The sequence below is a fragment of the Muntiacus reevesi genome, chromosome 1 (assembly GCF_963930625.1).
Source record: "Muntiacus reevesi chromosome 1, mMunRee1.1, whole genome shotgun sequence".
Classification (NCBI taxonomy): Eukaryota; Metazoa; Chordata; class Mammalia; order Artiodactyla; family Cervidae; genus Muntiacus; species Muntiacus reevesi.
The window spans coordinates 5837087-5887662 of NC_089249.1; the positions used below are offsets into that span (position 1 = coordinate 5837087).

General features: G+C 36.1%; 3 protein-coding genes and 1 pseudogene across 3 annotated transcripts; all 4 read right to left on the reverse strand.

Moving 5' to 3' along the window:
- Nucleotides 1-1493: 1493 nt before the first annotated feature.
- LOC136158969 (olfactory receptor 6C74-like) lies at nt 1494-2416 on the reverse strand (annotated as a pseudogene).
- A 12145-nt stretch (nt 2417-14561) lies between these two features.
- Nucleotides 14562-15500, reverse strand: LOC136158978 (olfactory receptor 6C74). Its single transcript, XM_065920826.1, has one exon. It carries the CDS (start codon nt 15498-15500, stop codon nt 14562-14564), a length of 939 nt encoding a protein of 312 aa, XP_065776898.1.
- Nucleotides 15501-28447: 12947 nt separating this feature from the next.
- On the reverse strand, nt 28448-29383 carry LOC136158990 (olfactory receptor 6C76-like). The gene has a single exon (XM_065920831.1). The coding sequence runs from the start codon at nt 29381-29383 to the stop codon at nt 28448-28450; it is 936 nt and encodes a 311-aa protein (XP_065776903.1).
- Nucleotides 29384-42415: 13032 nt separating this feature from the next.
- On the reverse strand, nt 42416-43354 carry LOC136159001 (olfactory receptor 2AP1-like). The gene has a single exon (XM_065920836.1). The coding sequence runs from the start codon at nt 43352-43354 to the stop codon at nt 42416-42418; it is 939 nt and encodes a 312-aa protein (XP_065776908.1).
- Between the last annotated feature and the right edge of the window lie 7222 nt (nt 43355-50576).

Consider the following 50576-nt stretch of genomic DNA (forward strand, 5'->3'; position numbering starts at 1 on the left):
TACATAAAACACCTACCAGTTTCTGTCATTTACTGAGTAGTCAAGAAACTTAGTTCTTCTCTCTAATATCATATTTGTTGTTCAGCTTACTTCAGTAGAGCTGAAAAAGTGAAAGCATTTAAGGATAAAGTATTTTAGCATTTCACATGAAAACCTTCTTTAGAAGTAAGTTGTACTTCTATTTAAAAGTTGTGTTAGATATCCAGTTTAATCAAAAACAAACAAAAAAGTGGCAGAAAACTCTCTGAGGATTCGGGATTCAGAGGTGATGGTACTGGCATTAATAGAAATAATCAAATTGATATTTCATAGACAAACAAATAATGACGATGACAGATGATGTAACTTTAATCTACCTTGATACAGAAAGAAATAGGAATTGGAACATTTTAGCTTAAACATTGCTGGATCCTTATCAAGAGTTTCAATACATATTCTATGTACTGAGTAGATGATAGATCTTTAAAATATATGTGATATTTCAGAATAGCTAAATGATAAACTAGTGGTTTAACTTTAGCAATATGTTTTTAAAGGACATTCCTTCCAATTAGCACATAACAGAATCAAAATTAGTCAGGAATTTAGAGAGTCTTAAGTCTTATTTTGATTAGATTGCCTCAAAATGTATATATATACATACAAATATATGTTCTTCAACTTTTGTGTTCTTAAAATTTCTAAAAGCTTAATAACAGTTCAGGGTCATTAGCTCTACTTTCACAAAATGGATAAAAATGATACTTAAATTATCACCAAAAATGTAACAATTTGTTTAAATATACATTTTCCCTAAAATTATGTTTAAGACCCAAATAGCCTTTAAAATATGTTTCATTTTATGATTTTTAAATAAACATATAAAATTGTCTGGTCAATCACATATTATATGTAGTTTTCTTCCTGCCTATCATTTATTTTGCTCATAAGATAGTATTCAAATATACTTTCTCATAAAGAACTAATTTCTAAAGAATGTATTAAAACAATAATAATATTTTAATATACATTTAAAAAATATGTATATGAACATTGTATTAATTTATGTTATAAATTTCTATTATTTTAAATAGAATGCATTAATAAATTAATAGTATTAAAAATATAAATTAGATTTAAGTAGGTATTAAGTGATAACAACTAAAAGATAGTAATAACATGGCATCACAAGCTGCTTTAAATATAGTTCAAATGTAAGGATACTTTTAGGCTTGACTAACTAGAACTGAGAGATAAAGAAACAAATTAAAATGTGTCTCAATTTCTTTCACATGTACAAAGAAGGTGAGATTCAAAATAAATCTCTATAGAAGAATATAAATAAAATTAAAATTCTAGCACAAAATTTGTGTAAAAATAAAGCTTTAAATAAAGATTAATATTGTAGAAATGAGAGGAAAAGTGGAGGAAATATGTATTAGAACTACATTGGATATGCTGTTGTTGATTGATGCCCTTTTGCTTATCTTCTTTATGTATAGTGCAAATCATATTCATTTATTTGAGAAAGAAACAACTCTGTGTATCATATTCATGAAGGCTTTCTTCACTTGTTGGTTCCTTAAGGTATAAATGAAAGGATTCAAAAGCAGAGCAACGGAGGTACTGAGCACTGAAATTCCTTTGGAAAAAGATATTCTTTGTTTGACTGAAGGTTTAACATACATAAAGATGCAGCTGCCGTGAGAAAGGGATATCACAACTATGTGAGAAGAGCACATTGAAAAAGCCTTTCTCCTGTGACTAGGTGAGGGAATTCTTAGAACGGTCAAGGCAATACAGGTATGTGATATGATCACCATTACCCATGTGATCACCAATGTCACCACAGCTGAGAAGAATCCCATCATCTCCATTAGCTTTGTATCTGAGCAGGAGATTTGTAGGAGGGAAGTGGTGTCGCAATAGAAATGATCAACCAAGTTAGAAGCACAAAAGTCAAGGTTTAGGCCATAGAGGGTGGTGAAAAGATGACAAAGAATCCTGCAAACCAACAAGCTGCATGCAGATTTTACTGTTCATGATGGTTGTGTAATGCAGGGGCTTACAGATGGCAACATAGCGGTCAAAGGACATTGCTGCCAGTAAGTAAAATTCAGATGCTCCAAGAAGAAAGGCAAGAAACACTTGAGTCACACAACTGTTATAGGAAGTGGTTTTGTCTCCTGTTGCCATCATAACCAGCAATTTAGGGATGCATGTAGTAGTAAACGAAATTTCTGAAAAGGAAAAATTTCGAAGAAAAAAGTACATGGGGGTCTTCAGGTGAGTATCTACCATGTGTGATGATAATCAGATTGCCAATGATGCTTAGCAAGTAGGTGAGTAGTAGGAAGATAAATAAAACAATTTTCATTTGTGGGTCACTTGTTAAACCTGCTAGGATAAACACTACCACACTTGTATGATTTCCCATTCCAGTTTCTTGACAATTGCTCTGTCTGAATAGAAGAAAAAGGAAAAAAATAAATAAATAAAGTACCCAATGGAGACATAACAGGGATAATCATTATTTAAGGTAAAGTTGGCAAAGCAATTTTTCATGTACAGCAAAACAATGCTCATTCATGTTTTAAAAGTTTTTTTTTCAGAGATAGTAATAGATACATGTGCAAAATATCTGGATAGATTAATTGAAAGTTCAGCTTGCAGTTCTTTTAGAGAATAATCTACATAATAGCACTAATTGTTAATAGTTTTTATGTAAGTCAATCAGGGATATAGAGAACTTTTAAAGTATAAAGAATGCTTTTTCTCTCTTTATATCATGCAAGAGTTTAGATATATGCCATTTCCTGTTCAATTAAGTTCTCAGATGGGAACCAAAATTATATCTATCCTTGAAGCCCCGGTTTCATACACACACACACACACACATACACTATTCATCCTCAATAAACAGAGCTAGTATATCTTTTCCATTTTACTCAACTAACCAAACTCAAATGCCTGATCTTAGACTCATTTATCTTCATAGCTAACCTGATCCGATTTCATATAAATTAATATGGGGCGTTGGAAATAGTCTTATTTCTGTTCTTAGGTTTCCCTGGTGGTCCAGTGGTTGAGAGCCCGCCTTGCAATGCAGGGGACACCAGTTCGACTCCTGGTTCAAGAGAATCTCGTATGCTGCACAGCAAGTAGGCCCCTGCATCACAACTACCGACCCTGCACTCTCGCGCCTATGCTCTGCAACGAGAGAAGCCACTCCAATGAAAAGCCCGTATCCTACAACTATGCAGAGTAGACCACACTCCCAGGAACTAGGGAAAGCCCGCACAGCAACGAAGACCCAGAGTGGCCAAAAATGTGTATGTGTCAGTCGCTCGGTTGTGTCCGACTCTTTGTGACCCCATGGACTGGCTGCCAGGTTCCTCTGACCATGGGATTCTCCAGGCAAAAATACTGGAGTGGGTTGTCATTCCTTTCTCCAGGGGATCTTCCCAACCCAGCGATCCAACCCAGGTCTCCTGCATTGCTATCTAAGCCACCCGGGAAGCCCAGCCAAAAATGACTAGCTAAATAAATAGAATTTTTTAAAAGTCTTAATTTTCGTTCCTTATAGTATTTCCATCTCCTTGCTCTCTGATGTAACCTATCCTTCCCATTTTGTGTGCTAAAACAAAATCTGCAAGTACAGTCTGTAAAGTCAATGTGTGTATTGAGAAACTGCAATTTTCCTCTGCTGGTTAGGATTCTGAGAATGGACGTGGTAGAAAAAAGTGAAAAATAAGGATAAGAGATATAGAAGCAAAGAGAGAAATATAAATATGACATCATGAGATTGTATGAAGTGGAGGAAGTTAAAAAAGAGAGAAATATAAACATAATGGTAAAGCTCTATGTAAATCAAGAGAGGTAAGAAAGGTTTTTCAGGGATAGGGTAGTGAGTTTGAAGGGAAAGTTAAAGTAAAGTTAAAATATGTAGATATTAATGGAGAAAACTTTTATGAATGAAATTTATCTCCATCTGCTTGCATTCCTTATACTTACCTTTTTGTTCTCTATCTAAAATACAGACTGAAAACATGAACAATTTTGAAAGCAGCTTAGTCTAAAAAAAGACGATTACCTGATAAATTTCAATACATAATGAATCACATAATAGGGTGACACAAATATTAAGAGACACATATGTCCCTATTGTAAGGATATTATGTGTCTGGGTAATGTGCAATTAAATAAATATTGTCTATTTACAACTATTCCCCTCACTGGCATATATTGAGTGAGACAGACTATTCAAGCTTGCACAGCCAGTAAAAATGGACATGAAGATTAATTAAAAATGTGTTCTCTCTAAAGTTGTCCTCTTAGTAGTAAAACATTTTTATGAATAATTAGAAGCCAGAATATAGTGTATTTGCTCAAACTCATGTATCAAAGCCATACATAGTAGTATATAGAAATTTATGAATGAAAAGAGATGACTTAGTTTTCTTGGACATTCTTTGAACATTCAGAAAATTGTGCAGCAATCTGTTATAATTTTTTTCTCATTTACACAATTTATCATAATGACAACAATTGTAGAATGCATATATCTAAATAATCTTATAAGAATTTTATCATGTTACTTCATTCCTTTGTCCAGCTTCACCAATCATATCACACCAACGATTCCCCAACAGAGGCTATAACAAATTTACATTACAAACCATTAGAAAGAAAGCCTATGAACACAGTTAGGGTTAGTTGTGTTAGATTTTGTGAATACCAGCTAAATTACAAAAAAAAAAAAGAATTTCAAGACTAAATTTTGTTATATTGCATTACACTTCTTTCACTGTTTTTCCCTAAATTAAAATTTAAAAGGTTAACAAAAATAAGGTAAAATAGAACTAAAGTGTATATATACACACACATATGTATAAAAAAGAAAATATTATCTTTACATTTTAAGACATGCCAATTATTTTCATATGTTGAGTCCTAAATCATTGTTCCAAAAACATTTAAAAAACCAACATCTTTACAGAAGACATATATGCATATTCATTCATGTGAAATATCTTTGCCTCAATGTTTAGTCTTTGTCATCATGCTGAAGAGTGTACTGATATTTCATTCCTCTCCAAATGGATTTCACATCACTTCATAATCTGTGATTATAGCTTGTTACATATATTGTAAAGTTTGAAACAATTTGATTAGAACTTTTAACACAGTTTTTAAGTTACTACATTAAAGTCCCAATTATATACTGAATAATTTTCTATTTACTACACAGAGTGCCATTCAAACTAATAAACTCTTGACCACATGTACTGTTTATGCATTCTGTGCCCCAAAGGAAAATATCTAAAGATGATGGAGAATTCTCAGGAGGATGAGATTCATGAACACCATTTCCCAAAGGACAACAAATTTGTATATTATAAAGTGTTCTCTCTAGGCACTAAATAATTTAATATAGAGAGATATAACTACTTTTAATGTGTTTCCAAAGAATTAAGAATAATTTGCCTAATATATGATTCCCCTTCCACACATTCATGCTTTGAAATCCCAGATACATAGATAAATATTTGGAAGGATAAGGAGAAAAGATTGTTTTATTTTAACTCATAATAAAGAGTAAGAATATTAGATGGAGAACATAGAATGTAATAAAAAACATTGTATCTTAAGCTAAATGCATAATTATTAACAATTCAGTCAGTTCAGTCGCTCAGTCATGTCCGACTCTTTGTGACTCCATGAATCATGGCACGCCAGGCCTCCCTGTCCATCACCAACTCCCAGAGATTACAAAAACTCATGTCCATTGGGTCGGTGATGAGATCCCGCCATCTCGGGCTCTGTCGTCCCCTTCTCCTCCTGCCCAAAATCCCTCCCAACATCAAGGTCTTTCCAGTGACTCAACGTTTTGCATCAGGTGGTCAAAGTGTTGGAGTTTCAGCTTCAGCATCAGTCTTTCCAATGAACACCCAGGACTGATCTCCTTTAGGATGGACTGGTTGGATCTCCTTGCAATCCAAGGGACTCTCAAGTGTCTTCTCCAACAACACATTTCAAAAGCATTAATTCTTTGACACTCAGCTCTCTTCACAGTCCAACTCTCACATCCATACATGACCACTGGAAAAACCATAGCCTTGACTAGACGGACCTTTGACGGTAAAGAAATGCCTCTGCTTTTAATATGCTATCTAGGTTGATCATAACTTTCCTTCCAAAGAGTAAGCATCTTTTAATTTCATGGCTGCAATCACCATCTGCAGTGATTTTGGAGCCCAAAACAATAAAGTCTGACACTATTTCCACTGTCTCCCCATCTATTTCCCATGCATAAATGGTAGGGTGCCATGATCTTAGATTTCTGAATGTTGAGCTTTAAGTCAACTTTTTCACTTTCCTCTTTCACTTTCATCAAGGGGCCTTTTAGTTCCACTCCACTTTCTGCCATAAGTGTGGTGTCATCTGCATATCTGACGTTATTGATATTTCTCCTGGGATCTTAATTCCAACTTGTGCTTCTTCTACCCCAACGTTTCTCATGATGTACTCTGCATATAAGTTAAATAAGCAGGGTGACAATACACAGCCTCGATGTACTGCTTTTCCTATTTGGAACCAGTCTGCTGTTCCATCTCCAGTTCTAACAGTTGTTTCATGACCTGCGTACAGGTTTTTCAAAAGACAGGTCAGGTGGTCTGGTATTCCCATCTCTTTCAGAATTTTACACAGTTTATTGTGATCCACACAGTCAAAGGTTTTGGCATAGTCAATAAAGCAGAAACAGATGCCTTTCTGGAACTCTCTTGTTTTTTTTGATGATCCAGTGGATGTTGGCAATTTGACCTCTGGTTCCTCTGTCTTTTCTAAAACCAGCTTGAACATCTGGAAGTTCACGGTTCACATATTGCTGAAGCCTGGCATGGAGAATTTTGAGAATTATTTTACTAACGTGTGAGATGAGTGCAATTGTGTGGTAGTTTGAGCATTCTTTGGCATTGCCTTTCTTTGGGATTGGAATGAAAACTGAGCTTTTCCAGTCCTGTGGCCACTGCTGGGTTTTCCAAATTTGCTGGCATATTGCATGCAGCACTTTCATAGCATCATCTTTCAGGATTTGAAATAGCTCAACTGGAATTCCATCACCTCCACTAGCTTTGTGTGTAGTGATGCTTTCTAAGGCCTACCTGACTTCACATTCCAGGGTGTCTGGCTCTAGCTCAGTGATCACACCATCATGATGATCTGGGTCGTGAAGATCTTTTTTGTACAGTTCTTCCGTGTATTCTTGCCACCTCTTCTTAATATCTTCTTCTTCTCTTAGGTCCATACCATTTCTGTCTTTTAATGAGCCCAACTTTGCATGAAATGTTCCCTTGGTATCTCTAATTTTCTTGAAGAGATCTCTTGTCTTTCCCATTCTGCTATTTTCTGTTATTTTCCTTTATTTCTTTGTATTGATAGCTTTCTTATCTCTCCTTGCTTTCCTTTGAAAGTCTGCATTCAAATGGGAATATCTTTCCTTTTCTCCTTTGCTTTTCGCTTCTCTTCTTTTCACAGCTATTTGTAAGGCCTCCTTAGACAGGCATTTTGCTTTTTGGCATTTCTTTTCCATGGGGATGGTCTTGATCCCTGTCTCCTGTACAATGTCACGAACTTCCATCCATAGTTCATCAGGCACTCTGTCTATCAGATCTAGTCCCTTATATCTATTTCTCACTTTCACTGTATAATCATAAGGGATTTGATTTAGGTTGTACCTGAATGGTTTAGTGGTTTTCCCGACTTTCTTCAATTTAAGTCTGAATTTGGCAATAAGGAGTTCATGATCTGAGCTACAGTCAGCTCCCGGTCTTGTTTTTGATGACTGTATAGAACTTCTCTATCTTTGGCTGTAAAGAATTTAATCAATTTGATTTCAGTGTTGACCATCTGGTAATGTCCACGTGTAGGGTCTTCTTTTGTGTTCTTGGAAGAGCGTGTTTGCTATGACCAGTGTGTTCTCTTGGCAAAACTCTACTAGCCTTTGCCCTGCTTCATTCTGTACTCCAAGGCCAAACTTACCTGTTACTCCAGGTGTTTCTTAACTTCCTACTTTTGCATTCCAGTCCCCTATAATGAAAATGATATCTTTATTGGGTGTTAGTTCTAAAAGGTCTTGTAGGTCTTCATAGAGCCCTTCAACTTCAGCTTCTTTAACGTTACTGGTTGGGGCATGGCTTGGATTACCGTGATATTGAATGGTTTGCCTTGGAAACGAACACAGATCATCCTGTCATTTTTCGGATTGCATCCAAGTACTGCATTTCAGACTCTTTTGTTGACTATGATGGCTACTCCATTTCTTCTAAGGGATTCCAGCCCACAGTAGAATGGTCATCTGAGTTAAATTCACCCATTCCAACTTAGTTCCCTGATTCTCAGAGTATCGACGTTCACTCTTGCCATCTCCTGTTTGACCACTTCCAATTTGCCTTGATTCATGGACCTAACATTCCAGGTTCCTATGCAATATTGCTCTTTACAGCACCGGACCTTGCTTCTATCACCAGTCACATCCACAACTGGGTATTGTTTTTGCTTTGGCTCCATCCCTTCATTCTTTCTGGAGTTATTTCTCCATTGATCTCCAGTAGCATGTTGGGCACCTACCGACCTGGGGAGTTCCTCTTTCACTGTCCTATCTTTTTGTCTTTTTTACTGTTCATGGGGTGCTCAAGGCAAGAATAGTGAAGTGGTTTGCCATTCCCTTCTCCAGTGGACCACATTCTGTCAGACATCTCCACCTCTTCTTTAGCTGTGAAAAGAAGAGCAGCCAAAAGCAAAGGAGAAAAGGAAAGATATTCCCATCTGAATGCAGAGTTCCAAAGAATAGTAAGGAGAGATTTAAAAAAAAAAAAAAAAGCCTTCATCAGTGATCAATGCAAAGAAATAGAGGAAAACAACAGAATGTGAAAGACGAGAGATCTCTTCAAGAAAATTAGAGATACCAAAGGAACATTTCATGCAAAGTTGGGGTCAATAAAGGACAGAAATGGTATGGACCTAAGAGAAGAAGAAGATGTTAAGAAGAGGTGGCAAGAATACACAGAAGAACTGTACAAAAAAGATCTTCACGACTCAGATCATCATGATGGTGTGATCACTCACCTAGAGCCAGACACCCTGGAATGTGAAGTCAGGTGGGCCTTAGAAAGCATCACTACACACAAAGCTAGTGGAGGTGATGGAATTCCAGTTGAGCTATTTCAAATCCTGAAAGATGATGCTATGAAAGTGCTGCATGCAATATGCCAGCAAATTTGGAAAACCCAGCAGTGGCCACAGGACTGGAAAAAGATCAGTTTTCATTCCAATCCCAAAGAAAGGCAATGCCAAAGGATGTTCAAACTGCCACACAGTTGCACTCATCTCACACGTTAGTAAAATAATTCTCAAAATTCTCCATGCCAGGCTTCAGCAATATGTGAACCGTGAACTTCCAGATGTTCAAGCTGGTTTTAGAAAAGGCAGAGGAACCAGAGGTCAAATTGCCAACATCCACTGGATCATCAAAAAAAACAAGAGAGTTCCAGAAAGGCATCTGTTTCTGCTTTATTGACTATGCCAAAACCTTTGACTGTGTGGATCACAATAAACTGTGTAAAATTCTGAAAGAGATGGGAATACCAGACCACCTGAACTGTCTGTTGAGAAACCTGTATGCAGGTCAGGAAGCAACTGTTAGAATTGGACATGAAACAACAGACTGGTTCTAATAGGAAAAGCAGTATATCGAGGCTGTGTATTGTCACCCTGCTTATTTAACTTATATGCAGAGTACATCATGAGAAACGTTGGAGTAGAAGAAGCGCAAACTGGAATCAAGATTGTCAGGAGAAATATCGATAACTTCATATATGCAGATGACACCACCCTATGGCAGAAAGTGGAGAGGAACTAAAAGGCCCCTTGATGAAAGTGAAAGAGGAAAGTGAAAAAGTTGGCTTAAAGCTCAGTATTCAGAAATCTAAGATCATGGCATCTGACTCATCACTTCATGGGAAATAGATGGGGAGACAGTGGAAATAGTGTCAGACTTTATTGTTTTGGGCTCCAAAATCACTGCAGATGGTGATTGCAGCCATGAAATTAAAAGTGAGCCTGCCTGCCTGCCTTTTGAGAAATCTGTAGGTCAAGAAGCAACAGTTAGACTAGACATGGAAAAACAGACTGGTTCCAAATAGGGAAAGGAACATATTAAGGCTGTATATTGTCACCCTGCTTATTCAAATCATATGCAGAGTATATCATGAGAAACGCTGTGCTGGAGGAAGCACAAGCTGGAATCAAGTTTGCCAGGAGAAATATCAATAACCTCAGATATGCAGATGACACCACACATGTCAGACAGTGAAGAACTAAAGAGCCTCTTGATGAAAGAGGAGAGTGAAAAAATTGGCTTAAAGCTCAACATTAGATAACAAAGTTCATGGCATCTGGTTCCATCTTTTCATGGTAAATAGATGGGGAAACAGTGGAAACAGTGTCAGACTTTATTTTGGGGGGGCTCCAAAATCACTGCAGATGGTGATTGCAGCCATGAAATTAAAAGATGTTTGCTCCTTGGAAAAGTTATGATCAACCTAGACAGAATATTATAAAAAAGAGACATTACTTTTCCAGTAGTCATGTATGGATGTGAGAGTAGGACTATAAAGAAGGCTGAGTACCAAAGAATTGATGCTTTTAACTGTGGTGTTGGAGAAGACTCTTGAGAGTCCCTTGGACTACAAGGAGATCCAGCCAGTTTATCCTAAAGGAAATAAGTCCTGAATATTCATTGGAAGGACTGATGTTGAAGCTGAAATTCCAAACTTTGGCCACCTGATGAGAAGAGCTGACTCATTTGAAAAGACCCTGATGCTGGGAAAGATTGGCAGCAGGAGGAAAAGGGGACGACAGAGGATGAGACGTTTGGATGTCATTAGTGACTCAATGGACATGAGTTTGAGTAAACTCCGGGACTTACTGATGGACAGGGAGGCCTGGTGTGCTGTAGTCCATGGGGTCACAAAGAGGTAGACATGACTGAGCAACTGAACTGAACTGAACTGGACCAGAATTCAGTGCAAATTCATAAGGTCCTCCCTTGTGGAGATGTTACCACCTGAAAGGTGTGCCAACCAGGCTGATTGGGGGATACAGTAGGGGAAAATGTCATTCCCATGAAAGATCTAGATGGAATCTTGGGTTTTCCAAGTAGATGTGTGTATCTCTCCACCCCCAGCCCCCTTACTCTGGTTACTACCAGGAAGAAATGAAAGGGGACAATTACTTTCTGGGAACAGTTGGATTCAATGACTATATCCCTTAGCTAGGTTCTAGGGGTCAGGAAGAGAGGAGAGGGATGAAATCTGACTTTTGCTCAGCAGTTTCCACAGTAAATGTTGTCAAATTGCAGTTTCTCTGAAGAGCTGAACACTTGACAGAGATTAGTATCAAGAACCAAAATCATGTAGATGTAACCAAATGATCCTTAACTTGAAATATTGGCAAAATATGTGGAAATGCTGAATAGGCATTTTTCAAAAATGGCATGCAGATGGACAACAGACACATGAAAAGGTAACTCAAAATTGTAATCATTGGAGAAATGCAAACCAATATCACAATGAGATATCAATTCACACTTTTTAGAATGACTATTATAAAAAAAGACCACAAATAACAAATGATGTGGAGAAAAAACAATTGTGAATTATTGGTGGGAATATAAATGATGTAGCCACTATGGGAAATACTAGAAAGTTCATAAAGAAATTAAAAATGGAACTATCAAATGATCTAGAAATTCCGCTTCTTGGTATTTATCTGAAGAAAAGTAAAACTCTTATTCAAGAAGATAAAAGGGTCCCTATGATTACTACAGCATAATTTACTACAACCAAGATATGACCATCATGGATGACTGGATATTCAGAACTTAATGACGAGACTGTTGCTTCTCCAATGTACATTCTTCCTTCCTTTGTGCTTGCATGCCTGCAGTCTAAGTCACTTCAGTCACATCCAACTCTTTGTGACTCCATGGACTGTAACCCACTAGGCTCCTCTATCTATGGAATTCTCCAGGCAAGAATACTGGAATGGGTTGTCATGCCCTCCTCCAGGGGAACTTCCCAACCCCAGGATAGAACCTGCATCTCTTATGTCTCCTGCATTGGCAAGCAGGTCTTTTAGCACTAGTGTTACCTGAGAAGCCCTCCTCCTTCTTTTGTTGTAAACTAATTGCCCATAGATGGGTTAGTTTATTTCCGGGTTCTTTATTCTGTTCCATTGATCTATGTGTCTGTTTTTGTGTCCATAGCACACAGTTTTCATTACTGTGGCTTTGAAGTATAGTCTGAAATATGGAAGAGTTATACCTCCAGCTTTGTTCTTTTTCTCAGGATTATTTTGCAATTCTGGGTCTTTTTTGGGTCCATATAAATGTTAAGATTATTTGTCCTAGGTCGGTGAAAAATATGGATATTTTGATTTCGTCATTCAATTGCTCAGTCCTGTTCAACTTTTCATCACCCCATGGACTGCAGCATGCCCAGCTTCCCTGTCCTTCACTATCTCTCAGAGTTTGCTCAAACTCATGTCCATTGAGTTGATGATGCCATCCAACCAACTCATCCCCTGCCACCCCCTTCTCCCCATGCCCTCAATCTTTTCCAGCATCATGGTCTTTCCAGTGCTTTGCATCAGGTGGCCAAAGTATTGGAACTTCAGTTTCAGCATCATTCCTTCCAAAGAATTTTCAGGATTGACTTCAAGTTTGACTGACCTGATCTTGCTGTCCAAGGGACTCTCAAGAGTCTTCTCCACACCACAGTTTGAAAACATCAGTTCTTTGGTACTCAGCATTCTTTATGGTCCAATTCTCACATCAGTACATGCTATGGAAAAACCATAGCTTTGACCATATGGACTTTGGTCAGCAAAGTGATGTCCCTGCTTTTTAATACACTGTCTAGGTTTTCATAGCTTTTCTTCCAAGGAGCAAGCGGCTTTTAATTTCATGGCTGCAGTCACCATCCTCAGTGATTTTGGACCCCAATAAAATAAAATCTCTCACTGTTTCCACTGCTTCCCCATCTATTTGCCATGAAGTGATGGGACCAGATGCCATGATCTTAGTTTTCTGAATGTTGAGCTTTAAGCCAACTTTTTCACTCTCTTATTTCACCTTCATCAAGAGGCTCTTTAGTTCTTCGCTTTCTGCCATAAAGGCGATGTTATCAGCATATCTGAGGTTATCAATATTTCTCTTGGAAATCTTGATTCGAGCTTGTGATTCATTCAGCCCATCATCTGCATGATGTTCTCTGCATATTAATTAAATAAACAGGGTGACAATATACAGCTTTGATGTACTCCTTTCCCAATTTTGAACCAGTTGGTTGCTCTATGCCCGGTATTAACTGTTGTTTCTTGACCTGCTTACAGGTTTCTCCAGAGGTAAGTAAGGTGGCCTGCTATTCCCATTTCTTTTCAGAATTTTCCAGTTTGTTGTGATCCACACCGTCAAAGGCTTTAGCATATTCAATGAAGCAGAGGTCTTTCTGAAATTCCATTGCTTTTTCTGTGATCCAATGACTGTTGGCAATTTGATCCCTCATTCCTCTGCTTTTTCTAAATCCAGCTTGTACTTATGTAACTTCTCAATTCACATACTATTTAAACCTAGCTTGAAGGATATTGAGCATCACATGTTAGCACGTGAAATGAGTGCTATTGTGCAGTAATTTAAATGCTCTTTGGCATTGCCATTCTTTGGGACTGGAATGAAAACTGACTTATTTTAATAGGGAATCATTGAATCTGGGTACCATGGTCTCTTTCACAATATTAATTATTCTAATCCAGTGAGTTATTTAAGCTTTAAATAAGCTAAAGATTGTTACTCATAAGTGAGTATGATAATACCTAGCTTATGCTGTTTTCAAGATGCAGGCTAATACATTTCATAAACCTGGCTATTGTAAGCAATTAGTTAATGGTAGCAATAATTTCTCGGTTATTGCAAGGCAGTAATGCCTTAACATCTCTAAAGTTTCTTCAATCTGTTTCTAAAAATATACCAGAAGTCCAAGCATGGTTATTTGAAACTATCAATGTGTGTAGTTTAAGAAATGCATTAAGTTGGTTTGTTCTAAATTTCTATTCAGAATTAAAACTTGGAATCCACTACAGAAAAGCTGATTAGGTGATCAAATCTAGGTACATAGAATGTGCACCAAACTGAATCTCTAAATTTCTAAATAGTGGAAAGGAACATGGAAAATTGAAATCTCACTTTGTCTTCCTCTGAGGGAATTTTTAAAGGAAATCAACAGAGTCTCCAAATCAAAAGGTAAATGAATATGACCATATATAAGAAATGTATATGTGATCTTACCGTGAGGAGAAAATAGAAGTGAAAGTTAGACTGAGATTTTTAGGCAACTCACAATGAACATTGTAAGTCATGTAAGATAATAATTTTATGTAGAACACAACCGTAGAAGGAGTGTACAACACACTCCACATTTCTTGATTTATTTTACTTATCAACTCAGGAATGTCACTAATGCTCACTTCATTGAGAAAACCTCAATCTTTTTGATCATGAGCTTAAAAGCATATTTCACTTGTCTGTTTCTCAGTGTATAAATAAAAGGATTTAACATGGGGGCAACAGAAGTACTGAGCAGAGCTATCCCTTTATTTAAAGACACTCTTTGCTTGGCAGAGGGTTTCACATACATGAAGATGCAGCTCCCATAAGAAATGGACACAACCACCATGTGAGAAGAACATGTAGAAAAGGCTTTCCTCCTCTTTTGAGAAGAAGGTATCTTCAGAATAGTCCTAATGATGTTTGTGTAGGAGAGAATCACTAACACCAGAGTAACCAGGAGAGTTAAAATGGCTGAGAGAAGCATCATTATCTCTACTTTATCTGTGTCTGTGCAAGAGAGTTGTAATATAGGAGATACATCACAGAAGAAATGATCTACAGTGTTGGCTGCACAGAAATCAAGCTGAAGACCCACGAGGAGTGGTGGAAAAATTATTATGAAACCAGCCAACCATGACGCAAAGACCAGTAAGTTGCACGCTCTGCCATTCATGATGGTCATGTAATGCAGGGGTTTGCAGATGGCCACATAGCGGTCATAGGACATGGCAGCCAGAAGAAAAAATTCGGTTGCACCCAAGAGAATAGTAAAAAACAGCTGTGCTGCACAATTGTTATAAGAAATGGTCTTATCACCTGTTGCCATACTGACCAGAAATTTGGGGATGCAGACAGTTGTGAATGAAATTTCTAAAAAAGAGAAATTTCGAAGAAAGAAATACATGGGTGTCTTGAGGTGTGAATCTAGCAGGGTAAGGGTGATGATGATTAGATTTCCAGTGACACTCAACAAGTAAGTGAAAAAAAGGAGAAAAAAAATAACCACTTGTAATTGTGGATCATTGCTTAGCCCAAGGAGAATAAAAGTTGTTACTCTTGTGTGGTTTCTCATCGCTGATTTCTATTTTAAAAAAAGAAAGAAAGAAGAATCAAAAAGGAATAATAGCCTATAAAAATTTGCTCATATAATCAATACAATGTTGTAAAATAAAATTAATTAATTAATTAATTAAAAGTAAAAAAAATATTTGCTCATATAATTTTATTCAAAAGTGCACTGAATGCAATCCTTGAGGTTTTTTTATTTGTTTTCTCAAGTGTCATAAATTCATGCATTCCAAAAGGAAAACACAATACATTGATAGTCATATAAAAATAGAAAAAGAGAGAAAAAAAAGTATTTAACTTGTATTGTCTGTATTTTTAAAGTTTCCAATCTATTTAGTATACATTAAATTATTTATCTAACTTTCTTCTTCTTTCTTTATTAAAAGAATAATTTATGTTTATACTGATGAAAATACAAAATAATGAAACTATCTTCTTGGGTCACAGATTCTAAAGCTACACAGAGCCTCCAAAGATCTTCAGAAAGCCATTTTCTTAAGAAAGGTTAAGTGTCATTATCTTCATTTTACAGAACGATTATTAATTCTATTCTGCCAAACATCTTTTTTTGTATTTATTACAGTTTAAGTAAACTTTATAATTCTAGAAGTCAGATCTTTGAAAATTAGCGTAACTTGACCTAAATATCCCTACCCTATATAAAGTGGAAATTACTTTTATCAAACTTCTATAAACTTCAATATTTAAATCCTTATTACCACTTTTAGTTCTACTTTTCCCATTTTTCCTGAAGATTTGAATTTACTTTCATTTTATTCACTCTGGTTGTGCTCTTTTTTCCAATATTCACTCAAGCAGATACAAAGTATATTATCTTGCATGGAGTGTTATATAGCACACTTTACTAAATATCTGAAGTAATGAGCAGGGTTCTAGAGTAAGGTATTAAAACAGTAAAAGATTATCTAGACATGCCTGGTACATCACTGCTCTCTGTGTCTCCGCCTTTCTCCATGGGAGCCACTTCTTACTTATTGACCTCTAACCTCATTCTTTCTGGTTCAATACATGACAATTTGAAACCCTGTTGAACATCTTGTTTTCTTATTTTTTCAACTTCTTCGAGGTTTCATGTCTAGGTCAGGAAAATCTTCTGGAGAAGGAAATGGCAACCCACTCCAGTATCCTTCCTGGGGAATCCCATTACAGAGGAGCCTGGCAGGCTACAGTCCATGGAGTCACAAAGAATTGACACAGCTAAGCAACTGGCCACACACACTACCCTAATCTTAAATTACAACATTCTAAATAAGTATTCTGAACTACTTGACAACATTATTTTCTTCCTAGTTCCTCAAATAAATTCTTGCTTGGTAAAAGTAAAATAGTCATTGTTTTTAAACACTACTACAGTGCCAGGGAGGCTTCCCTGGTAGCTCAGCTTGCAAAGAATCTGCCTGCAATGCAGGAGACCTAGGTTCAATCCCTGGGTGGGGAAGATCCCCTGGAGGAGGTCATGGCCACCCACTCCACTATTCTTGCCTGCAGAATCCCATGGACAGAGGTGGGCTACAGACCATGGGGTTGCAAAGACTCGGTCACAACTGAGTGACCAAGCACATAGTCCCAAGGGCTTCTGTAACTGCTTTGACAATTTACAAGCACAAGATAAGAGATTCCCTTATAATATTAAAACTAGACATTTCTTGAAAGGCTCAAATTCTATTAAATTCAATATTATTGCTTGATAAATAAAAATATAATTTCCCACATTCAGTCCAGTGTCATAATCCACATTGTTAACACTGACTCTGTGTACTAAAGGAATATATATTTATGATTATTTGAGGTGAACAAAATGCTCATTTAATAAAGAGCATTTCTGAGATTCTGTTTGCTGCTGAGAAGGATATCTATTCAAAGCCAGATTCTAGGAAATGAAAGGTTCAAAGATTTCTTATTATAATAGAACAATTGATTCCTTCAGTGTAAGTTTTAAAGCAGTCAATTTAACGTTTACTGTGTAAAAGAAAAGTATTTCTAACTACATGCCATCCTATTTCAACTGATAAACAGGAATCAAGTATTTCTTCATTTCATGCAATAAAGTTATTATAATTAAAATAAAAACAGACTTTTCCCCCAAACCTTAATGTCTTTAGCAGCAATTTCATTCTTGACTTTCTTCTTTTGACATGAGTTCCAGGATAGAGGCAATTTCTAATGTTGCCTATCCACCATATTTTTATATTTTGCTTTAACCCATACTTTTATTTTGCATTTTTATGCAAACAACATTAGCTTCAGTAATACACACTCAGATGTGTAAATTCAAGGATTTTGTCACAGTAGGAAACTCATTAGTTTCATTTCTTCTCAGTTTTTTAAGATAGGAAATATTCTCCAATTTATGTTTTATTTAACTTGGAGCATATTTTTCAAGATCAGAGTAAAACAAATAGTTTTTTCTTTTTTTAAAGCAGTTTAGAAAAAATGAATAAAAAGATATTTCAGGCTCCTTTTTATTTTGAAATGGTCTGTCTTACATAGAAAACCCAGTTGCTTATGTTGTACTTTTAAGATTATAGGTGTCATCCTTTTTTAAGCAGTATGTCATGTGTCTCAAGAGGATTAACTGATTTAAAATATTTATTTTAAAGGAAAGTTTTCCCTGGAGAACACTGCACAAGATGTTAAAACTATATGAAAAATGACTGAATGGAGAAATTATAATCCATAAGCTCCATATACAACAAAACAATTTTTTTTTTTTTGAGATGGCTCTAAGCTGTAAGAGGCCTTCCCTGGTGGCTCAGATGGTGAAGAATCCACTGGCAATGTGGAAGACAAGGATTCAGTCCCTGGGTTGGGAAGATCTCCTGGAGAAGGGAATGGCAACCCACTCCAGTATTCTTGCCTGGAGAATCCCATGGACAGAGGAGCCTGGTGGGCTACAGCCCATGGGGTTGCAAAGAGTTGGACATGACTGAGGGACTACACTTTCACTTTTCACTTCCATAAGCTGCAAACCATAGGAATTTTTTTAAAAATTACTAAATTACCCTACATGTTCATGACAAATATACATTAAGAAAAGAAAAGTGAAAGGCACCTATCTATTTTCAGTTCAGCAGGAAACATTCTGTAATTAGAAGACAGTGTCTGCTAGAACTGCCACCATTCTAATCCAATAAATCATTACCTTCCATCTAGTCTTAATAATAGCCTATAGGAGACTTCTAAATAATCTTTGCTTCCTTCCCTCATCCAATCCATTTTCTACAGAAAAGATAAAAATATGTTCTCTAAAATTTAATTCATATTATCCCACATCTTTGCTAAAATTATGTCCTGAAACCTAATTGAATGGCAAGGTACCAGAGGCTAGCAAAGAATCCTTGGTATAACTTCCTGTCCTATCTTCATGCTCTTCCACTCTTTTCTTATTATATTTCATTCTCGAGCTCTTTGTCACCTCTTTCCCTATCTCCGCTCTCACTCCATCACCAAACTTCAGACCTCAAATTATTTTGGGTTGGCCAAAAATTTCATTCAGATTTTTCCTTAACATTTTTATGGAAAAGCCTGAATGAACTTTTTGGCCAACCCAATATATCTCCATAAAAATGTCAATTTGCAAGGTAACCATTTGTGAGGAGACGTTTCTCTTCTAATGGATTTTATGTAAAGACTTTTATTGTTTATAATTCTGTCAATATTTATTTCTACATATTATTTCTTCACTTTTTTAATCTGGTTCTCCTACAAAATTCCAGTTGCATCATAACAGAATCTTGTCTACTTTTCATCCATATAGTTTTAAGATCTGGAATAACCCTGGTACTAAGTAGTAACTGAATAAATATATGTGATGAATTAAAAATTGAATTGTTTTGATAGGAGAGCTGATGATGTTTATTCTAAAATTTTGACGAAGATAGAACAGAACAAGAAAAAAGGCAAATTAACTAAATATGACCAAGCATAGCAACAAGAAGTCTGGGCAGTAAGAATGGGGGGAATTTAGAGGAGATGGCACAGGGAATTCTACTCAATACTCTGTAATGACCTATGCTTCAAAAAGAAAAAAATGATAAGTTCACATGCTGCAAACAAGTGTTTGCCCGCTGCAACAAAAATCAAAGACCCCGTGTGCCATAACTAAGAGTTGGTACTGCCAAATAAATTAAAAAAGCTTTAAAAATATTTTAAAAGTGGTTTAATTATTGTGTTATTTTTTCAACCTGAAGTAGTACTTTAATAAAATTTCTTTTTTAAAAGAAATTAAAGATATACATAAGCAAAGTTCAAAAAATGAAAAATTCTGGAACTCTGCCAATGAATATTAGTAGCCTCCTGCTTCATCCCTCACCTATCATTATATCTTGTTCTCCTGAGACTTCGAGTGTTAGTTTTTGTCCCCTTTGATGTATATTACTATCTCTTAAATAACATTTTCACTTTAGGCTATTGGATTTCTAGTAGGAAAAATTAGTTATTTATTTTCTTATATCCTTTACTCCTCCTCTGGGTTGGGGACATGCCCTGGAGAAGGAAATGGAAACCCACGCCAGTATTCTTGTTGGTTTCCCCGATGGCTCAGTGGGTAAATAATCTACTTGCAATGCAAGAGACAGAGGAGACTTCTCAGTATTCTTGCCTGGGTAATCCCATTGAGAGAGGAGCCTGGTGGGCCACAGTCCATGGGGTTGCAAAGAATCTGGCAGAACTTAGAGACTAAATCACCACCACAAAATCATTTCTATTAATATTTCTCATGTTTATATTTTTCATACTTTTATAATGATCATCAATTTCATCTTAATTTACACTATTTTGACAATGAAATTAGTTTTCAAGTTGAGCAACATCTTTGTCTACATGTTTTTTCTGTATTTAACAATATTTTTTATCCACAGGGATCAATTTCCATTAAAATAATTGCATAAGTATTTACATACTTTTCAGTATTCCCAACTCAGGCTAGAATCCAGAAGTGCAGATATATCCTCAAAAATAACAAATACATAAGGCAAGCTTCCATCTTCATTTTCTCTTTCCTCAACATCATCTGTTCTGGAACACTTTTTGTTCCCAGCCATGTCAGTATGGATTGTTTCTAAGTTCGATGCACAACTCTTGTATTGAAATGCCTGTTTCCTATATACATTAAGAGTACTTTCACCTTTCTCCTCCTTCCAAGTGTAGTTACATGTTTGGGGGATATTTTAACTTCCCAGTATTAGAGTGCCATTCTTCAAGGCAGCAATAACAAAATTATGAGTGCAAAATTTGTAAATATGGAATTAGAAACATACATTAATGTTAATTAGAATAAGGAAAATCATAGTGAGCCACACATTAATTAAGCTATTAAAATCATAAAATGCAGAAAGTGAGAATAAGGCCTGTTCTACTTTACATGGACTTAGTAAACAAGGTCCCACACAGTGAACCCAGGGTTGCCACTGTCAGGACCAGTACAAACCCTGCAAGGGGGCTGGACAAAGGAAAATAAAATGCTGCAAACCTCTCCTATGGTTTTCAGTTTATTTTTCTTTATTCAACTCTTGCTTTGTTGTTGTAAGCACTTGTTTGTGTCCAGAGTTCCAAAATAATTGATTCTGAAATTTTGGCTGGATATATCTGTATTTCTGAGATGTTACATCCAATAGAAAAATCTGAATGAAATGTTTGGCCAACCCAATACCACAGGAAAAATGGATACGCAACTACTATCAAAGTAATTATGATCTGTGCTCAAACTATCAAAAGGCTAATTTAGTAATCCAGTTACCAGAAGCCAAGTACCAGGTGATAGCACATTTTGCTGTGCATAATGATCAGGTAATGAAATGGTCTGAACCACAACAGAGTAGTCATAGGACATCAGTTCAATTCAGTTCAGTCACTCAGTCATGTCCGACCCCATGAATCACAGCACGCCAGGCCTCCCTGTCCATCAACAACTCCCAGAGTCTACTCAAAGCCATGTGCATTGAGTCGGTAATGCCATCCAACCATCTCATCCTCTATCGTCCCCTTCTCCTCCTGCCCTCAATCTTCCCCAGCATCAGGGTCTTTTCAAATGAGTCAGCTCTTCTCATCAGGTGACCCAAGTATTGGAGTTTCAGCTTCAACATCAGTCCTTCCAATGAACACCCAGGACTGATCTCCTTTAGGATGGACTGGTTGGACCTCCTTGCAGTCCAAGGGACTTTCAAGAGTCTTCTCCAACATCACAGTTCAAAGCACCAATTCTTTGGTGCTCAGCTTTCTTTATAGTTGAACTCTCACATCCATATATGATTACTGGAAAAACCATAGTCTCAACAAAGGTCTGTCATAGGATATAGGAACATAAAATTCAGAAGATCCCCAAAAGTGGGAAAAATTAATTAGCTACACTCTAGGAAATTAAGGTCCACCTGGTCAAGGCTATGGTTTCTCCAGTGGTCATGTATGGATGAGAGAGTTGGACTGAGAATAAAGCTGAGCACTGAAAAATGGATGCTTTTGAACTGTGGTGTTGGAGAAGACTCTTGAGAGTCCCTTGGACACAAGGAGATCCAACCAGTCCATCATAAAGGAAATCAGTCCTGGGTGTTCACTGGAAGGACTGATGCTGAAGCTGAAACTCCAGTACTTTGGCCACTTCATGCTAAGAGTTGATTCATTGGAAAAGACTCTGATGCTGGGAGGGATTGGGGGCAGGAGGAGAAGGGGACGACAGAGGATGAGATGGCTGGATGGCATCACTGACTCAATGGGCATGGGTTTGGGTAGATTCTGGGAGTTGGTGATGGACAGGGAGGTCTGGCGTGCTGCGATTCATGGGGTCGCAAAGAGTCGGACATGACTGAGCCACTGAACTGAACTGACTGAGGAAATTGTTTAGTATTCCTCACAGTAGTTATAAAACTTTGGGAATATATGTTCCAAAAAGAGAAATTTTGGAAGAAAAATTGCATTAAAACTTTTAGGTAGGGATTCAACATTGTAAAGAAGATAAATTCTTGATTTATCTCAAGAATTTATTCTCAACCACCTACTTGTGAAACAGAAACAGTAAAATAACAATTTTCAGTAAAATTTAAGCTATCAGTCCAAGTCAAATGAACTCTATTTCCATGATTGATTTTTATTTTCCTTTTGTGAATGTTAGCAAAACTACACAATAAAGATGATTAAAGTGGCAATAGCAGTGTTTTTTGTTGTTTTTTTTTTTTTCTTTTGAGGTTGACAACCAAAGAAAGGCATATTTGCAGAATTTTAACCATGAAGAAGTATTTTTCCCTGCATAAAATGTCACATAATTGCTGAAGTCGTATAACAGACAGACCTAGAGATTGCTATATTCTAACAGATATTCCCCCTCTCTAGGAATTTTACAGCTCTAGTTGCCAATACATAAATTACCTTATTGTTTGCAATTTGATTCCTTACTCTATGAATATTTTAAAGAGTTATTTTAAAGAACATGTTAATCATTTAGAGTGATATCTAAGAAAAAATGACTGAAATACATTTGAAATATTAAAGTCAGCTATAATCTATGGTCTAAAGCGCTCCTTTCAACAATAGACTTTTAAATCCATGTTGTTTCTACACATAATTATACTTTTCACAGTTTTCCCTGGTGGCTCAGTTGGTAAAGCGTCCGCCTGCAATGTGGGGGACCTGGGTTTGAACCCTGGGTTGGGAAGATCCCCTGGAGAAAGGAATGGTTACTCACTCCAGTATTCTGGCCTGGAGAATTCCATGGAGTGCATAGTCCATGGGGTCGCAAAGAGCCAAACATGACTAAGCAACTTTCACTTCACTTCATACTTTTCACATTTCATTTTTCCATCCAGTATCTAAATTTAACTTACAGCCCTTATAACTCCCAAACAGTGCTCATTTAACACAGAAAATCTCATTTATTATTTTTTAATAAGTATCTTATTTTTTGCTAAGTATATTAACCTGCAGACATATTTATTTTATTGTTTTATCTTTAGTCCAAGTAATGAGCTTATGCTTTCAAAATCTGTATCGTATAAAAGGATAGAACATTAAGAAAGCTGAGTGAAGCAGAAACCAAAAACGCTTTCCTTTATCATCTTCACTATGATACATAGGAAAATATGTGTACTAGTTATATAATTTGTAATTCCTTCAACTCATTTATTGTTGTACAAACCATAGGAAGTAGGTTTGTATATCCAAGTGATTTTTGAAACCTGGATTAGGCACTTTTTGTCATTAATATGTTGGTTATTTCCCCAAGAGGCAGCAGTCTTCTATAACTTCTTATGACACTTACTGTATTATTTTTTGAAATATCTACATTTCCTTTAACTCTTTAGTTCTACTGTTTTTTTACACTTGAGTATTTTGCCATTTATAAGCTGGTTAGATTTAGTCACACAGACATTTCTAATATGTTTTAACTGAGAAATCACAAAAGTTAAAATGGTTGAAAATTGTTGAGTTCTATATTTATGAATTTTGCTAGCCATATTGCTTTCATATTATTTTTAACAGCGTGATTTTCTATTGCAGATGCTCTATATCCAGTGTTTCTATGATGTTCTTGTTTAGTATCTAAGTCGTGTCCCACTCTCTGTGACCCCATGTAGTGGTAGCCCGCCAGGCTCCTCTGTCCATGGGATTTCCCAGGCAAGAACGCTGGAGTGGGTTGCCATTTCCTTCTCCAGGGGATCTTCCCAACCCAGGGTTCGAACCCACGTCTCCTGCTTAGCAAGTGGATTCTTTTACCACTGGGCTACCTGGGAAGCTGGTACTTATTTAACTGTTTTCTCTAAGGTCTGAATTTAAGCATCTGCGGAAAATAATTTTAATATTATTTTCCCACTTTTCTTGATCCACCCCATGTATTATACTTCTCCTCTTACTAATCACTGGGCTTCCATGGTGACTCAGTCAGTCCAGTATTCTGGCCTGGAGAATTCCATGGAGTATGGTCCATGGGGTCACAAAGAGTTGGATATGACGGAGCGACTTTCACTAATCACTACCTCTAATCATTACTACTAGTAATCACTTACTAATCATTACATAATTCAGTACTCCTCAAAAAGAGTACTGAAAACTAAAATCTTTCTAAATTTGTTTTCATGATTCTATTTTTCCCATCATCAACACCTTTTATTTTATTTATTTTTTAAACTAACTTATTTATTTAAATTGGAGGCTAATTACTTTACAATATTGTGGTGGTTTTTGCCATACATTGACATGCATGATTCTATTTCTTAGCTCTGTCCCCTTCAAAATGATCTTATCTTATGCTTACTGAACTAGCATTTTGTTCTTATGTGAAATTTTAATTATTATAATATGTTGTTGTTTCTAGAATTATATATAAAACCCTTACCAATGCCTTTATTGAGTTCTCAACAAAACAGAGGTCTTATTTTAATATCATGTTTGCTGTCCAGCAGAAAAGCTGAACGTGTTTCAAGGTAAAGCATTTCAATAGTTCACGTAGCAGCTCAACTGACCCTGTACTAAAGAAACTGTGTTACTTGTTCAAGAACAGATTTTTTTTAAAAAAGCACTATTAAACTATCTGGAGATTCAAATTCAGATGCCCACGGTTGTAGGTCTATTAGATATAAAGAGATGCGATATGATACAGACTAAGCAAAATGCAGAGAACACAGATAACATAAATTTAATCTTCCTGGGAGTCGGCAGAATAGGATTGGGGAAGTTGTATTTTAGAAGTGCTAGACCCTGAGTTGTAGAGCATCTGTGCAATATAAGCAGTAAATGACAGACATTTAAAAATATATAAGTGAAACATTTCAGAATAGCTCCATGATAAGTTACTGGTTTAACTTCGATGGTGTTTTTTAAGCAAATTCTTCCTGACTCACACATAACAGAATCAAAACTAAAAAGAACACGGAGAGAGCCTTAGGTTTTACTTGTATAAGATTGTCCCAATATGTTACATGGTTTTTTTTTCACATTCTGTGCTCTTAAAATTTCAAAAAGTTAAATAGTGTTCCAGGATCATTAGATATATTTTCTCAAAATGAATTAATGATGAAATAAGGTGATAATCAATTTTTAAAATGCTATTCCTGAAATCATATTCCTGACACATATCTTTTAAGATATAGTTCATTAACTGATTGTACTGAAACCTGTAAAATTGTCCTGTCACTTATATTCTATATATATTTTTCTCCCTGGCTATATATTTTTCTGGTCTGTAATAAGACAGCATTTTTCAAACGTATTTTATTCAAATCAAAACCCATAGTTAATATTAAAAAGAAATGAAAAAGATATTATAGTCGAGTGCACAAACATTTCTAGAAAAAGAATTATGAAAATGATGTGCACCTGGGAAAACCTTCTTTACTCTATTTAAATTTTCATATTTTGGTCATGACACACAAATTGACTTGAGTTCCCCAAATTCCACTCACTTTATCACTAAGAATTCTAAAATCCTTCAAAATAACCTTAGTTTGTTCTGTCATCTTGCTTTCCCTGATAGAAGATATAGCTATGTAACTATACATCTACATTTATGATAATCTGAAAATAATACATTGACTAGCATTGTTTTCTTTATTTAATAGTTATTTAGAAGCAGCTTTCAATAAGTTTCAGAAGTATCCCAAGTTACTGGAAGGTGTCTTTTTACATATGGAAACACCAAAAAACTATTATGTTTTATTATTAATTTTTAAAATAGGCTAGTAAAATAATACATTTTCATCTCCAATCTAAATACTTGTAAATGCTACCAATTCTCAAATACAAACTAAGCAACTAGTTTCCATGAAAATTATATTAAAATAACAATTATTTTTTAAAAATAAACATCTCTAGTTTGACCATCAACACTAAGGGTTAATCTCTGCAGCAATTTTTTCATTAAATTAAATGGACTATGTACAAATATATTGGTAGTATTACAAAGGAACATAAATGAATATTAGCTTTAAGTTCAGTTCAGTTCAGTTGCTCAGTCGTGTCCGACTCTTTGCGACCCCATGAACTGCCGGGCCTCCCTGTCCATCACCAAATGCCAGAGTCCACCCAAACCCATGTCCACTGAGTTGGTGATGCCATCCAACCATCTCATCCTCTGTCATCCCCTTCTCCTCCTGCCTTCAATCTTTCCCAGCATCAGGGTGTTTTCCAATGAGTCAGCTCTTTGCATCAAGTGGACAAAATATTGGAGTTTCAGCTTCAATATCAGTCCTTCCAATGAACACCCAGGACTGATCTCCTTTAGGATGGACTGGTTGGATCTTCTTGCAGTCCAAGGGACCCTCAAGAGTCTTCCCAACACCACAGTTCAAAAGCATCAATTCTGTGCTCAGCTTTCTTTATAGTCCAACTCTCACGTCCATACTTGACCACAGAAGAAACCATAGCCTTGACTAGACAGACCTTTGTTGGCAAAGTAATGTCTCTGCTTTTTAATATGCTGTCTAGGTTGGTCATAACTTTCCTTCCAAGGAGTAAGCATCTTTTAATTTCATGGCTGCAATCACTGTCTGCAGTGATTTTGAAGCCCCAAAAAATAAAGTCAGCCACTATTTCCACTGTTTTCCCATCTATTTGCCCTGAAGTGGTGGGACCAGATGCCATGATCTTAGTTTTCTGAATGTTGAGTTTTAAGCCAACTTTTTCACTCTCCTCTTTCACTTTCATCAAGAGGCTCTTTACTTCTTCTTCGCTTTCTGCCATAAGTGTGGTGTCATCTGCATATCTGAGGTTATGATGTTTCTCCCAGCAACTTTGATTTCAGCTTGTGCTTCATTCAGCCTAGCATTTCTCACAGTGCATTCTTCATATAAGTTAAATAAGCAGGGTGACAATGCACAGCCTTGACGTACTCCTTTCCCAATTTGGAACCAGTCTGTTGTTCTATGTACAGTTCTAACTGTTGCTTATTCCTTAGTACAATTAAATAAATTGACTTGATTTTCTGGTTTCTGTTATGATTATTCTTATTTACAACTGGATTACATGATTCTTTAAAAAAAAAAACCTCATGTGCTATACTTTGCTTTTATTTTTCTAACAGTGTATACTAAATATATGCAATAATATAAATGAATTAATAATTTACATTACTCTTTGCAATCAATAGTTATACTTTCAATTAGACATTATAATATCTCAAAATAAGCTGGTTGTTATTACATTATTATTTTTAGTTATATACTTATGCTATTATGTAGAATCTAAGGAACATAGCTCCAAAATGAATAGGGAATAGCTGATAAGGTACTAAATGTGATCTTACTAGGCTGCATTTTATTCTTAATCAAAGTTACCTAGATATAGTGCACATATATGACTCAATATTTACTAACTACATAGAATAAAATGTAACAGAAATATGCCATATGATTTTTTATTACACTAGTCTGAGTGATTTTTTTTAATTTTAAAGACAAAAAGTAACATTGTTTAGTCTATAAACAAAAATCAATGTTTAATCTCAATGTCCCCCTTTTAATATCTTTATTTAAAAACAATATAAAATGTGCAAAGGACAGAAAGCCAGGAATAAACAGTCTCAGAGAAGCCATATCATATCATTGTTTGGAAAACATTAAGCTTTTACAGAAACTCAAATATGAGAACAAAATTTTCTGAACATATACAGAAATACTTTAAGTCTCCATGAGAAATGCATAAAGTTTATTGAAATAACCTTTCAAATGTTTGTTACACTTAAGTGAAAGAAGAAGAGTGGAAGGGATCAAATTTGAGTTGCTTAATGTGGAACAGAAAAAGAAAGTTTTGATATTTTTAAATGGAAAACATGATTGACCTAAAACAGCTAATACATCATACACCATATATATAATACACCATGACACTTCAGAAAGAAGTGAAAGGACAAATAATAAATAGTACAGTAGGGAAGCTGAGAACTAATCCAAGTTCCTTCTTCACTGTTTTCCTTAATTATTAATTTCCCTCATATAACTCATTATGATTTCACTTGAATAAAAACAGAAGTCTTTGTAGCAAGTTTTTAAATGCTTGCTTCACCTGCTGGTTCCGTAGAGTATAAATAAAGGGGTTCAAAACTGGGGCAACAGAGGTATTGAGAACCGCGACTCCCTTCACTAAGGAGATCCTCTGTTTGACTGAAGGTTTCACGTACATAAAGATGCAGCTGCCGTATGAGAGGGAGATGACAATCATGTGAGAAGAACAAGTGGAAAAAGCCTTTTTCCTCTGTTTGGCAGAAGGAATTTTTAAAATCGTCAGGGCAATAAATGTGTATGATAGAATCACTAATACCAAAGTGATCAGTAGAGTCATCAGGGCTAGGATGAAACTCAGCATTTCAAACAAATGTGTATCTGTGCAGGAGATTTGCAGGAGAGGAGCAGAGTCACAGTAGAAATGATCAATGACATTGGAGTTACAGAAATCCAAGGTTAAGCCTAAAATGAGTCCTGGAAAAATGATGAGGAAACCAGCCATCCAAGAGCTAAGGACCAGCTGGATACAGATTTTGTTGCTCATGATGGTTGTATAATGCAAGGGCTTACAGATGGCAACATAACGATCATAGGACATGGCAGCCAGGAGATAAAATTCGGATGCACCAAGAAGGAAAGCAAAAAATAACTGAGTTGCACAACAGTTATAGGTAATGGTTTTGTCACCAGTTGCCATGCTAACAAGCAGTTTGGGAATGCAAACTGTTGTATAGGAAATTTCTAAGAAGGAAAAATTTCGAAGAAAGAAATACATAGGAGTCTTGAGATGAGAATCAAGCAAAGTGAGGGTGATGATAGTCAAGTTGCCTGAGATGCTTAACAAATAGGTGAGAAGCAGGAAGATAAATAGTGCAATCTTCAATTCGGGGTCCTCTGTCAATCCTACTAAGATAAACACTGTCACTGATGTACGGTTTTCCATTATTGCCTCCTGATCTGCTTCTAGTCCGGTGAAAATATTGAGAAAAAAATTATGCAAGGGGACCAGAAACCATGAAGATAACAATGTCCAAACATTACTAATTGCTAAAGGAGTACTTTTTGGATATGATTAATGTAAGATAAATTAGAGAAAGCTGTTACTTTTCTTTTGAGTAAAAGCAAATATGTTGTATGAATTTGATGAAATAAGAGTACCTTATGTCATTTTTATATTCTGGTTTAGTTATATTTATGATAATGAAGTGAAGAGATGACTATGTATGTGAAAACATTTGATTTATTTTTTCTTAATGTGTTAAGTATGAGAACATCATATTACTTACACTCAGTCTTGCTGATGATTACATAAACAGCATTACCTCAATAAGCTGACAGTGGGGGCAACAGAGAAGCAAGAAGCAAGCATATAAGTGTGTGTGATGGTTGAAAACAGAAACCCAGCTTTAGGCTTAAGATACATAGTGGAAATAATTCAGTATAATAATGTCCATACCTCTTCAGTTTGGCCTTTTACCAATCTACTCAACTAACTAAAACTCTTTTCTACAATTCTTTCTGATTTTTTTTTTGTTTTGGTAAATTAGTGTAATGCATTTTGTCCCTGTTTCCATCACTTCTCTTTTTCTGTCACTCTTCTCCTTTACCGTGTCCTATTCCAATACTACATAGAGAACCTGACTTGAACAAATTTAATCAGATTTAATGTTTCTTCAGATTATAGTTCTGAAAATGGGAAGAGAATAATAAATCAATATGCAAAATTAGTAAGGGTTCAGCATGAGGGAAAATGAAATAGGGTAGAATAATAAAAGGAAGAGAAAAAGGAGAATAGAGGCAAAGCAGAAAGGGAAGATAATAAAGACGAAGACCTACCATTAAGATTGAATTTCTCTTCAGACAAGAATTCTATTTACCTCTTGGCTTTTAAACTCATCTATAGATCAAGGCAGCAAATAAGTAATTTACCTTTACTGAGGTGAATAAAAAAGAGAAACTCTAGTAAATTTTACTCTAATGATCTGTGTCTGAGCAGTATTACAGGTAATACTGACTGCCCTGAAAATATGGTGAATCAAAAGTCAAGCCACATCAGATGAAATTGATTATGTGACTGAGAATTTTAGAAGCTCTTACTAAGTTAAATGTCATGAATCCTAGGTATAAACATATCATCCCTTGAGAGGAAGCCTCTGCTTTGATGACTTCATTATCAGTTATGCTTCTTTGGTGACTTCACCATCAGTAACAGACACTAATTAAAAATTTTTATAGGTCTATGGAGAATGCACTGTTGTACATTGTAAAGGTATAAGCACTGTCCAAGAGAATTGCAGTTTACCAATGTTTTGAGGAGAGAGGAGGCATGTGTGCATGTAGCAGTGTACAATTCTCCATGAACTTAAGGGTAAATAACACTCCTGTTTACTATATGGCATAGGAGACTAGGAGAGAAGATTTCTCTGGTGCTTGGGACTGTTGAGGAGATGAACAAGAGAGAATGTTAAAAGAGAGGATGGATCCTCAGTTGGGCATTGGAGACAGAGTAGGAAGTAGAATAAAGTCTTTTATGTAGGATAAATAGTGTCAACAAAGCTACATAAGAATGAAAACTCATGAATTAATAAAAATTTACCAGAGACATTATGAAATATAAAGTTTTCTCCAGGGAATATTTAAGGCTCTGGAGATTCTGGCTATTAGTATCAAAATATAATAACATCTTCCTAGTATTTACACACATTTTCACAAATCTAAGGGATAATTTCTGAGGAAACTAACTGTATTGTAATGGCAATAGTCACTTGAGTCAGAAACAGATCTATCATCCCAAGTCAGAATTAAATTGGACCTAGCTTTCCTTTTGTTCCATAACACTCGATATACACTGGAACTGTGCTTATATATTTTATACATGTGTATAATATATATAGAAAGTTTATTTATCTTATTTGTATTTACATTAAAAACTGAAAGGAAATCCCCTCCTTTCAAAATCATGATAAAACTCATTTAAAAATGGTGACATTTAATAAATCAATTTCAGACCACCTACAATTAAAATAAAATCAGAATAATTAGATGTAAATCTATTAGCATTAAGTACTCCTAGAGTGTTTTATTTATTTTCAATAATATGTGGATTTATATATCAGCTTGCAAAATTTACTGAAACTTACAAACTGTAACCCTGAATGGTAAATAAATAGAATTACTTAGGCAAAAAAATTTCTATTAATGTCCACATTCCTTATATTTCTATTGAAGAATGAAGAACTCAGATTTTTCTTTTTGCTTCCATGGAGTCACAATGAAAGAGATACTTTTTAAAGTAAATTTAACACTTGTGGACATTTTGTGATTAGCCATTTGTAGCTCAGATCAGCAAATTATAGACTATACAAATATCTCCTTTGTTCTTTCTATTCACTATATTTTAAGTTAATAATAATACAGCATGGTACTAAAATTAAACAACTATTTGTCCTAGCAAGCGATTATGGTTATTTCCAGGAAATATCCTAAAGAGTTAGCAAATCTCTCCAAGGCATTCAGATTCAAAGGCATAGTTTCCCTGAGGATCTTTGGTGTGTTAGCAAACAATAAACCAAACAGATGTCAATATGGATACAGACTTTTTTCCTATCTCCTTTAACTACATTCTCAGGAGTTTCTCAACAACAACAAAAAATATATTGAAGTCACCATGCACTCTTTTTACCTTCATTTATTTATAAATTTATTCATTCCTTCCTTGAATACATATTTGTCATACGCTTTAAATGTGTCAAGCATGGTTCTATGTAATGGGCATAAAACCGTAATCAAGTTCAGTTCAGTCACTCAGTCGTGTCCAACTCTGCGACCCCATGAATCGCAGCATTCCAGGCCTCCCTGTCCATCATCAACTCCCGGAGTTTACTCAAACTCATTCCCATCGAGTTGGTAAAGCCATCCAGCCATATCATCCTCTGTCGTACCCTTATCCTCCTGCCCCCAATCCCTCCCAGTATCAGGGTCTTTTCCAATGAGTCAACTCTTCACATGAGGTGGCCAAAGTACTGGAGTTTCAGCTTCAGCATCAGTCCTTCCAGTGAATACCCAGGACTGATCTCCTTTAGGATCGACTGGTTGGATCTCCTTGCAGTCCAAGGGACTCTCAAGAGTCTTCTCCAACACCACAATTCAAAAACATCCATTCATCAGCACTCAGCTGTCTTCACAGACCAACTCTCACATCCATACATGACCACTGGAAAAACCACAGCCTTAATCAGACAGACCTTTGTTGCCAAAGTAATGTCTCTGCTTTTTAATATGCTATCTAGGTTGGTCATAACTTTCCTTCCAAGGAGTAAGCTTCTTTTAATTCCATAGCTGCAATCACCATCTGCAGTGATTTTGGAGCCCAAAAAAAATTAAAGTCTGACACTGTTTCCACTGTCTCCCCATCTATTTCCCATGAAGTGATGGGACCAGATGCCATGATCTTAGTTTTCTGAATGTTAAGCTTTAAGCCAACTTTTTCACTCTCCTCTTTCACTTTCATCAAGAGGCTTTTTAGTTCCTCTTCACTTTCTGCCATAAGGGTGGTGTCATCTGCATATCTGAGGTTATTGATATTTCTCCCGGCAATCTTGATTCCAGCTTGTGCTTCATCCAGCCCAACGTTTCTCATGATGTACTCTGCATATAAGTTAAATAAGCAGGGTAACAATATACAGCCTTGACGTACTCCTTTCCCTATTTGGAACGAGTCTGTTGTTCCATGTCCGGTTCTAACTGTTGCTTCCTGACCTGCATACAAGTTTCTCAAGAGACAGATCAGGTGTTCTGTTATTCCCATCTCTTTCAGAATTTTCCACAGTTTATTGTGATCCACACAGTCAAAGTCTTTGGTGTAGTCAATAAAACAGAAATAGATGCTTTTCTGGAACTCTCTTGCTTTTTCAATGATCCAGAAGATATTGGCAATTTGATCTCTGGTTCCTCTGCCTTTTATAAAACCAGCTTGAACATCTGGAAGTTCATGGTTCACATATTGCTGAAGCCTGGCTTGGAGAATTTTGAGCATTACTTTACTAGCATGTGAGATGAGTGCAATTGTGTGGTAGTTTGAGCATTCTTTGTGATTGCCTTTCTTAGGGACTGGGATGAAAACTGACCTTTTCCAGTCCTGTGGCCACTGCTGAGTTTTCCAAATTTGCTGGTATATTGAGTGCAGCACTTTCACAGCATCATCTTTCAGGATTTGAAATAGCTCAACTGGAATTCCATCACCTCCACTAGCTTTGTTCATAGTGATGCTTTCTAAGGCCCACTAACTTCACATTCCAGGATGTCTGGCTCTAGCTGAGTGATCACACCATTGTGCTTATCTGGGTCATGAAGATTTTTTTGTACAGTTCTTCTGCATATTCTTGCCACCTCTTCTTAATATCTTCTTCTTCTGTTAGGTCCATACCATTTCTGTCCTTTATCGAACCCATCTTTGCATGAAATGTTCCCTTGGTATCTCTAATTTTCTTAAAGAGATCTCTAGTCTTTCCCATTCTACTGTTTTTCTCTATTTCTTTGCATTGATCGCTGACAAAGGCTTTCTTATATCTCCTGGCTATTCTTTGAACTCTGCATTCAAATGGGAATATCTTTCCTTTTCTCCTTTGCTTTTCGCTTCTCTTCTTTTCACAGCTATTTGTAAGGCCTCCTCAGACAACCATTTTGCCTTTTTGCATTTCTTTTCCATGGGGATGGTCTTGATCCCTCTCTCCTGTACAATGTCATGAACCTCCGTCCATAGTTCATCAGGCACTCTGTCTATCAGATCTAGTCCCTTAAATCTATTTCTCACTTCCACTGTATAGTCATAAGGGATTTGATTTAGGTCATACCTGAATGATCTCGTGGTTTTCCCTACTTTCTTCAGTTTAAGTCTGAATCTGGCAATAAGGAGTTCATGATCTGAGCCACAGTAAGCTCCTGGTCTTGTTTTTGCTGACTGTATAGAGCTTCTCCATCTTTGGCTGCAAAGAATATAATCAGTCTGATTTCATTGTTGACCATCTGGTGATGTCCATGTGTGGAGTCTTCTATTGTGTTGTTGGAAGAGGGTGTTTGCTATGACCAGTGCGTTCTCTTGGCAAAACTCTATTAGCCTTGCCCTGTTTCATTCCAAAACCAAATTTGTCTGTTACTCCAGGTGTTTCTTGACTTCTTACTTTTGCATTCCAGTCCCCTATAATGAAAAGGACATCTTTTTTGGGTGTTAGTTCTAAAAGGTCTTGTAGGCCTTCATAGAACCATTCAACTTCAGCTTCTTCAGCTTTACTGGTTGGGGCAGAGGCTTGGATTACCGTTATATTAAATGATTTGCCTTGGAAACAAATAGAGATCATTCTGTCATTTTTGAGATTGCATCCAAGTACTACAGTTTTTACTCTTTTGTTGGCCATGATGGCTATTCCATTTCTTCTAAGGGATTCCTGCCCACAGTAGTAGGTAGAATGGTCATCTGAGTTAAATTCACCCATTCTAGTCCATCTTAGTTCGCTGATTCCTAGAATGTTGACATTCAATCTTACCATCTCCTGTTTGACCACTTTCAATTTGCCTTGTATGCAATATTGCCCTTTACAGCATTGGACCTTGCTTCTATCACCAGTCACATCCACAACTGGGTATTGTGTTTGCTTTGGCTCCATCCCTTCATTCTTTCTGAAGTTATTTCTCCACTGATCTCCAGTAGCATATTGGTCACCTACCAACCTGGGGAGTTCCTCTTTCAGTGTCCTATCATTTTGCCTTTTCATACTGTTCATGGGGTTCTCAAGGCAAGAATACTGAAGTGGTTTGCCATTCCCTTCTCCAGTGGACCACATTCTGTCAGAACTCTCCACCATGACCCGTCCGTCTTGGGTGGCTCCACACGGCATGGCTTAGTTTCATTGAGTTAGACAAGGCTGTGGTCCATGTGATCAGATTCACTAGTTTTCTGTGATTATGGTTTCAGTTTGTCTGCCTTCTGATGCCCTCTCGCAACACCTACCGTGTTACTTGGGTTTCTCTACCTTGGACGTGGGGTATCTCTTTACCCCACGTCGGGTATCTCTTTATCGCTTTGCTCCAGCAAAGCGCAGCCACTGCTCCTTACCTTGGACGAGGGGTATCTCCTCACAGCCACCCCTCCTGACCTTGAACGTGGAGTAACTCCTCAAATTGTACTAATTTTTCAATCTTTTTTCTTTGATTTTTGCTTAATCAAGTCCTCAAAATATTGTTTAACTTAATTACACTTAAGGTAGCATACAATCCAAAGGTTAATATTCTACTTCTGATCAGTGACAATATACTTAAAATTAATATTCATTTATGTTATTTGTCATACTACGAATTTTTTGGTGCACATTTACTCAAAGTAATTAAAAGAAAATTTCAGAGATTAGTCATCAATGTTGATTCATATCTTTGAAATGTCTGTCTATTTAAAATATATGACTGTTTTACTAAATTACTTTCTATAGTAACTCAATATTTAGGATAAAGTACATTTGAAAAGTGCTGTGTAAAGAAACAGAATAAAATATAGGCAGGAAGAAACATGTAATATATAATTGATTCGACAATTTTACATGTTCTTGTACAATTTGTAGAATTTACTGGATCTTAATTTGAGAGCCCCTTGAACTGCAAGGAGATCCAACCTAAAGGAGATCAGTCCTGGGTGTTCATTGGAAGGACTGATGCTGAAGCTGAAACTCCAATACTTTGGCCAACTCATGCAAAGAGTTGATTCATTGGAAAAGACCCTGATGCTAGGAGGGATTGGGGGCAGGAGGAGAAGGGACGACAGAGGATGAAATGGCTGGATGGCATCACTGACTCGATGGACATGAGGTTGAGTAAACTCTGGGAGTTGATGATGGACAGGGAGGCCTGATGTGCTGTGATTCATGGGGTCACAAAGAGTTGGACACGACTGAGCGGCTGAACTGAAGCGAACTGAACTGAAAGTTGTTTTGTTCATAAATATGATTTTAGAAAAGATGGTTATTCAAACAAATTATTACTTCTTTTTCCTGATAATTTAGAGGTTTTTTCCCCATTATCAGAAAGTGATCCTGAAGCATTATCTAGCTTTCAGAAATCTTAAAAGCACAGAACTTTATAAATATACATAAAACTTATAAAATTATAAGTTATAAAACTTATAATAAGTTTTATAAAACTTAGCAGCAGCTAAGTTGTTCTAGCTCACACACATACCTTGCTGCTGCTGCTAGGTTGCTTCAGTCATGTTCAACTCTTTGTGACCCTGTGGACTGTAGCCCGCCAGGCTTCTTGTCCACAGGATTCTCCAGGCAAGAATACTGGAGTGGGTTGCCATGCCCTCCTCCAGGGGATCTATCCCTAGGTCAGCAAGATCCCCTGAAGTAGGAAATGCCAACCTACTCCAGTATTCTTGCCTGGAAAATTCCATGGACAGAGGAGTCTGGCGGGCTACAGTTCATAGGGTCACAAAGAATCAGACACCTCTGAGCAACTAAGCACAGACAGACAGATAATATTCCAGAATCTGCCTGCAATGCAGAGATTCAGTTTCGATCACTGGGTCAGGAAGATCCCCTGGAGAAGGAATGGTAACACACTCTAGTATTCTTGTCTGGAGAATTCCATGGACAGAGAGGATTGGTGGGCTACAGTCCATGGGGTCCCAAAGAGTTGGACATGACTAAGTGACTAACACAAACTGCTATTTTACAGACAAAGATTTTAAATATTTGTTAACTGATAAACTATTACTGGTTGAGGGATGCTAAAATCCTCTCTTGTTGACTTCTTAATAGAATGTTTCACTTTTGTTGTTGTCATTGTTCAATCTCCAAGTCATATCCGACCAAGTTGTATCTTTGCAACCCCAAGGACTGCAGAATGCCAGGACTCCCTGTCCTTCACTGTTTCCTGGAGTTTGCTCAAACTCACGTCCATTGAATCATCCAATCACCTCATCCTCTGTTGCCCCCTTCTCCTCCTGCCCTCGAGATAGCCAGCATCAGGGTCTTTTCCAATGAATCCACTCTTCCCATCAGATGGCCAAAATATTGGGACTTCAGGACTGACTACAGCATCAGTCCTTCCAATGAGTATTCAGGGTTGATTTCCTTTAGGACTGACTGGTTTGATCTCCCTTCTGTCCAAGGAACTCTCAAGAGTCCTCTCCAGCGCCATAGTTTGAAAGCATCAATTCTCTGGCACTCTGCCTTCTTTCTGGTCCAATTCTCACATTCATACCTGACTACTGAAAAGACCATAGCCTTGACTATATAGGGACCTTTGTCGACAAAGTGATGTCTTTGCCTTTTAATACTCTGTCTAGGTTTTTCATAGCTATCCTTCCAAAAAACAATTGTCTTCTAATTTCATGGCTGCAGTCACCATCCACAGTGACTTTAGAGCCCAGGAAAAGGAAATCTGTCACTTCTTTTAACTTTTCCCCTTCTATTTGCTGTGAAGTGATGGGACTGGATGCCATGATCTTAGTTTTTTTAATATTGAGTTTCAAGCCAGGTTTTTTATTCTCTTTCGCTCTTACCAAGAGGCTCTCTAGTTCCTCTTCACTTTCTTCCATTAGAGAGGCATCATCTGCTCATCTGAGGTTGTGGATATTTCTCCCAGTAACCTTGATTCCAGCTTGGAACTCATCCAGCCCATCTCTCATGATGTGCTCTCCATGTAAGTTAAATAAATAGGGTAACAATATAAAGCCTTGTCATTCTTCTTTCTCAATTTTGAACCAGTCAGCTCTTCCATATGAGGTTTTAACTGTTGTTTCTTGACCTGCATACAGGTTTCTCAGGAGACAGGAAAGATGATCTCATTTCTGTATCTTTAAGAGTTTTCCACAGTTTGTTATGACTCACACAGTCAAAGGCTTTAGCACAGTCACTGAAACAGAAGTGTTTTTCTGGAATTTTGTTCTTTTGCTATGATCCACTGAATGTTGGCAATTTGATCTCTGGTTCCTTTGCCTTTTCTAAACCAAGCTTGTACATCTGCAAGTTCTTGATTCAAGTACTGATGAAGCTTAGCTTGAAGGATTTTGAGCATAACCTTACTAGCATGGGAAGTGAGTGCATTGTCCAGTAGTTTGAACATTCTTTAGTACTGCCCTTCTTGGGAACTGGGATGAAGATTTACCTTTCCCAGTCCTGTGGCCACTGCTGTGTTTTCCAAATTTGCTGACGTATTGAGTGCAGCACTTTAACAGCACCATCTTTTAGAATTTTAAATAGCTCTGCTGGAATTCCAACACCTTCAGTAGCTTTATTAGCAGCAGTACCTCCTAAGGTCCACTTGACCTCACACTCCAGGATGTCTGACTTTAGGTGAGAGACCACATCATCGTGGTTATCTGAATCATTAAGAGTTTTTTTCACAATTCTTCTGTGTATTCTTGCCACCTCTTCTTAACCTCTTCTGCTTCTGTTAGGTCCATACTGTTTCTGTTCTTCATTGTGCCTATCTTTGCACAAAATGTTCCCTTGGTATTTCCAATTTTCTTAAAGAGATCTCTAGTCTGTCCCAGTCTATTGTTTTCCTCTATTTCTTTTCATTGTTCACTTAAGAAAGTTTTCTTATATCTCCTTGCTATTCTTTGGAACTCTGCATTCAGTTGGGTATATCTTTTCCTTTCTCCTTTGTCTTTTGCTTCTTTTTTTCTTTTTTTTTTTTCCTCAGTTATTTGTAAGCCCTCCTCAGACAACCATTTTGCCTTCTTGCATTTCTTTTTCTTTGGGATGGTTTTGATCACTGCCTCCTATACAATGTTATGCACCTCCATCCATAGTTCTTCTGTGCTCTATCAGATCTGATCCCTTGAATTGATTTGTCACTTCCACTGTACAATAGTAAGGGACTTGATTTAGGTCATACCTGACTGGTCTAGTGGTTTTCCCCAACTTATTTGAAGCCTGAATTTTGATATAAGGAGTTGATGATCTGAGCCACAGTCAGCTCCAGGCCTTGCTTTTGCTGACTGTATAGAGCTTCTCCAGTATTCTGGCATGGAGAATTCCATGGACTGTATAGTCCAGAGGATCCCAAAGAGTCGGACATGACTGAGCAACTTGCACTTGCATAGAGCTTCTCCACCTTTGGCTGCACAGAAATATAATCAGTCTGATTTCATTGTTGACTATTTGGTGATGTCCATGTAAAGTGATCTCTTGAGTTATTGAAAAAGGGTATTTTCTATGACCAGTGTATTTTCGTTTACTGATTCCTAAGATGTCAATGTTCAGTCTTACCATCTCTTGCTTGACCACATCTACTTTACCTTGATACATGGACCTAACATTTCAGGGTCCTTGCAATATTGCTCTTTACAGCATTAGATGTTACTTTCACCACCAGCCACATCCACAACTGAGTGCCATTTCTGCTTTGACCCAGCCACTTCATTCTTTTTGAAGCTACAGGTAACTGACCTCCATTCTTTCCCAGTAGCATATTGGACACCTTCCAACCAGGGGGCTCATTTTCTGGTGTCACATATTTTTGCCTTTTCATACCATTTATGGGGTTCTCATGGCAAGGATACCAGAGTAGCTTGCCATTCTCTCTTCCAGTAGACCATGTTTTGTCAGAACTCTCCATTATGACCCATCTGTCTTGGGTGATTCTGCATGGCATGGCTCATAGCTTCATTGAGTTATGCAAGCCCCTTTGTCATGACAAGCTGTGATCCATGAAGAAGCAAATATGAGATACTAAACATTAAACCTCTATCAGTATTCTTATATTTTTCCTGAATTTTATATACATATAATTTTAAATATCATTTATATTACTGGTTTTTAGACTAAGAATCTTTGGTTCAGTGAGATTTCAGGTTGATATATTGCTATGCTAATTAATGTTTTGTGCAGTTTTTGTTAGTTACCAATTTTCTTCCAGAAAAATCATCCAGGATGAGTTTCTGAATTGTCTATTTAAATTCTGCATCTATGTCTGTATTTGCATGGTTTAAAAGAAATTATCTCTGTCAATCTAAGTTTAGCTACACATCATTATATAAATTTCTGAAAACAAGCAACCACCACAGGGTAAGCAAACATACTGAATGACTATGATTAATGTACTGCTGATGATGTTTAAAACAACGAATGAGTCAATTAATGAGTCAATTACCTGTTGATCTAAATAACCAATAAAGTAACAAGCTAACTCACTTGTTAACATCAATTGTGTGTTTGGTATTTAGGTGTTTTGATGTAATCATGACAAGTGTATAAAAACTGACAAGTTCTACATTTTCAATCATTTTTCTCCTTCATGATTTCCCAAGGCACTCTTTTAGTATCTCTCCTACTGGGTAAATTCATCATTATTAAATGGATAAACAAGGAATTCAAGAGTACAAAATTGGCACTAAGTAACTATGTACTTTAGTAAAAGTTTGTTAATATTTCTCGGACTCAATTTTTTCACCTGTATATTAAAGGGATTATAATAGAAGTATCTGGAGTTTCTTTAAATTTCAAAATTACTCATGCTATGAATCTGATCGACACATTCTGAAAAAGTTAACACAGTCAAGAAATGATCAGAAAATGTCAGTTTTTACTTGTGGAGACTTTGCCTAAGGTTATCAGATTATCAAGATTTAAAGTTTAGTATGCAATTTAGATGGAGAAGGCAATGGCACCCGACTCCAGTACTCTTGCCTGGAAATCTCATGGATGGAGGAGCCTGGTGGGCTACAGTCCATGGGGTCACTAAGAGTCGGACAGGACTGAGCGACTTCACTTTCATTTTCACTTTCATGCATCAGAGAAGGAAATGTCAACCCATTCCAGTGTTCTTGCCTGGAGAATCCCAGAGACAGGGGAGCCTGGTGGGCTGCCGTCTATGGGGCCACACAGAGTCGGACACGACTGAAGCGACTTAGCAGCAGCAGCAGCAGCAGCGTGCAGTTTAGAAAGAGTATGAGTTAAGACTATGGTGAAACAGACCACCAGCCCAGGTGGGAGGCATGAGTCAAGTGCTCGGGCCTGTTGGGCTGGGAGGATCCGGAGGAGTCGGGTGGAGAGGGAGGTGGGATGGGAGACCGGGATGGGGAATTCGTGTAACTCTATGGCTGATTCACATCAATGTATGACAAAACCCACTGAAAAATTTTTAAAAAAAAAAAAAAAGAAAAAAAGAAAAAAAAAAAAGACTATAAAATCATTAACATCATAGACAATGTTAACATAGTTTTATATTCTTGTAAATGCAAACTAGACAATAACTATGCAGGACGCTAAATTATATGAAATTTGCTATAAAGACATTTCCTATTAGCTTAAATTTGAAATATCCTTCTACTTCTTTCATGGGTTTATTCAAAGAGCTTGTGTACAAATCCTCATTAAGCATTTCCCCATCAATGCTAAAACAAACATATGCTTATTTTCTCTTCTTCAGAAATGTTTTACCTCAACTACTGAGTAATGCTTAGGTTCTCATTAAAAAAATCATTGTAGAAAGATTAAGTTTAAATCTGAATAACTTGAAAATAACCAACTTTATATCAGTTCACTAATATATTGATTACACTATTGCCAACAAACTAATATAAATTTCTTTGATGTAAGTATGATTCAGGTACAAGTATAGAGATTGATGACTACATGGTAACGGGCAAGAGAAGAAAAATTCATTTGTAAAAAGCCAACTATTAGAAATCATATTCCCAATTTGACTTTTGTCAAATCTTTTTTCTTTCAAGTGAAATACAGATGAAGAAAAAAGAACGCAAGTGTTAGAGGACGCATGCACATGTACATACACACACAGAAAGACCTTTAAAGTTTTAAGAACATAAAGAGGTGATAAAGTCAGCTTAATTAAACAAGTAGTTATGCTGTTTCAGTGTTTGAATAGGAATATTAACAATATAGAAAATATTTTTAAATTAAGATAATGTACGTCTATGGTCTTCCAAACATTTATTATGTAATAATGAAACTCAGTTTTACTTTCTTGAAAAGGTTATTATCTTACTGACCAAATGTTTGAAGGCTATTTTCACTTGCTTGTTCCTTAGTGTATAGATGAAAGGGTTCAAGAGAGGGGCAACTGAGGTATTTAACACAGCCACTCCCTTATTAAAAGTTGCAGCATCCTCCACAGAGGGATTTATATACATGAAGATACAGCTTCCATAAGAAAGTGAGACCACAATCATGTGAGAAGAACATGTAGAAAAAGCTTTTTTTCTTTGTTGAGCAGATGGGATTCTCAGAATTGTCCTGATAATGTATATATAGGAAAGAATCACCAGCATCAAGGTGAGGATGAGGGTAACGGCAGCAAGGACAAACTCAATCACTTCTATGAAACGAGTGTCTGAACAGGATAAATGCAGCAGTACCGTATAGTCACAGCAATAATGATTGATGACGTTGGAGGCGCAGAAAGGCAGCTGGAGAGTCATTATATGGGGCACAATGACAACTAAAAAGCCAGAGAACCAGGAACATAGGACGAGTTGAATGCAGAGTCTTCTGCTCATTAGAGTCGTATAATGTAGCGGTTTGCAAATGGCAGCGTAGCGATCAAAGGACATAGCAGCTAAAAGGTAAAATTCGGTTGCTCCCAGAAGGATGGCAAAAAAATACTGAGTGAAACAACCAGCAAAGGAGATCGTCTTGTCTCCAGTTCCAATATTGACTAACATCTTGGGAACAAAGACAGAGGTAAAAGATATTTCCAAAATAGAGAAATTCCGGAGGAAGAAATACATAGGAGTCTGAAGGCGATGGTCCAGCAGGGTCAGAATGATGATTGTCAAGTTCCCCGTGATACTTAGCACATAGGTTAACAGCAGAAATGGGAAAAGCACAGCCTGAAGCTTGGCATCACGTGTCAGTCCAAGAAGGATGAACTTTATCACTGATGTTTGGTTTCCCATAGTTAACGTCTGACAAGTTAAGGGAGAATAAAATAATAATGATAACAGTTGGAATAAAAGTTATCAGGTTTTATTGAAAAACAAAATCAAAACTCAAAACACTTAGAAGTAAAATTTAAAACTCAGGATCTTTCTCTTCCCCTTATTTTTTCAGTCAGATCTTTTAATGAAACAATTTACACATTTTCCTCTTTTGATTCATAAATAACAAAGATACTGCTTCTTAGAGACGTTTTCAATTGTTTCTTCTAAAATGTATCAATATTTGTTTTTCATCATCGTCCCACTTGTTTGCCCTTTCCTTTATATTCTTTCTATTCTAATTTTCTTCTCTAAACTATTGGATGCTGTCACACATATACACAAACACAAAAAAAATTTAGAGAGTAGGTTTTATTTTGGATTTCTTAAATTAGCCTTTTAACTTAGTTTATTAGCCAACAAATATATATATAATCCAAGGTATGAACTCTAGGAATAAAATTGGACTTACTCACTTTTTCTTTTTGCTGTTTTGCATTTTCTCTTATATCAGATTTCTCATTTTGAACAATAATCCTGTGTACCTACTAAAGTTCAAAGAGTGGATAGATTTTTCTTTTAATTCTGAAGTGTTTGGAACTTACAATACTGACAGTTTCTGTGTCATGAAAATTGTTCAATAAATGACATCACCATTTAATATAGATATATGGATTAATCAGCTCTTGGTAAAATATTAAATATAAAAAAATATTGTGCTTTCTTGCTATTAGCAGAATCTTCCCATCAACCTATTACAGTTCCTTAAAAGTCAGTTGGGAGGAGGAAATGGCAACCCACTCCAGTATTCTTGCCTGAGGGATCCCATGAACAGGGGAGCCTGGCAGCCTACAGTCCATTCATAGACCTATTTAATTGAATACTATAGAGTTTTATGCAAATCGAAACTCCAACTAAATTTATGCATACAGCTTCTCAGATTTTTCTTTTAATATTTTCCATAATCAGACATGAAAAAATATCACTATGAGAATGATTTTCCTAGTAAAACATTATAAGGTTTCTTTTTCATTTACCTATTGTTTCACTACTTATGTTGACATATGTTCATATGATGATATGCAATAAGGCAGTGAAAGTAATACATTACATCCCTATCAAGGTAAAAATTCCAGAAATATCTGATACACATAAAAGGGTCACTTGCTGGGAGGATTTATTGTATGATACAATTATGTCGAAAAATTTGAAGATTCATGTCTCCTGATATTATAACTATAACCAATATGCATTTTTGTACAGAATTGTCTCTTTTGTTAACTACCTCTATTTAATGTATTAACATGAAGTTATAACATGCTATGCAGTTATACAGTATTAGTGTACTAAAAATCCTGCTATGTTAATAATGAGATAAATGTACCAATAATATAAATTTAAATGTTAATTGATTATGGTTATCTATGTCAGAATATACTATCTTGACTACTTTGTATTTAGCGCAGATAAATGAGTGTGAGAAATTAAAAAGTATGCATAAATAATTAATTTCACAGAAATATTTTATATTCAGAGACATACTAGGATAGTACTTCCACTATCAAAAGCTAGCTCATTAAATTGTAATATTGCCACAACTACCTGAAATAAATCTTGAGATTTGAACAATGAGTAATGATTTTCTCCTTTCTACACAAAAATATCTAGTCTATCATATAATTTGAATATATCAATGTTGATCTACTGATTTGAGGTTCTAGCTATTAAGCTTCAAAATTCTACTTTAGAAAGTCATTAATCAATCAATTATATTCACTAAACAACAACAACATTCTGAAATTTTCATTGTTTAGCATTTTTGACATAGTAAAAACTTTGTAAATAACTCCCACATAATAGAAGCACTTTACTGAATGAATAAAAGATTTTAAAAATTACAGCAAAAACAGTTTTATATAAGTGATCTCATCTATTAAATAAAAGATGAACAAAATGATATTTTTATATAAGAAGAAAATTTTATAGTAAACATTTTAGCATAATAAAAGATGATAATCCTTTAAGATTAAAATTAGTGTTATTTCCAGAAAAAGAATATATATACTCGTATATAAAATTACATCTATATATGATGAAATAATATTTCATTCAAACAAGATTTATTTAGCAAAAGATACATTTGTCATTAAAAGGCATACTGCTAAGACACTGATTTTAAAAAGATAAGGTTTATTTGTAGTTGAAAAGACGTTGATAAGCTTTCCCAGACTTTTCTGGATATCATTAGTTTTGAATCCCTTCACAATGAATTATATATAACTCTCATGTTTAGTCTTGTCTCTTTCTGCAGTGGACCCTAAGCATTAGAAACCTCTATCCCTTTATGAAACATTGTTCTCGATTACATTTAGGAGGAATGTTAAGAAAACTGAATCCATGAAAAGTAGGAATTGGAATAGTCAAAAAACAAGAAAAAAGTTATTTATTTTACCACTTCAAGCTCTAATTCTGTGAGTGTGGCATAACGTTTTTTTGGCTTGAAAATACCTTTTGCTGTTAAAATATAATGCTTCGAAAAATTTTACCTTTATTTAAGTCAATCAAAATTTTATGAAAAAAAATGTGTGTGCAGTTATGTCAACAAGTAAACGTGAAAGGTATACAAACAAAACAATAATGAGACACATCTCCACACATCTCTAGTTAAATGCAGCGCCATCAGCCATCTCCTACCTCAAATAGGTAAATCAGTTCTACCTTCACTCCACATCAGCTCCTTTTGTGGCTGAAAGAGAGAATATAAAGTTTTAGAAACCACTGGGAAATCCTCCCTGGGCCATGAGAATTTGTCTGCTTCATAACACTCAGGAAGAGCCTGGTTTTCTCTCCTAACAAAGGTGGGTCAAATTAGAAGGTAGGAGAAAAAAAGGCGGGCCTGTGTAGAGCATACCCAGGCTGCAATCCCCTGCCAAATCTTCCCTACAATTTCATTGCTCTTAGAAATTGTCCATCACTCTTTTTCATATTCACTTTGCTCTGAGTGTATATATTGCTGTTTCCTGGTCATGTAAGAGCGTTACCAACTCGATGCTCTTCCGTCTTTCTGCGTTCTTTCTCCAGCCATCACAGGACTGGCGTTCCCTCTCTCACTCAGATCTCAGATGTGGGCACGCCTGCAGAAGCCGCCCTGACCAGACCACACAGGACAGTCACTACTCACGTCTGACACCTTAGCCTGCTTGGTGTTTCATACAGAGTAGATTTTCTTTTATTGTTAACATCAATCCTAAATTCTATTCTTTTTTGATTTGCTTTCATGTTTATTGCATATCATCCTCACTAAAGTGTAATTTCCACTAAGTGAAGGACTTTTATTAATGCTAGGTCGTAAGTCGCTAGGTGTTATGAAAGTGACCAGTACATATTCAAAATTCTATTAATATATGTGAATTGCATCTTTTTTTACCTGAATCTTACTTAATATCAATTTTCTCTAGGTTTGAGGTATTCTAGCATGTCATATTACTTTAAATTTTCATGAGAGATCAATAAATTCCTTTTCTCTAAATCAACCCAAAGATACTCCAACATAGAAAAAAGTAAGGTTGACAGATTAAAAGCAGAGCAAATTTCAAACAAATATTTGGTTTATATCAAGTACTTGAAATATACTGATCTGAAAGGACCTCTGAAGTATTCATTTAAGAAAATATATTTCACTCTAACATTTCCTATTTAAGGAATAACAAGAGAAATTTGTCATCTCTGTCTAAAAAATCATTCTGACAAATATTTCTAATTGAATCATGTGAAAACACATACAAACATCAAAATAAAATATAAATATTTTTATAAGCAAAGTGAATGCAAGAAAAATGAAATGGAATGTCAGGGTTATACAGGGAAATTATGATTATTTTCCTAACTCCATTCTATTTTTTATAAATTAATTGATGAATTATAATTAAAGAATTATATAAATGATTCTTCTAATCTCCAATATACATGTGCATCTCTTTAGTATAAATTCAATTTAGTGATGAGAAATATATTCAACTAAGCATATGTTTAAAAATAATCAGGTCTATAAGATAAATAGTGTATGAAATAAACACATATAAAATACAATAAATTATTAATACATATGAGATATATATAAATATATAAATACCTATAGGTGATAAAGCATATATATATACACATAATATATATACTAAATATATCCATGACTCAAAATGATTGTACTCAATGAAAAATTTCTATATACAAAACAGAGATATTAAAAAAATATTGTATACAATCTGAATTTCTTCCAGATAGCAACTTATTGCTTGCCTGACACATTTTCACACACATGCTAATGTAATGATTTCAATATTTTCTCAGGGAAACATCAGTTTCACTCTTGAACTTCCCTTGATTAATCTATGCATAAGTAACATACTTTCCTCCTTTTATATATTATCTCTTCATTTGACTTCTTTAGCACTACATCTAGTGTTGTGAAGTAACAATGAATTACTCAAATGATAACTTATCTTTCCATGTTCTCTTGGCCTTTTCTTTCAGTATATGTCACATGGATGCTGCCAAACAGTTTTTGCACATCTCTTTCATTGAATCCCTTTTCTGTTTGAAATTTTGCTTCAACATCAATATTCTATGTATTATCCTATATAAGAAATATTTGCTACCTTCTCTGTATACCTATGGAAGTTTTTGGCAACTACTACTTTGTTGTTTTTTTTTTTTTAATGATCAGTGTGTGTGTGTGTGTGTGTGTGTGTGTGTGTGTGCTGTGCAGAAAGGCATACAGCATGATAGCTTCTAAATTTAAGCCCAGTTAGATTTTTAAGTTACTCTTTTAATGAGGTATAATTGATTTATAATAAATTTCACATATTAATGATATAAAAATTTATCAAGTTTTCAGATTATATCTGTGCAAACTCCACCATAATGAAGATAATAAATGTATCCATGGAACATTAAATTTCCTCACACTCTTTTTTAATTTTTTCCAGGGATTCTACTCATTCCCACATAACTAACATTGCTATAGCTATAAATTAATGCATATTTTCTAAAATTTTATGTGAATGTAATCATGTATTTAGTTCTTAAATTTAGGCCTTTGAACCATTTTGCATTAATTTTTGTACACATTATGAGGTATGGGGCCAACTTCATTCTGTTGCATGTGGCTATCCAGTTTTTCTAGTACCATTTCTTGAAAAGATTGTCTTAGAACCTTAGAAAATAAGCTGACCATATATATGAGGGTTTATTTCTGGGATCCCTTTTCTGTTCCATTGGTTTCTATATCTATCTTTTATGCCAGTACTACAACTGTTTTTGATTATTGTGACTTTCTAGGATGTTCTGAAATCAAAAAGTGTGAGACTTCCAGCTTTCTTCTTCTTTTATATGATCGTTTTTTGACTATTTGGGATCCTTTGAAGTTACATATGAATTTGAGAGTAGGCTTTCCATATCAAAAAAGAAAAAAAAAGCTGAAGCTGAAGCTCCAATACTTTGGCTGCCTGATTAGAAGAACTGACTTGAAAAGACCCTGATGCTGGGAAAGATTGAAGGGACAAGAAGGGGACGACATAGGATGAGGTGGTTGGATGGCATAACCGGCTTAATGGACATGAGCTGAGCAAGCTCCAAGACTTGGTGATGGACAGGGAAGCCTGGCGTGCTGCAGTCCATGGGGTTGCAAAGAGTCAGACATGACTGAGTGACTAAACTGAACTGAATCATAAATTTTGTCTAATTTCCTTTACACAGCACAGTTGAGGCTTTCATGTCATTCTGTGAACCAACTGTTTCTTTCATTTTTCTGAATGGTATTCCATTTTATGTATATACCATTATTTCTTTAGTCTTTTCTTACATAACGTGCATTTGAACATTTACAGGACATTTTCATTTCACAAATGAAACTATTATATATATTTTTACAGGTTTTGTATACAGTTCAGTTCAGTCGCTCAGTTGTGTCCGATTCTTTGCAACCCCATGAATTGCAGCACTCCAAGCCTCCCTGTCCATCACCAACACCCAGAGTCTACCCAAACTCATGTCCATCTAGTCAGTGATGCCATCCATCCATCTTATCCACCGTCGTCGCCTTCTCCTCCTGCCCCTAATCCTTCCCAGCATTATGGTCTTTTGCAATGAGTCAACTCTTTGCATGAAATGGCCAAAGTATTGAAGTTTCAGCTTCAACATCAGTCCTTCCAATGAACACCCAGGGCTGATCTCCTTTAGGGTGGACTATTTGGATCTTCTTGCAGTCCAAGGGACTCTCAAGAGTCTTCTCCAACACCACAGTTCAAAAGCATCAATTCTTCAGTGCTCAGCTTTCTTCACCATACAACTCTCATATCCATACATGACTACTGGAAAAACCACACCCTTGACTAGACGGACCTTTGTTGGCAAAGTAATGTCTCTGCTTTTAAATATGCTATCCAGGTCAGTCATAACTTTCCTTCCAAGGAGTAAGCTTCTTTTAATTTCATGGCTGCAATCACCATCTGCAGTGATTTTAGAGCCCAAAAAAATAAAGTCTGACACTGTTTACACTGTTTCCCCATCTATTTCCCATGAAGTGATGGGACCAGATGCCATGGTCTTAGTTTTCTGAATGTTCAGCTTTAAGCCAACTTTTTCACTCTTCTCCTTCACTTTCATCAAGAGGCTTTTTAGTTCCTTCTTCACTTTCTGCCATAAGGGTGGTGTCATCTTCATGTCTGAGGTTATTGATATTTCTCCCGGCAATCTTGATTCCAGCTTGTGCTTCCTCCAGCCCAGCGTTTCTCATGATGTACTCTGCATATAAGTTAAATAAGCAGGGTGACAATATACAGCCTTGACGTTCTCCTTTTCCTATTTGGAACCAGTCTGTTGTTCCATGTCCAGTTCTAACTGTTGCTTCCTGACCTGCATACAGGTTTCTCAAGAGGCAGGTTAGGTGGTCCAGTATTCCCATCTCTTTAAGAATTTGCCACAGTTTATTGTGATCAACACAGTCAAAGACTTTGGTATAGTCAATAAAGCAGAAATAGATGTTTTTCTGGAACTCTCTTGCTTTTTCGATGATCCAGCAGATGTTGGCAATTTGACCTCTGGTTCCTCTGTCTTTTCTAAAGCCAGCTTGAACATCTGGAAGTTCACATTTCACATATTGCTGAAGCTTGGCTTGGAGAATTTTGAGCATTACTTTACTAGC

Bases quoted from the DNA above. Each gene is read 5' to 3' on its own strand.
- LOC136158978 (XM_065920826.1), bottom strand. From the start codon at position 15,500: ATGAGAAACCACACAAGAGTAACAACTTTTATTCTCCTTGGGCTAAGC.
- LOC136158990 (XM_065920831.1), bottom strand. From the start codon at position 29,383: ATGGAAAACCGTACATCAGTGACAGTGTTTATCTTAGTAGGATTGACA.
- LOC136159001 (XM_065920836.1), bottom strand. From the start codon at position 43,354: ATGGGAAACCAAACATCAGTGATAAAGTTCATCCTTCTTGGACTGACA.